Source organism: Notolepis coatsorum (genome assembly GCF_963971535.1).
Source record: "Notolepis coatsorum genome assembly, chromosome: 2".
Lineage (NCBI taxonomy): Eukaryota > Metazoa > Chordata > Actinopteri > Aulopiformes > Paralepididae > Notolepis > Notolepis coatsorum.
Genome location: NC_140166.1, coordinates 230,869,798 through 230,941,886, shown reverse-complemented (window position 1 = coordinate 230,941,886; position 72,089 = coordinate 230,869,798). Strand labels below are relative to the sequence as shown.

General features: G+C 42.7%; 1 protein-coding gene across 1 annotated transcript; it reads left to right on the top strand.

Annotated features, from left to right (window-relative positions):
• Window positions 1-28,960: 28,960 nt before the first annotated feature.
• Window positions 28,961-68,638, top strand: LOC311223246 (uncharacterized protein). The gene is made up of 2 exons (XM_084308016.1): window positions 28,961-29,019; window positions 67,183-68,638. Exon 2 carries the CDS (start codon window positions 67,250-67,252, stop codon window positions 68,426-68,428), a length of 1,179 nt encoding a protein of 392 aa, XP_084164142.1. The 5' UTR covers window positions 28,961-29,019; window positions 67,183-67,249; the 3' UTR covers window positions 68,429-68,638.
• Window positions 68,639-72,089: the final 3,451 nt, after the last annotated feature.

Below are 72,089 nucleotides of genomic sequence, written 5' to 3'. Positions count from 1 at the left end.
GAAAACTGTCTAAGAATGGATTTAATCTGACTACCACCAAAAAGCAGACCTACCTCAGAATCCCTAAGGCTGACCACGGTCACTTTGAAGCAGCAATACATGGAATTGACTGGAGTGATAATGATCAGGGACTGATGTAGAAACTGACAGTCACCTGTTCCTCTGCACTATCAGATCTACAATGGACAGCTTCTAGGCCGTGAGCCAGTGGGTCGGTCGTTACCATCTTGGGGGACTAACTTTCATAGTGATTTTTGGGAAGCTATACACCCTAATACTGCTAGAAAATATGTGATAGCAATGCAGCAGTTGCCTCCAAATGTGTGCTATCACATCTTTTAACACACTACCAAGCATATTTTTCAGGTCTCCTGTCCAAAATTACATGCCCCAAATGAATCATGATAGTTCCTGAACCATAAGGCCTATATGCATGTTTCTGGTCTCCTTTAATAGGTAGGGCATATTAATCCAGTGTAAGTAAACCCACATCTATTACCATTCCAGAGTAAATGGAGATACAATGAAGGAAAACATCATATTTTTACCCTTGCCTGGTACATAATCTTAATTTAAAAGGCAATATGACCATTATAACCAATATCCCATGGATAATAATGCAACTGAATGTGTTCTCCTACTCCTTGACTACAAATGTAACTAAATGTGATGACAATACATTAAAAATACAACATTTATGATACTGTTTAAAAGGGTATACTCAGATGATGTAAATGTTTTGGCCATGGTTACTGTTTTACATGTTGACTGCAATTTTACTCCAAAACACAATTTCTTTCAATACAGCCATGTTACAAAAACATAAATCTCCCCAAAACATTGAAATAGTAATAAAAAACAATGAATATTGATCAATATGCAGCATATTCAACATTCATATTATGGGCACAAATCAATGTTTTCAGCTCAGTTAGACCTATACAATGATTTATTGGTTTTCAGAAAAATATTTGTTTATTTTGGAAAACTCAATACAAAACCCAGGGCACATATAATCACATCACAGATTTCTTTCAGGAATTCAAATAACTAATTACTTTAAGTTCCGTCAGTACAGACACTTCTCAGTCTCTATCCGTGTTGGCGGCGCTCTCCAATTGTCTGAGAGCCGAGACTAGTACAGACGTAAAAAACAACAACATATATAATAATAATAATAATAATACAAAACCTACCATACTTTGTTTTACAAATGTTAATAACCTAATAATCACAATAATCGTCCACGTCTTCCACGTCTTCATGAGAACGTTCCACACTCTCTGAGGTGGATGCCTGGTTCTCACAGTCTGCCAGTCTACACACGTCACCTGAGGCCATTTGCAACACATACATCTTGGGAGTGAAATAGTTGTTGGACCGTTACAGGCCAGTAGATCCAGGACGGCATCGGGTGCTGGCTGGCCTTCCATCCAGTCCACCACCAACTGTTCAGCTCCCTCTTCTCTCTCCATCTTCCAGCCTCTGCCAACAGGGCTTGGCACTTGTGGGTCCCTCTCCAAACATCTTCTCCATATACTGTACCAGCCTGGTAGTTGGTCAAGTCAAGAGTTTTATTTGTCACGGCATACAAGCATACAGTGAAATGCGGGGGGTCTTGCCCGCAACGATTGTGCAATAATCAGGGCCGGATTAACGACCGGGCCGTCCGGGCCGCGGCCCGTGGGCCTCTAGTGACGAGGGGCCTAAAATAAAATAAAAGAAATTATTTTTAAAAATATTTTTATTTTAATTCTTTTTGGAGGCCCCTCGTCACAAGAGGCCCCAAATTATTATTTTTTTAAATTTAATTTTCAATTTTTTTGGAGGCCCCTCGTCACTCGAGGCCCCAAATAATTTTATATTTTTTCTTATTTTGGAGATCGATGTCATACTGTGACACTGAAATGAAAACATATTTCATCAACTAAAATATTTAGTCAACAAAAATATTTCATCAACTAAAATATACAGTACGTCAAGACCCTGCCGTCTGCAAGTGGCTAATCTTGAGTATTTTTTCTCCTCTTCATACGAGTTTGAGGTTTTCCGTTTGAGGTAAAAACAGCAATAAAAAGTCAAAACTTGCATCTCCACATCCCAGCCTGAATACTTTTACCAACGGAATTCCAGTTTCGCGTTCTGCGCTCTGATTGGCCACTGACGTTTCTGGTAGCGCCAATCGTGTGACGCCTCTTTCTTTCACCAGTTAAGCTTAGGCACTCTTTCGAAGTTGGTTAAGGTTAGAGTTTGTCTTAGAGCAGGGCGATAGAACACCAGCCCTGATTCCATACTCTAACCTTAACCAACTTCGAAAGAGTCGCCTAAGAAACGTCAGTGGCCAATCAGATTGCAGAACGCGAACGCGGAACTGGAAATCAGTTGGTAAAAGAATAGACACAGCCCCGACACGAATAAGGCAGATTGGGATCATTATTCATGACAAACGGCAGAGACCCGCCGGTGCTGATAGCGGATATCATCGAGCTCCCCCTAGTGACTAGGGTTATTTCTAAACCTTGCCGCATTTCTGGCAGACGCTCTCTGATTGGCACTGACTGACGCTCTCTGATTGGCCACTGACATGTTTGCCCAATCGCGTGACGAGCTGTGTCTTTGCCCATTTCCGCGTCGAACAGCCTGCAAACTACCTGGCGTTCTATCGCCATGCTCTAAGACAAACTCCAACCTTAACCAACTTCGAAAGAGTGCCTAAGCTTAACCAGTGTAGAAACAGGCGTCGGCCAATCAGAGAGCGTCTTGCCAGAAATGCGGCTAGGTTTAGAAATAACGCGACTAGGGGCCTCCACTACACACTAGTAAAAAAATAAAAATAAAAATATGGAAAAAAAATGTGGGGGGGCCTCCACAAGAATCTGGCCCAGGGGCCTCTGAAGTCTTAATCTGGCCTTGGCAATAATACAATAATAAGAATAAGACATAACAGGTATGAAGAAACACACTCCTCAATGTCAGTTTCAGTATTTAATATCTGACAAAGATGAAGACACCCTGCAAACTCAGCTGACAACGTATAACATGAATACATAATAACACTATGGTAATACATAAATATATATATATATCTATATAATGCATATAATATGTATGAACAGTAATGGTGCATTAAGCATCTCACGTGAATGAGTGAACGAACGTCTCTACAGGAGGCGAAGTGAAGGAATGTCCGTCAAAACTAAGATGGCCGCTCAGCAATAACAGCGCAGAGCAAGGCATGTCCGGTTGGATGCTGATAAGACGCTGCCCTCTAGTGGCCGGCGATAAACTCTTCATCCCCCCCAGACCGGAAAGCTAAAGGTCGGAATAGATTAACGGTATAAAACCTGTATCCAGCTGCCGGCTCGTAACGTGCAGGCGGCCTCTTCACGCGGCCCGGCCGAGTAGGCTGGGGCAGCGGCGGTGGCGACTGTGGCACCGGGAGCGGCGTGCCCAGGAAGGCACCGGCAGGAGCGGTGAGGTCAGAGGCCGCCTCATCAGCAGGCGCCGTAGGGAAGGCGCCCATAGCCGAGTCGCAGGGCCCATCAGCCGGCTGCTGAGTAAACCCCTGGGGCATCACGGGCGGGGGCTGACGGGTGGGGGCCGGGGTGGGGACAACGGGTGGGGGCTGATGTCCCAGGGCAGTAGGTGGCGGCGACGGCGCAGCCGACTGCTGATGGGCGCAGGGTGTGGCCGGTGTGTGGGCGCGGAGGAAACGCTGGTTGCGCAATGTCAGACGTCCCGAACCGTCGACCCTGACCCGATACTGGTCGTGGCCCAGTGACTCCACCACCTGACGGGCCGGTGTTGGACATCAGGAGGCGCTTAGCAGTCTTCACCGCCACTTCTGCCCTCCCGTTCGACTGCGGAAAGCTGACGGAGGACACACGGTGCTTGACGTGCCATAAGTGGAGGAAGACCTCAGTGTGGCTCGCCTTGAATTCCGGACCACCGTCGCTTGAGAGCTCCTCCGGTATGCCGAAGGTGGCGAAGAACGAACGGAGGTGTTGGACCTGGCCCGCTGAGCCTGCCAGGGCAGTACCCGCCGTAGAGCTCAGGACCTCTACCCAGCCCGAGAGCCCAATCTGACACTGTTGACCACTAGGAGCTGCCCAGTACAACCACAGTCTGACACTGTTGACCACTAGGAGCTGCCCAGTACAACCACAGTCTGACACTGTTGACCACTAGGAGCTGCCCAGTATAACCACAGTCTGACACTGTTGACCACTAGGAGCTGCCCAGTACAACCACAGTCTGACACTGTTGACCACTAGGAGCTGCCCAGTACAACCACAGTCTGACACTGTTGACCACTAGGAGCTGCCCAGTACAACCAGTCTGACACTGTTGACCACTAGGAGCTGCCCAGTACAACCAGTCTGCCACTGTTGACCACTAGGAGCTGCCCAGTACAACCAATCTGACACTGTTGACCACTAGGAGCTGCCCAGTACAACCAGTCTGACACTGTTGACCACTAGGAGCTGCCCAGTACAACCACAGTCTGAGATTGTTGACCACTAGGAGCTGCCCAGTACAACCAGTCTGACACTGTTGACCACTAGGAGCTGCCCAGTACAATCAATCTGACACTGTTGACCACTAGGAGCTGCCCAGTACAACCAGTCTGACACTGTTGACCACTAGGAGCTGCCCAGTACAACCAGTCTGACACTGTTGACCACTAGGAGCTGCCCAGTACAACCACAGTCTGACACTGTTGACCACTAGGAGCTGCCCAGTACAACCAATCTGACACTGTTGACCACTAGGAGCTGCCCAGTACAACCACAGTCTGACACTGTTGACCACTAGGAGCTGCCCAGTACAACCACAGTCTGCCACTGTTGACCACTAGGAGCTGCCCAGTACAACCACAGTCTGACTCTGTTGACCACTAGGAGCTGCCCAGTACAACCACAGCCTGACACTGTTGACCACTAGGAGCTGCCCAGTACAACCAGTCTGACACTGTTGACCACTAGGAGCTGCCCAGTACAACCACAGTCTGACTCTGTTGACCACTAGGAGCTGCCCAGTACAACCACAGCCTGACACTGTTGACCACTAGGAGCTGCCCAGTACAACCAGTCTGACACTGTTGACCACTAGGAGCTGCCCAGTACAACGACAGTCTGACACTGTTGACCACTAGGAGCTGCCCAGTACAACCAATCTGACACTGTTGACCACTAGGAGCTGCCCAGTACAACCACAGTCTGACACTGTTGACCACTAGGAGCTGCCCAGTACAACCAGTCTGACACTGTTGACCACTAGGAGCTGCCCAGTACAACCACAGTCTGACACTGTTGACCACTAGGAGCTGCCCAGTACAACCAGTCTGACACTGTTGACCACTAGGAGCTGCCCAGTACAACCACAGTCTGACACTGTTGACCAGTAGGAGCTGCCCAGTACAACCACAGCCTGACACTGTTGACCACTAGGAGCTGCCCATTACAACCAGTCTGACACTGTTGACCACTAGGAGCTGCCCAGTACAACCACAGTCTGACACTGTTGACCACTAGGAGCTGCCCAGTACAATCACAGCCTGCCACTGTTGACCACTAGGAGCTGCCCAGTACAACCACAGTCTGACACTGTTGACCACTAGGAGCTGCCCAGTATAACCACAGTCTGACACTGTTGACCACTAGGAGCTGCCCAGTACAACCACAGTCTGACACTGTTGACCACTAGGAGCTGCCCAGTACAACCAGTCTGACACTGTTGACCACTAGGAGCTGCCCAGTACAACCAGTCTGCCACTGTTGACCACTAGGAGCTGACCAGTACAACCAATCTGACACTGTTGACCACTAGGAGCTGCCCAGTACAACCAGTCTGACACTGTTGACCACTAGGAGCTGCCCAGTACAACCACAGTCTGAGATTGTTGACCACTAGGAGCTGCCCAGTACAACCAGTCTGACACTGTTGACCACTAGGAGCTGCCCAGTACAATCAATCTGACACTGTTGACCACTAGGAGCTGCCCAGTACAACCAGTCTGACACTGTTGACCACTAGGAGCTGCCCAGTACAACCAGTCTGACACTGTTGACCACTAGGACCTGCCCAGTACAACCACAGTCTGACACTGTTGACCACTAGGAGCTGCCCAGTACAACCAATCTGACACTGTTGACCACTAGGAGCTGCCCAGTACAACCACAGTCTGACACTGTTGACCACTAGGAGCTGCCCAGTACAACCACAGTCTGCCACTGTTGACCACTAGGAGCTGCCCAGTACAACCACAGTCTGACTCTGTTGACCACTAGGAGCTGCCCAGTACAACCACAGCCTGACACTGTTGACCACTATGAGCTGCCCAGTACAACCAGTCTGACACTGTTGACCACTAGGAGCTGCCCAGTACAACCACAGTCTGACTCTGTTGACCACTAGGAGCTGCCCAGTACAACCACAGCCTGACACTGTTGACCACTAGGAGCTGCCCAGTACAACCAGTCTGACACTGTTGACCACTAGGAGCTGCCCAGTACAACCACAGTCTGACACTGTTGACCACTAGGAGCTGCCCAGTACAACCAATCTGACACTGTTGACCACTAGGAGCTGCCCAGTACAACCACAGTCTGACACTGTTGACCACTAGGAGCTGCCCAGTACAACCAGTCTGACACTGTTGACCACTAGGAGCTTCCCAGTACAACCACAGCCTGACACTGTTGACCACTAGGAGCTGCCCAGTACAACCAGTCTGACACTGTTGACCACTAGGAGCTGCCCAGTATAACCACAGTCTGACACTGTTGACCACTAGGAGCTGCCCAGTACAACCACAGCCTGACACTGTTGACCACTAGGAGCTGCCCATTACAACCAGTCTGACACTGTTGACCACTAGGAGCTGCCCAGTACAACCACAGTCTGACACTGTTGACCACTAGGAGCTGCCCAGTACAATCACAGCCTGCCACTGTTGACCACTAGGAGCTGCCCAGTACAACCACAGTCTGACACTGTTGACCACTAGGAGCTGCCCAGTATAACCACAGTCTGACACTGTTGACCACTAGGAGCTGCCCAGTACAACCACAGTCTGACACTGTTGACCACTAGGAGCTGCCCAGTACAACCAGTCTGACACTGTTGACCACTAGGAGCTGCCCAGTACAACCAGTCTGCCACTGTTGACCACTAGGAGCTGACCAGTACAACCAATCTGACACTGTTGACCACTAGGAGCTGCCCAGTACAACCAGTCTGACACTGTTGACCACTAGGAGCTGCCCAGTACAACCACAGTCTGAGATTGTTGACCACTAGGAGCTGCCCAGTACAACCAGTCTGACACTGTTGACCACTAGGAGCTGCCCAGTACAATCAATCTGACACTGTTGACCACTAGGAGCTGCCCAGTACAACCAGTCTGACACTGTTGACCACTAGGAGCTGCCCAGTACAACCAGTCTGACACTGTTGACCACTAGGAGCTGCCCAGTACAACCACAGTCTGACACTGTTGACCACTAGGAGCTGCCCAGTACAACCAATCTGACACTGTTGACCACTAGGAGCTGCCCAGTACAACCACAGTCTGACACTGTTGACCACTAGGAGCTGCCCAGTACAACCACAGTCTGCCACTGTTGACCACTAGGAGCTGCCCAGTACAACCACAGTCTGACTCTGTTGACCACTAGGAGCTGCCCAGTACAACCACAGCCTGACACTGTTGACCACTAGGAGCTGCCCAGTACAACCAGTCTGACACTGTTGACCACTAGGAGCTGCCCAGTACAACCACAGTCTGACACTGTTGACCACTAGGAGCTGCCCAGTACAACCAATCTGACACTGTTGACCACTAGGAGCTGCCCAGTACAACCACAGTCTGACACTGTTGACCACTAGGAGCTGCCCAGTACAACCAGTCTGACACTGTTGACCACTAGGAGCTGCCCAGTACAACCACAGTCTGACACTGTTGACCACTAGGAGCTGCCCAGTACAACCAGTCTGACACTGTTGACCACTAGGAGCTGCCCAGTACAACCACAGCCTGACACTGTTGACCACTAGGAGCTGCCCATTACAACCAGTCTGACACTGTTGACCACTAGGAGCTGCCCAGTACAACCACAGTCTGACACTGTTGACCAGTAGGAGCTGCCCAGTACAAACACAGTCTGACACTGTTGACCACTAGGAGCTGCCCAGTACAACCACAGTCTGACACTGTTGACCACTAGGAGCTGCCCAGTACAACCAATCTGACACTGTTGACCACTAAGAGCTGCCCAGTACAACCACAGTCTGACTCTGTTGACCACTAGGAGCTGCCCAGTACAACCACAGCCTGACACTGTTGACCACTAGGAGCTGCCCAGTACAACCAGTCTGACACTGTTGACCACTAGGAGCTGCCCAGTACAACCACAGTCTGACACTGTTGACCACTAGGAGCTGCCCAGTACAACCAATCTGACACTGTTGACCACTAGGAGCTGCCCAGTACAACCACAGTCTGACACTGTTGACCACTAGGAGCTGCCCAGTACAACCAGTCTGACACTGTTGACCACTAGGAGCTGCCCAGTACAACCACAGTCTGACACTGTTGACCACTAGGAGCTGCCCAGTACAACCACAGTCTGACACTGTTGACCACTAGGAGCTGCCCAGTACAACCACAGTCTGACACTGTTGACCACTAGGAGCTGCCCAGTACAACCACAGCCTGACACTGTTGACCACTAGGAGCTGCCCATTACAACCAGTCTGACACTGTTGACCACTAGGAGCTGCCCAGTACAACCACAGTCTGACACTGTTGACCAGTAGGAGCTGCCCAGTACAAACACAGTCTGACACTGTTGACCACTAGGAGCTGCCCAGTACAACCACAGTCTGACACTGTTGACCACTAGGAGCTGCCCAGTACAACCAATCTGACACTGTTGACCACTAGGAGCTGCCCAGTACAACCAGTCTGATGAACAATACCACTTACCTTTAGCTCACCTGGGTGTCTCTCAGTGTCATCTATAACATCATATACTCATAACATTCTCCTGGGTGTCTCTCAGTGTCATCTATAACATCATATACTCAGAACATTCTCCTGGGTGTCTCTCAGTGTCATCTATAACATCATATACTCAGAACATTCTCCTGGGTGTCTCTCAGTGTCATCTATAACATCATATACTCAGAACATTCTCCTGGGTGTCTCTCAGTGTCATCTATAACATCATATACTCAGAACATTCTCCTGGGTGTCTCTCAGTGTCATCTATAACATCATATACTCAGAACATTCTCCTGGGTGTCTCTCAGTGTCATCTATAACATCATATACTCAGAACATTCTCCTGGGTGTCTCTCAGTGTCATCTATACCATCATATACTCAGAACATTCTCCTGGGTGTCTCTCAGTGTCATCTTCTATAACATCATATACTCAGAACATTCTCCTGGGTGTCTCTCAGTGTCATCTATACCATCATATACTCAGAACATTCTCCTGGGTGTCTCTCAGTGTCATCTATACCATCATATACTCAGAACATTCTCCTGGGTGTCTCTCAGTGTCATCTATACCAGGGGTTCCCAAACCTTTCAGGCCGGGGCCCAGAAAATAAGGCGTCAGAGAGCCGCGGCCCAATGCACATCGTCTGGCTTTTTTTTTTTTTTTTTTTGTCAGGTGACCGATTTTTTAAGCCAAATATCACTTCAATCCTATTAAGTTAGTTCAAGTTAGTTATTCATTTATATGTGCTATTTATGAGAGGGCTAACTTGTTGCAAAATAATAATGATAATAATAATAGCCTCATTAAAATACTATTGTTGCTTAGGTTGTTTTCAGCGTTTTATGTGCATAATCTGTTATTTAGTTTGAAATGTTCGTTGAAATAAGTAGATTTTTCGTTTTTGTTTATTTATTAAGTTAATATAAAACCATATAGTCACATTTTAGAATACAATAGAATAGAATTTTAGAATACAACTAGAAACACTGTCCTGGCCTGCTTCTAAGTTCAGTGGCCTGACAAAAAAAATTAAAATAAAAAAAGTAAAAAAATAAAAAAAATAATAATAATTTTTTTTTTTTTTTTTTTTATTAATTTTTTTTAAATCATCTCGCGGCCCACCCGTGGCTGCTCGCGGCCCACCTTTGGGTCGCGACCCCGACTTTGGGAACCACTGATCTATACCATCATATACTCAGAACATTCTCCTTGGTGTCTCTCAGGCTGGAGTTACACCTAGGCTGTTTTTCGTTTAGTTTTTCAGGTGAGTTTTGCAGCCGAGTTTCGCAGCCGAGTTAGACACTCGTTTTGCACCTTGATCGCTTTCGTTTTGTCAGAACAAGGCTTGGTCAGACCACAACGGATCTCGTCTCGAATTCAGCACTGAGCATGCGCGGGGAGGTAGTTACTCTCCCTCGTCCCCGCTGTCGTCCACACTCAGCTGTGAGAGAATTGTTGAATAGATACACAAATGTTCTAGAATGTTTGATTATGACATCATACTGTGACATCACAAATGTTTTCGGGCATTCATAATGTTATTTCGCGGGACTGTACATTGTAACATTAACACAGCCCAGCTGTCAACTGTACTTTGTAATGCTATGTTATTTCGGGCATTCATAACGTTATTTCGCGCAACTGTACATTGTAATGTTAACACAGCCCAGCTGTCAACTGTACTTTGTAATGCTATGTTATTTCGGGCATTCATAACGTTATGGCATTATGCTCGGTGCTGCTCGAGGCAGGAGAGATGAGGCGGGGCGGGGCTGCTGCTGCTCGGTGCTGCTCGAGACAGACAGACAGACAGCCCAGACTGGAGAGATACACGGTGCTGCTCGAGACAGACAGACAGACAGCCCAGACTGGAGAGATACACGGTGCTGCACGCGGGCTGCTCCTCGGCCGCTGCTCGGTGCTGCTCCCCGGCCGGGCTCGAGACAGACAGACAGACAGGAGGGATATACATGGTGCTGCGCGCGGGCTGTAGGTTACACTGCAGTCTGACAGTCTACTGCGCATGGGCGTTGAGCAACAACGGCTCCGCGCAGATTACACGGCTGTTGTCGGCGAGTTTTGGCGCTACTCCAAAACGGAAAACACAATTTAGCGTTTTCAGTAGAGCCACAACGTATCTGCCAAAAAACGCATTTCTGTGTAAAAGGGACAGCAAACGTATTCAAAAGTGTATAAAAACGAGCACAAAAACACTGCGTGTAACAAGGGCCTCAGTGTCATCTATACCATCATATACTCAGAACATTCTCCTGGGTGTCTCTCAGTGTCATCTATACCATCATATACTCAGAACATTCTCCTGGGTGTCTCTGTGTCATCTATATACCATCATATACTCAGAACATTCTCCTGGGTGTCTCTCAGTGTCATCTATACCAGTGGTTCTCAACAGGGGGGCCACGGCCCACTAGGGGGCCTCAGAGAGCTGCCAGGGGAGCCTTGGGATAATATTTTTTTTAACATAATAATTTTTTTTACAGAAAATGATCACTAAAGTGATATCTGTTGCAGCTGCACTGTTTTCCATGAAAATAGCATATTTGGATAAGTTTGAAATCATTATTTAATAAAATACAGAAAAGGATCACCAAGTTACTCTGGATAAAGAACCCCTTTACAGAGAACATTGAGACAAAGCTTCCTGACACATCTCCATCCAAACTCTTGGAAGAACTCATTGAAATCTCATCTGATACCACCTGGAAAGCTGGTTTCAGTGAAGTGCCCCTGGAAACATGTTGGTCTGAGTGTGGAGCTGAGTACCAAGTATCTCATGATGCAGCAGTTAAGGTGTTGATACCATTCAGCACCACATATCTGTGTGAAGCTGGCTTTTCATCCATGACAGCTCTGAAAACTAAATATAGGGCCAAGTTGAGCCTTGAGGATGACATGCGTGTTGCCTTGTCAAAGATCTCCCCACGTATTGACCGTATTATTAGCCAGCAGCAGCAGCAGACCTCGCATTGAGCTAGAAATGTCCACTGAGTGAACAAGTGCTTATTTTCTGTATTTATTTAAATAATGATTTTCTGTTTTTGAGAAATGGTCAAACTTATCCAAATATGCTATTTGATGTACTACTACAAGCAGTGTAATGTCAACAGTACTAAGCACTTAAATAAACGTTAGTTTGAAAGCAAGCACTTTTGTCATCATTGTAGCAAAAAAGAGGGGTGAAAGGGTTAACCTTCTGTAGTGTGGTGAGGTTAACATGGTGTCAGGAGAGATAACAGGTGAGGTTAACATGGTGTCAGGAGAGATAACAGGTGAGGTTAACATGGTGTCAGGAGAGATAACAGGTGAGGTTAACATGGTGTCAGGAGAGATAACAGGTGAGGTTAACATGGTGTCAGGAGAGATAACAGGTGAGGTTAACATGGTGTCAGGAGAGATAACAGGTGAGGTTAACATGGTGCCAGGAGAGATAACAGGTGAGGTTAACATGGTGTCAGGAGAGATAACAGGTGAGGTTAACATGGTGTCAGGAGAGATAACAGGTGAGGTTAACATGGTGTCAGGAGAGATAACAGGTGAGGTTAACATGGTGTCAGGAGAGATAACAGGTGAGGTTAACATGGTGTCAGGAGAGATAACAGGTGAGGTTAACATGGTGTCAGGAGAGATAACAGGTGAGGTTAACATGGTGTCAGGAGAGATAACAGGTGAGGTTAACATGGTGTCAGGAGAGATAACAGGTGAGGTTAACATGGTGTCAGGAGAGATAACAGGTGAGGTTAACATGGTGTCAGGAGAGATAACAGGTGAGGTTAACATGGTGTCAGGAGAGATAACAGGTGAGGTTAACATGGTGTCAGGAGAGATAACAGGTGAGGTTAACATGGTGTCAGGAGAGATAACAGGTGAGGTTAACATGGTGTCAGGAGAGATAACAGGTGAGGTTAACATGGTGTCAGGAGAGAACAGGTGAGGTTAACATGGTGTCAGGAGAGATAACAGGTGAGGTTAACATGGTGTCAGGAGAGATAACAGGTGAGGTTAACATGGTGTCAGGAGAGATAACAGGTGAGGTTAACACCGGAGCCTACACCCTGTTCATCAAGGCCTTCAGCAGGACGGAGGGATGGAGGGAAGCTCTCGCTCTCCTGCAACAACTTAGCAAGGTGACCGGCTTCCAGGAGGTGAAGGCGTCCATTAAAGGAACACTTAACCCGTTAACCCCTGGCCATATTTCGCCTAAAAGTACATACCCAAGTAAATGGAAGATTGCTCCACTTCTACAAGGTCCATTTGCGTGTTCTTGGTATCTAGGGAATGTATTCCCAATGTCAGACATATTGTCTGTTACTATGCTTGAGTAAATTGTAATTTTAAGTTAAAGAAATAATATGTTGTATTTTATGCAATTAACGTTGAGGTTTGTTCAATATTTTTTATTCACATCAAGCGGCTGCAGCTTTGTCTGCGGCTGGTGTGAGCTGGGTAGTGTAGTTTTATGAAATGTCGACGTCTATCGAAAGCCCTGGGTCTCCTCTTTGTTAGGACTACAACGATCTCATGACGGCTTTCTGTCTTTCGCATATTTAGCTAATAACACTTAAAATCATTGGTAAACAAACGTAGTGCTGAAAATATACACTTTGACTGCTGTGTCTTTACTCTTGGCTACATTTGAAAAAGAACCACAACATCACTAAGGCTGAGGCCAACTTATCGATATATGGATAATTATCCATAACTGCGTGATATCTATAGACCTCTTCCAATGTACAGTTTATATGTCTGAGGAGAAGACTGGTACTCATCATCTTCGTCTCCACAAAGTAGGCTACTGGGGGGTCTACTGTATGTGACACATATTTCCTTTAGAGTGAAAGAAAAATGACATGTGAACAAGTATGTTGTGTGCCAGGTTAATGTACTCTACTATTTTTTGTATCACAAACAGTGCTGTATATGTACAGTTTATTCCCCCTCAAATGTATATACTCTATTATTACTATATGCGAGAGAGCCCCCCCCCCCCCCCCCCCCCCTCATCAAATACTTGTCCAGGCCACAAGACTTGTCCAGGCCACGAAGCCCCGCCTCAAACCCGTCCACGCCACGAAGCCCCGCCCAGACGTTGGGCTCTGTGGCTCTGCAGATATACCCTACTCCCTTGCGTAGCTGACCTGTATGCGTGGGTGCCTCCCTCTTAAAGGAACAGACCATAATCTTATAACACATACAAGACATACAGATAGACAGTACTGTGTAGTAAAAAGAGATCATAAAAATATAAACATCTGAAGGGGAAGAAACTGTACATTGCCATTGGTAAACAAGACGAAAGTATTTCACTGTATTGTACCCATTCTGCAATCTGTTAATAAAGTTTTCAATCAATCAATCAATTCCTTAAAATTGTGCAGACGTGCGGGAGTGCCTTTGCCTTTGGGAAACTTTATTCTGTGTGGGAGGACGCCCGCCTCCTCTCTTTTCTTTTCGCTATTTCATCTGTCGGATCATCACTCTCTCCAGCCGCACGTCTCAACCGAGCCTGGTCAAGGGGGAGGGGCTAGGCCCAATGTGGAGTGACGTCCCCTCTCCGCCAATCAGCGCGCGGTCTGTCGCTGCCACAGGCTTGCCCCGTGTGAGGCTTGCTGCGCATGGTCCGAATTTGAATCCACATCGTTCCGGTGCCCAAACTGCACTAACAATAAGTAACAACAATGTGTTTTTTCAACGAATACTAGGGTTTGGGGGGAATGGAGAATATAGATGAAAAGGTTCAGTGCTCCATCGTGTTTTCCTCTGCAGGGGAACACGGTTCAGGCAGGAGGTGTCTCACATGGGGTCAGTATAATGTAGAACAGTACTGATCTGAGAACAGTTTAATATATCCCACCCCTGGTCTGGAGTCAGTATAATGTAGAACAGTACTGATCTGAGAACAGTTTAATATATCCCACCCCTGGTCTGGAGTCAGTATAATGTAGAACAGTACTGATCTGAGAACAGTTTAATATATCCCACCCCTGGTCTGGAGTCAGTATAATGTAGAACAGTACTGATCTGAGAACAGTTTAATATATCCCAACCCTGGTCTGGAGTCAGTATAATTATGGGCGGCGGGTGTATAAGGCTGGGGCAGGCTGTGCCTTCCCAGACCAGTCGACACATTATTTTTATTTATTTAAAAAAAAATTAAAAAAATTTGCCTTTATTTTTTTCCCCTGTGTACCTGTGTGTGTGGGGGGGCTGGGGTCCGTCAATGGATAGGTGTGGTGACACTTAACATTCCAGACGGCCTGAATACACTGAAGACTGGCAGGAGCACTCATTCAAGGGTACTATGACTATGCTTGCACCTCATGGTACCAAAGCACCTCAAAGGCACACTAAGGAGAATAGGCTGGTTTTCAACACAGTTAAATTTTTCAGGAACACTGTCTTTTCATCTCAACCTGTTTTCTTATACAAACAAATTGTCAGATGCAGTCAGGTCAGTGGCGGTTGGAATGCCCCACGGGCCCTGAGGCGAGATTGACAGCTCTTGACAGCTCGGGCCAGCTCGGGCCAGCTCGGGCCCCCCCCCCCCCCCCCCCCCCCCCCCCCACACCACCTGTCCCGGCACCGGGACATCCCTCCCTCCTCCCACGTGTGCGCAACACGGACATTAATAAGAACGCTTCAATAAGGAAAGTCACGGAGCATGGAGGGTCACCGGGACATCCCTCCCTCCTCCCACGTGTGCGCAACACGGACATTAATAAGAACGCTTCAATAAGGAAAGTCACGGAGCATGGAGGGTCATAAAAAAATAAAGTGATCAAATCGCTTTTGTCTTCTCTCTTCTACTGTGAAGCCAAGCTTGGTCATGCAGGTCTCTCTCCCATCTCTCTCCTATGATCCCAATATCTCTCACACACAATTCTGGAAATTCCTGGAATAGTGGAATAAAACAGGAAAAACGTTTCAGCACCACGGAGAGTGTTCTCTGCACTGCAGCGGCGGTATATAAAGCAGGCCCCAGGCTCGCCACAACAGTGGATTTAAAAGCCTTTTATAGATAATTCATTTGTATCGCAACGGAGTCACGGATCTAGTCGTGCCACGTAGCATTATGTAGACAAAATTCATATAGAATAAACAAGTCTAAAACAAAGACTTTTAAACGAAGTTTAGCCTATTAAATCATTTTATAAGCATTCGTTTATTTGCGGTCTGTGTGAGAACACTGAAGCAACCATCATCTGCAGAACACCAGCCCAGCTCTCTCTGTCCCCACGCTGGCCGTGAGGCCGCGGTGGTATATAAAGCAGACAGATAATAAATACTATTATAGAGAAAAGGGCAGTTTGTTTACTCACCTATTTGAATGGCATACGGCGAGCCTTGCGTTGTGCAAAATCCTCCACAATGTCTTTAATGTCCAACTCCCGGGCTCTGGTGTTTTCAATGGACAGGATTGCAAGCCCACTCAGTCTCTCCTGACCCATGGAGCTCCGCAGGTAGGTCTTAATAAGTTTTAACTTGGAGAAGGATCGCTCGGCTGTCGCCACAGTCACAGGTAACGTCAGGAATAATAGCATGGCAGTACACACCTCAGTGAACGAGGAAGTTACGGACTGATGATCCACAAACAGCATTTTTGCAAGTTGGAACACTGACGACTCCTTAGCGATCTCTTGTTTAAAACAGACCCTGAATGACAGGAGTTGAGTGGCAAAGTCATTTGCTAGGTCCCTGTTGTAGTGGTCAGATAGACGTTTTGAGAGACAACATTTCCCAGCAATCATCATTCTTTAATTTATTTTAGGCTACAATCGGGAAGAATAGGAGGGCCTATTAGTTTTTATGTCAAATGTATATACTCCCTTTTCTTGACTCCTTCTGTATCACAAACAGTACTGTATTTGCAAATCTGGTAATATGTCATAAATGTATAGATGTAGCAGTACTGACTATCTGTATGTCATGTATGTCATAAATGTCCTGATGAATTGAAAATGGGGGACCCTGATGTAAACAAGACGAAAGTCTTTCTCTGGTCTGCATCCCCTTAACAATTGTGTGTATTGAGCTGTACTGTATTGTACCCATTCTGCAATCTGTTAATAAAGTTTTCAATCAATCAATCAAGCCTGACAGCGTGGGGACAGAGAGAGGAGAGGAGAGGAGAGAAGAGGAGAGGAGAGGAGAGGAGAGGAGAGGAGAGGAGAGGAGAGGAGAGGAGAGGAGAGGAGAGGAGAGGAGAGGAGAGGAGAGGAGAGGAGAGGAGAGGAGAGGAGAGGAGAGGAGAGGAGAGGAGAGGAGAGGAGAGGAGAGGAGAGGAGAGGAGAGGAGAGGAGAGGAGAGGAGAGGGGAGGGCTGGGCTGGGCTGGTGTTCTGCAGATTGTTGCTTCAGTGTTCTCACGCAGACCACAAATAAACGAACGCTTATAAAATGATTTAATAGGCTAAACTTCGTTTAAAAGTCTTTGTTTTAGACTTGTTTATTCTATTTGAATTTATTCGACATAATGCTACGTGGCACGACTAGATCCATGACTCCGTTGCGATACAAATAAATTATCTATAAAAGTGCCCTATCTTTTAAATCCATCCACTGCTGTGGCGAGCCTGGGGCGAGCCTTTATCGCTACCGGGAAAACATAGGGGGAACATAGGGGGCCCGGAGAACATAGAACCCTTTTGGAACATGGGAAACATAGGGGGCCCGGGGAACATAGGACCCGGGCCCCGGGGCATGGCGCAATGCAGTCTGTCATCCAGTCCCACGAACGAACGGCAACTCCATTCAGTCCCGGGCCGGGCCCGGGCCCTAGACCCCCCGCGGGCCCTAAGGCGGCTGCCTCAGTCGCCTCGCCTATAAATCCGCGGCTGAGTCAGGTTCATTCTTATTTTACTAGGTCAGCTGATAATGGACAGATTATGTTACCACGTCCAAAATCAAATGCTTTAAAGAGGACTGTTGTTTATCGTGCCATCAATCATTGGAATTAACTGCCCAATGAACAAAAGTAAATTGAATAGTAAAGTGTCTTTCAAATACCACCTGAGAATGCACTACTTAAATATGTGAGCAAAATATTCTGATTCTAATGATGTCTACAATGTTTTACTGTTTTTAGATTATCATTGTTAATTGTGATTGTCATATGTATCTCATGTTGTTATGTTTTGTGTTTTGTGTTGTCTTTCTGTGTGGACCCCAGGAAGACTAGCTCTGGGGTCGGCCGACCGTCAATAGGTGGACACTTAACATTTGATTGATTGATTGAAAAGTTTATTAACAGATTGCAGAATGGGTACAGTACAGTACAGCTCAATACATACAATTGTTAAGGGGATGCAGACCAGAGAAAGACTTTCGTCTTGTTTCCATCAGGGTCCCCCATTTTCAATTCATCATATGACACACATGACATACAGATAGACAGTACTGCTACATCTATACATTTATGACATACCAGATTTTCAAATACAGTACTGTTTGTGATACTAAAAAAATCCAGAAGAAGAGTATATACATTTGACATAGAAACTGTGCATTGGGGGAGGTTGGGTAGGTGGGGTGGGGCTGTACATTGGAGGTGGGGGGGGTTGGGTAGAGGGGGGGGGACACTGTACATTGGAATACTGACATACATTTGACATGAAAACTGTACATTGGAGGAGGTTGGGTAGGTGGGGTGGGGTTGGGTGGGGCTGTACATTGGAATACTGACAAAGCCATGCTTGGTCTTTATTGTACAACTGGGTTAGGACATTTGTAGGGGCCAGTTTTGAATTGCAGTCTCCCGTAGGTGTCCAGACGGCCCTGCAGGCAGGAGCCCCCACCCACCCCCACCCACCCCCACTTCAAAACATGGTTAAAAAATAACTTGTCAACAACATCCCTGCAGAACTCTAACACCATATGCTTGCCTGTACCTAATATGTAGAATTATTGTTTGTTTGTACATTGTCTGTACATGTCTGATGTAAATATTTAGCATTTATATATAAATAATATATGTGGGCATACTGCAGAATTAGGCAGCCTGTCTGTGTGTGGGGGGGGGGGGTCGCCCCGACGGAGGTGTCAATGGGTAGGTGTGGTGACACAGTTGACATTCCAGACCGCATCCAGTACTGTCTGTACCAATCACATCGCACGCACCCGTTTGTATAAACATCTGAATTCGAATGCACTCGCCAGTTGGTTCCATGCGCCAGGAGAGACTGTCAACTCTGAGTCTGCTTCACATTGAAAGTGATCCGACACGCACACTTGGAGTAGAAGAGATCATTGCTGCCTACGATGCCAAGACAAAACGTCGCATATTGCTGCATTAAGGTAAGACTGATTGATTGAAATCATATTGAATGCCTTAATTTGAACACATAATTTGCACTACAGTATATCTAACGAAAGGGGATAGGCTCGCTGTAGTCTAGTGTGTGTGTGTGTATAAATTCAGGACCATGGACAGTAATTAATTTGTGTCACCGCTCCCCCCGCCCCCCATTCTCGCCCCATTACAGCAACACAGACGAAAGACGAGAAGAGAGACATCAGACTGGCGAAGAGAACGCGCAGCCCGTTACTGATTTAATTTGCAAATAAAATGTGCAATATTGACTGCAACTGCAACTACTGATATTATTAGTATTTCATAATAACCTACATGTCTGGTCTTAAAGGAAGGAGGAAAGTAGAAGTCACTTTAAGCAAGGAACAGATGTGGTTCATCTTGGAAAGTTTATTTAGATAAGTATAATGACGGAGTTAAAATTATATATTGTATAATAGTGTATATAGGAACCAGTGCCGTCTCAGGAATTTAGCATGTCTATTTTTATCATGCACATTATGTCTTCTTAATACCGTTTTAATTTTATTATTGTATTTTGCACAATCGATGACCACTCGCATTTCACATGACATTTCCCTGAATAAACCTCTTGATTCTCTAATAAATGTCCTTGAATTTGAAACAAACCTTGTTGTGTTGTTATTATATATCCTTTCTAATACTATTGCAATTGTATAGTTAGTTCATATTTCATGATCAGTGAACCGTTAATCATATTGGATGTCGCATTTATCTGCATTAAGGTAAGACAATGGTTAATATATTATTGGATGCCTTCATTTGAACACTTAATTTGCACTATATATAAATGAGTGGGGCTCGCTGTAGTATAGCCTAGTAGTGTGTGTGTGTATATGAAATCAGAACCTGGACAGTTTGCGACCAAAAATAAAAGGGGGCGTTCCTTTTAGAGCCTACCCTGCCCTAAAGCGCACGCGCCGCCTATGAGTATAATGTAGAACAGTACAATAACAGTACTGATCTGAGAACAGTTTAATATATCCCAACCCTGGTCTGGAGTCAGTATAATGTAGAACAGTACTGATCTGAGAACAGTTTAATATATCCCACCCCTGGTCTGGAGTCAGTATAATGTAGAACAGTACTGATCTGAGAACAGTTTAATATATCCCACCCCTGGTCTGGAGTCAGTATAATGAGCAGCATGAATGTTGTAAAAGTAAAGAAAGCAACCAAACGACCAAAGAACCAAAAACAAATGGGGAGTTCAGAGAAGCAGAGACATATCCTCATATAGACTGTCATATAGACTGTCATATAGACTGTATTATACTGTCATATAGACTGCATTATACTGTCATATAGACTGTTATATAGACTGTATTATAGACTGTCATATAGACTGTCATATAGACTGTCATATAGACTGTATTATACTGTCATATAGACTGCATTATACTGTCATATAGACTGCATTATACTGTCATATAGACTGTTATACAGACTGTCATATAGACTGTATTATACTGTCATATAGACTGCATTATACTGTCATATAGACTGTATTATACTGTCATATAGACTGTCATATAGACTGTATTATAGACTGTCATATAGACTGTCATATAGACTGTCATATAGACTGTCATATAGACTGTCATATAGACTGCATTATACTGTCATATAGACTGCATTATACTGTCATATAGACTGTCATATAGACTGTCATATAGACTGCATTATACTGTCATATAGACTGTCATATAGACTGTCATATAGACTGCATTATACTGTCATATAGACTGTCATATAGACTGCATTATACTGTCATATAGACTGTCATATAGACTGCATTATACTGTCATATAGACTGTCATATAGACTGCATTATACTGTCATATAGACTGTCATATAGACTGCATTATACTGTCATATAGACTGCATTATACTGTCATATAGACTGTCATATAGACTGTTATATAGACTGCATTATACTGTCATATAGACTGTCATATAGACTGTCATATAGACTGCATTATACTGTCATATAGACTGTCATATATACTGTCATATAGACTGCATTATACTGTCATATAGACTGCATTATACTGTCATATAGACTGCATTATACTGTCATATAGACTGCATTATACTGTCATATAGACTGCATTATACTGTCATATAGACTGTATTATACTGTCATATAGACTGTCATATAGACTGCATTATACTGTCATATAGACTGTCATATAGACTGTCATATAGACTGCATTATACTGTCATATAGACTGTCATATAGACTGTATTATACTGTCATATAGACTGTCATATAGACTGCATTATACTGTCTTATAGACTGTCATATAGACTGTATTATACTGTCATATAGACTGTCATATAGACTGCATTATACTGTCATATAGACTGTCATATAGACTGTATTATACTGTCATATAGACTGCATTATACTGTCATATAGACTGCATTATACTGTCATATAGACTGTCATATAGACTGCATTATACTGTCATATAGACTGTATTATACTGTCATATAGACTGTCATATAGACTGCATTATACTGTCATATAGACTGTCATATAGACTGTATTATACTGTCATATAGACTGTCATATAGACTGCATTATACTGTCATATAGACTGTCATATAGACTGTATTATACTGTCATATAGACTGCAATATACTGTCATATAGACTGTCATATAGACTGTCATATAGACTGTCATATAGACTGCATTATACTGTCATATAGACTGTCATATAGACTGCATTATACTGTCATATAGACTGTCATATAGACTGCATTATACTGTCATATAGACTGTCATATAGACTGCATTATACTGTCATATAGACTGCATTATACTGTCATATAGAATGCATTATACTGTCATATAGACTGTCATATAGACTGCATTATACTGTCATATAGACTGTCATATAGACTGCATTATACTGTCATATAGACTGTCATATAGACTGCATTATACTGTCATATAGACTGCATTATACTGTCATATAGACTGTCATATAGACTGCATTATACTGTCATATAGACTGTCATATAGACTGTCATATAGACTGCATTATACTGTCATATAGACTGCATTATACTGTCATATAGACTGTCATATAGACTGCATTATACTGTCATATAGACTGCATTATACTGTCATATAGACTGTCATATAGACTGCATTATACTGTCATATAGACTGCATTATACTGTCATATAGACTGTCATATAGACTGCATTAGACTGTCATATAGACTGTCATATAGACTGCATTATACTGTCATATAGACTGCATTATACTTGGAGAATTATCCGATGTTTTTCCCAATATATTTATCATTATTATCCTTCATTATTATCATGAGTAACATTTATTGTATACATTTATTGCATGAGTTAATTATTATCTGGTGCCGCCTAGTGGACGCACTTTGGAGTACGTATTGCGACTCTGAGCAGGTAAGCTGTCTCTGCGCAGGCGCGTCGCGCTATTTAAGTGACACTCTCAGTCTAGACTGTAAGGTGAAAAGCCCTGTGGGCGAACTCTTGACTGGCCAACGGTACGTAGCATTATATGCGCCGTTAATATCCGCATTTCTCTTTAATTCATATATCTAGTTATTAACTAATGCTGTCTGTTTTCCTTTCCTTTGTTTTTTTTTATCCACTTTTTCTCCCATTTTTCTATTTTTCTCCCATCCCAATTTCGTATCATCCAATTCAACCCTCCCCTGTCACGAACGCTGTTTCTTGCCTCCCACAAGCCGGCTGCAATGTGGACTAAGTCATACATAGCACAAGTCCCCTCCGGTACTTGAGGTAACAGCAGTCGCATCTTTTCACCTGCGCAGCTCGATCTCTCAGTGTCGAGGAGTAACGCGTGGGAGGCTCACGCTGCCCCCGACACTTCCTGATTCTACTGTGCAGGCGCACCAACCGACTTGTAGGAGTCGCTTGTTCACAACGTTCGATCCCCACCCTTCAGTTTTCCCTCCCCGTAATACGGCCAATGTGTATTACTGCGGACGACCAGCTAAACTGAAAACAATGTGGAGAGCTGGATTCGAACACGCGAATTCTAGCGTCTCCACACTGGTGGCGAGTGCCTTGCCCACTACACCACCTAGCCGCCCTGTTTTCCTTTCCTTTGTATAGGTAAATAATCTGACTATAGACTGACTAACGTCTGGTTGTACGTTGCTGACTGAATGTACTAACTGACTTAATGGAAACGCTGACTACATGCCGACTACACGCTATTGACAATAGACTGGCTAACGTCAGACTGAATGAACATACAGGCTAACTAATGTCTGGCTACACTAACCAGAACCGGTTGCTAAATGGCAACTTAACTATTAACGAACTATCAACAGAGGCGACCTGGTTGAACATTACCGATACCACTTCGACCTCTACTAACATTATCCACTAATGCTTGGATGTAAGCTACTACCAACTACCAAGCTACAAGCTAAACCCCTTGTTAATTGACCACCTGGTGATTATTGTAACAGAGGATGAGTTGGATGCTGGGCTTCAAGGTCCAAATAAACGAACATTCTTATAAAGTCCGAATTGTTTCTATGGTTTGAGAAAAGTCATTTCGCCCACACCCTTCCAAGGGGGACATCTAGTTGACTCATTGACTGAGACTGCTAGATAATTGGACAATACTGTCATATAGACTGTCATATAGACTGCATTATACTGTCATAGACTGCATTATACTGTCATATAGACTGCATTATACTGTCATATAGACTGCATTATACTGTCATATAGACTGCATTATACTGTCATATAGACTGCATTATACTGTCATAGACTGCATTATACTGTCATATACTGTCATATAGACTGCATTATACTGTCATATAGACTGCATTATACTGTCATATAGACTGCATTATACTGTCATATAGACTGTCATATAGACTGCATTATACTGTCATATAGACTGCATTATACTGTCATATAGACTGTATTATACTGTCATATAGACTGTCATATAGACTGTATTGTGCCGCCCATTGATGCACGACGAGGACTCCGAGTTCTTTAATTACAGATGGCTGTTTATTGATGCATATTCTTGAATACACGTTCATCACCACCGTAGAACTACAATTGCAGGAAATAATAACAGTCAATACTCATACAATTCAGTCAATAGAATTACAAAAACAAAACGAAAAGTGTGAAATAAACTTTACGAACCACTTTGGCCTGCTTGCAGCTCAATGGGAGGGGGTTATCTTCAAACTCTAGTACTTTAATCTTTTATCTTTGACAAATAAAGTGCATAAATCTGCTGCACTGTCTTCTTCCTACAAGTCTAGACACGTTCCGCCAGATCTGCTCAAAATACGCTGGGTCAGAGCGTGAGACAGGACGTGATACGTCACATGAGATAAAAATAAACATGCGCCCTCTAGAGGCGACAGCTGCATTTACACTCCCACCAATCACATAACATGTGATTTTCAACATAACCATTTAAAACATCAGGAACCCTTTAAACATTGGGAACACTTTAAACAAACCAAATACACAAAAACAAAAAAAAGGTTACAAAGAGCCTTTACTCTGCTTCCTGTAATAGTACCGTTTTGTGTATGGCTCTCTCTAAATAATGTGGCTGAGATATGCGTGCGCCTTTGTTGTCTAGTGTTGTGTCACTGACTAACTGGTTAACTCTTCTGACCCTATTGTCAGCAGCTAACTTCCACTGATTTCTTGGCAAGTTCTCATCTTGCTGGTATTTCTCCTGTCCTTGGTCCATTTTCTTCTGTGTTGCAGATTAAGCAGGTACTCCTTTCTCCACCTAGTCCGGAACTCATTTGACAGGAACTGAACTCTCTTCCATCTTTTCTGAAGATAGAAGTCTTCTTTCACAAACTCTCCTGGTTTTGTTTTCTCTCCTTGTTGATGAGAATGTCTCTCTCCTTGTCGATGAGGTCTCTCTCCAGGTCTCTCTCCTTGTTGAGAAGGGCTCTCTCCTTGTTGAGAAGGGTTCTCTCCTTGTTGAGAAGGTCTCTCTCCTTGTTGAGAAGGGCTCTCTCCTTGTTGAGACGGGCTCTCTCCTTGTTGAGAAGGGCTCTCTCCTTGTTGAGACGGGCTCTCTCCTTGTTGAGAAGGGCTTTCTCCTTGTTGAGAAGGGCTCTCTCCTTGTTGAGACGGGCTCTCTCCTTGTTGAGGTCTCTCTCCTTGTTGAGAAGGTCTCTCTCCTTGTTGAGAAGGGCTCTCTCCTTGTTGAGAAGGGCTCTCTCCTTGTTGAGAAGGGCTCTCTCCTTGTTGAGACGGGCTCTCTCCTTGTTGAGAAGGGCTCTCTCCTTGTTGAGACGGGCTCTCTCCTTGTTGAGACGGGCTCTCTCCTTGTTGAGAAGGGCTCTCTCCTTGTTGAGACGGGCTCTCTCCTTGTTGATTCTCATCTTCATTCTTCACACCGTTTGCTGTGGCAGTGCATGGCTCTTGTCCAGTCAGAATGACAGGCTCTTCCTGTTCCTCTCGCTCACTCTCTCCTTGTTGAGAAGGGCTCTCTCCTTGTTGAGACGGGCTCTCTCCTTGTTGAGAAGGGCTCTCTCCTTGTTGAGACGGGCTCTCTCCTTGTTGAGACGGGCTCTCTCCTTGTTGAGACGGGCTCTCTCCTTGTTGAGACGGGCTCTCTCCTTGTTGAGAAGGGCTCTCTCCTTGTTGAGACGGGCTCTCTCCTTGTTGAGAAGGGCTCTCTCCTTGTTGAGACGGGCTCTCTCCTTGTTGAGACGGGCTCTCTCCTTGTTGGAACACTGGAGGCGCAAGAGGACGCAGTTCTTCTTGTGGGGTGAGAGCTAGCGAATGTGCTGAAGGATAGTGTAGAAGAGGTAACCACAGATGATCTTCATCATCATTATGAACGCTTTCAGTGTAAACCTTTAGCTTTGCCTTAACTGCCTTCTTCTTGAGTTCCTCTAACCGTTCCACTTCTCTCTTTTTCTCATTCAGCTTTTTTCTTCTATCAGCACTTTCCATGATGAATATTTTCTCTGCCTGGATCTTGGCGTTCTCTGCGTGGATCTTGGCGTTCTCTGCGTCGTTTTCAGCCGACCGCCTTTCATCTTCCTGCTCCAGTCTTTGGATTTCTTCTTCTTGCTCATGGCGCTCTCTCATTATTTTTAGTACCTCTGTAGCTGCGGCTACTTCCGCTGCAGCTTGTCTTGCGTTGTGTGACACTGAGATTTCAGAACCACCGTTGTTGTGGTACTGCTGAGACCTTTTATTAGCAGTCCTGGTTCTCCTCTTGTTGTTGATGAACTGCTGAGCCTTTGTATTAGCAGTCCTGGTGAGCGATTGGCATGTATCATTCCTTCTACAGGTTTCTGAGTCTGGATGATCGGGATGTAAAGTGTCTCTCATTTCTAGATAAATACCATCAATCTCACTTTGGGCTGAATTTATTTTGGCCATGGTCTCAATTAGGTCAGAGTCATCCTTATACTTGAAGGATCTTTTCAGTTTATTTATGTAGTGCTTCCACCTCTCATATGCCATTTTGAAGTTCACCTTTAGATCCATCACTGGCTCACTATCGTCTAGACTCTAGCTTGTCTGTCTCAATCTGAGTTTCAGTCTGCTCTATTTCACCCCTTTGTGACATGTTTACTGTGTAGTAAATAAATCAATTATGTATTCATTAAATATTTATGAACCATATCTATGGAATAAGAACTATGATCTGTAAATAGAGGGGTAGGCTAATATGAATTCAGTCTAAGAAAATGTGTAAGCCTAATAATGAAAAGTGTCAACAAATGTCTTAAGTATTCAAAAATAAAATGCTTAATTTAGTTGGAAATTGTAGGCTAATTCAAATCTACACCTTTCTTCAATGTGAAATACAAATCACGAAAAATAACAAATAAACCATAGGCCTAGGTTTATATTATAGTAGCTTACTATACTGGGATGGCTGGTAAAATGTGTAGGCTAATATGACATTCAAAAACGAAATGAAAAAGTAAGCCTAGTAGGCTATTATGAAAATGCAAGTATTAAGTTCGAATATACCCTTTATGAATGGCCTTTTCTAAATTAACCTTATAAAGCTAGACTTCATTAATGAATATCAACCTATTCTTAAATGGCCAAAAATATTAAACTGTAAACAACCTTATATAGTCTCAAGAATGTGCGCACTTGCAATGCAATTGTAGCCTACAACAATACTTCTCTCTGAAAAGTCAATACCTGAGACGTGTAGTCAGTCAACTTGGTGAATGGCATTGCCTATGCAGTTCAATTTCAACGTAGGGAAAACGTCTACTGCTTCTTTAAGATGGATGCTGTGAATCTTACTGATACGTGGAAAGGTTCAGCGGCAGAGTCCTGTACCCGCGCCAGCCTCGAGCCGTCTTTTTCCACGAGCTCGCTTGTTTGCCTATGCAGTTCAACTTCAATGTAGGGGAAAGTCTGCTGCTTCTTTAAGATGGATGCTGCGAAATCCCACTGATACATGGAAAAGTTCAACGGCAGTGTTCTGTACCCGCGCCAACCTCGAGACGTCTTCTTCCACAAGCTCGCTTGTTTGGCCGTGTGCGCACTGCTGCAGCTCCTTCAGCTCCTTCCATGGCAGAAAGGTTCCCCAGACACGACGATACATCTTCAACTGCAGACAATCCTCTACCCGACGTGATTCACTTCTCATTTGGAGTCTTCAACTCCACAGTCCAGTGTTCTACTGTGCCGCCCATTGATGCACGACGAGGACTCCGAGTTCTTTAATTACAGATGGCTGTTTATTGATGCATATTCTTGAATACACGTTCATCACCACCGTAGAACTACAATTGCAGGAAATAATAACAGTCAATACTCATACAATTCAGTCAATATAATTACAAAAACAAAACGAAAAGTGTGAAATAAACTTTACGAACCACTTTGGCCTGCTTGCAGCTCAATGGGAGGGGGTTATCTTCAAACTCTAGTACTTTAATCTTTTATCTTTGACAAATAAAGTGCATAAATCTGCTGCACTGTCTTCTTCCTACAAGTCTAGACACGTTCCGCCAGATCTGCTCAAAATACGCTGGGTCAGAGCGTGAGACAGGACGTGATACGTCACATGAGATAAAAAGAAATATAAAAATAAACATGCGCCCTCTAGAGGCGACAGCTGCATTTACATGTATTATACTGTCATATAGACTGTCATATAGACTGCATTATACTGTCATATAGACTGCATTATACTGTTATATAGACTGTCATATAGACTGCATTATACTGTCATATAGACTGTCATATAGACTGCATTATACTGTCATATAGACTGCATTATACTGTCATATAGACTACATTATACTGTTATATAGACTGTCATATAGACTGCATTATACTGTCATATAGACTGTATTATACTGTCATAATAGACATTTTATTAAGAGATTGCAGAATGGGTACTGTTATAATGTCAGCCTTATACCGAGGATTAAACATAGATATGCAATATCTATGTTTCCCCACTAGGGGGAGGTATCGGTTAAGGGATATTATTTGGAGGACTACAGAGGTGTAGGCGTGACGTATTTCCGTATCCGGTCCCTGAGTTCTTCCCTCGGAGAGTCACTCCGCTCAGAGGAGTAAGGAGTTCTGGAAGAGAAAGCAACGTGTCTTCACTCCGTGATACTTCCGTGTTGTTCAGGTCAGTAAACTCTGTGGAAATACAGAAACACTACATCTTAACAGGTGAACGTTATGTGGCGTGAATTTGAATGTATGTCATGAGTATTGATAACTGGTGAGTCTTTTATATCGAGTGTAAAAAGTACGAGCGGCGCAGAGCGGCGTGTTTAAAATGGCGACTGTCACGCGATCAACTGAAGACGCGGTTGTTATCATTTTGTATATTGAAATATGTTTGTTCAATGCTGGGGCCCTGAACACTTGACATTTATTTTGAATAGGGTTCTTTTGTTATCCGTGGATTTGGTTGTAAGGTTTTATGTTCCGTGACTGTGATGCACCGAGTGAATCCACAGTAATGTTCAACATGTTCCTACAATTAATTGATTGATTGATTCGTTTATTAACAGATTGCAGAATGGGTACAGTACAGCTCAATACATACAATTGTTAATGTGGTAAAGCTTAGGTGGTGTTTCATATAAGGACTCAGACAGCGTGGCCATTTCAAGTAACGTCTTTATTCATCTAACACAACTGCCCTGCGCCACGCCTTACAGCAACAGCTATGGATGCCCGTAAGGGACATCCACTACATCTCCCCTTCTCCCAGGAATAAACCTAACCTCCTCAAGTATAAACATCCTCCAGTATATTCAGACATCTACTACAGACATCCATTACATCTCTCCTTCTCCCAGGAATAAACCTAACCTCCTCAAGTATAAACATCCTCCAGTATATTCAGACATCTACTACAGACATCCATTACATCTCTCCTTCTCCCAGGAATAAACCTAACCTCCTCAAGTATAAACATCCTCCAGTATATTCAGACATCTACTACAGACATCCATTACATCTCCCCTTCTCCCAGGAATAAACCTAACCTCCTCAAGTATAAACATCCTCCAGTATATTCAGACATCTACTACAGACATCCATTACATCTCTCCTTCTCCCAGGAACAAACCTAACATCCTCAAGTATCAGGGCTGTACGCTAAGCTTTTTCACTAGGGGCACACTTGCCCCTAAATGAGAAATTTAGGGGCAAAAAATATTTTTTAGGGGCACATTTTTAAATAACAATTTTACCATTATTAAAAAAAATATGTTCCTCCTGCCTCATTACTGTGGTCCTTTTATTTAACATTTAAGTGCGTTTGTTTTCAGGTTTGTATCTTTTATAATGAACCAACCGAGAAAGTGTGTAAATCACGAATAGAACAAAAACAACAAACTGTGTGTGTGTGTGTGTGCGCGCTTGTGTAGTGCTCCTTGAATGAGATCACCACAACACACACACCATTGCATTAATCAGGAGGACAAGAAACTCTGCATACATTTGTTTCACAATGAAAAGTGCTTTAGAAATCAAATGAATTATTATTGTAAATAACCCCATGAAAGGTTTATTATTTGTATGGGTAATTACCTGCTTCATATTTGTGATGTTACTGGTTTCAGTGTGTGCCTAAAGTGATCAATGAGTTGGGCCGTTTATAGAGATCTATGCCAATTAATGTTTATGTATATCCGGGACTTTTTTTAGTAAGAATTGAGAGGTATTTGTATATGTGACCTTTATTTTGAAAACCGTGTTGCGACGCAACCTTATTTACATTTGCGCTTTTGACAGTGAAATGTTCAGTCCAACTTAGCTCGAAGGAAAGACTAATCAAAAAGGTTTAATTGACCCGTATGAGGCTCTTACGGTAGGACTTTGATTGTTTATAGAAGTGGAATGTAATACTATGCTAAACGAGAAATAAACAGTGATTTTACCAGCAGTAAAGTTGCAAGCCACTTTCATTTCATATACGGGGACACCGTGACAATTATTAGTATTATCTTATTAGCATATTGTCTCATTATTAGATAGATAGATAGGTTGATATTTTATAAATTTAAGTAGACAGTATTTCACGTCCTAATAGTGGGCTACTACTACTCACCAAATCGATGGCTGAACCTGAACGTTGGAAGTGTCCGTGTCCGACTCCCCGTCAATCAATCATAACATCATCACGTCAATCATCATCATCTTATCATCTCTCCACATCGGACGTGGTTGTCATAAGATGGACTGATATCCACTCCGTTGTTCTTGCAGAGCAAAATTTGCGTCTTAAATGTATTGAAATGAGGTGCTTCTTTGGCGATGCAATAGTCCATATTGAAAGGAAGAGAGGCCACATTCAGTTTCGTTTTGCTAGGAATTATGGGATTTGGTGTTGGATGTATAGACTACGCAGATAGGGACATGGTCTTTAATCGCACGATAGACTACAAGTACCAAGTATATAGCGTGACCCAGATTCACTCCACACGCAAATCTTTTTTTTTCACTCAGGCTATCGGTGATCGCAGTAAGTTCATTCATTGCCGACAGATTCTTTCATAGCACCACGACATTGTGTCGCACTGTACAGCCTTGGTTGTAGGCTAATGTTTTTTTAAAAATGTATCCAATTTGTATGGATTAATTTAGGAGTGAAATGCGAATGAAGGGTTGAAATCACAACTCGCAACGTTGCTCCCAAATAATATTTCCAACTCGCAACGGCCAAATTAAGGGGCAATTTGCGACGAGATCATCGCAGTGTACAGCCCTGAGTATGTTTAAATACTGATGTAACATTACATAACATTCCTGCACAGATAATACAGGTAAGTGCCTTCTAGCTGTAAGGTGAAGCACCCCCCTTTTTTTTTTTTTCTTCTTTTACTGAACGTAGTCCTTGAGCCATTCTGGCGGCTTTATCTGCCGTCTTGGAACGTCTCTCACTTTAGTCTCTGTACTCTCTCTCTCTCTAGTCAGGGCGCTTGGTGCTATTTCCTCCTCCGTTGTTTGCTCCTCCTGTGGAGTCTGTGTCTCTTGTGGCTCAGGGAGAGCTTGCAGCAGGGTTTCCGTTAGAAAAAATTGTTGCCGGTCTCCGTGACCTGCAAGATTTCAATCTACCGGACAAATGAGATTAATTCCGGTCATAGTTTATTGAGCTTTAAAACAATTGAATAAAGAATGTCATCCTCAAGGCATGTAGATTTATAATATTATTACTTAAAACTATAGGCTACTTTTGCGTATACAGTCATTAATATATTCCAAATAAAATAAGTCCCTCGATACTCCGTGCTGGTGCTGACTTGAAATAAAATAGACCGCGTATGTGGGCAGTCGGTCCGACACTAAACAGCAGTCTGTTATAATCACATTTTTATGAGCTAACGAATTCCGTTATATTGGACATTTGTATTAATTATATCAAGCGAAGAACTGAGAAATTTTGCAGAGAGAGACGGCAACATTATCGTGGGTTTGCGTGATGTATATCTCCACCTCCCAACGACTTGGTGCTGGTCATAATGTCCGGTGAAAACAACTCCCTCCAAGCATAACTTAACCACCCGAACCGTACCAAAACAGGCCAAAATTAAATAGCCCATGCGACGAACGATTCATTACATTCGTTTCATCGTTGCTCCACCAAGCAGCCGGTCCAACAATGAAAGCTGTTATCAGCGCGAGCCGGCCGCAGTTAGTTTGCAAGAAGCATCCAGCTGCAGACCCGCAGAGCAGCTTTCCAGGTCTGGGGACCGCACTGTGCCAGCAAAGCTGGTGGGTTCTGTGGGTCTGCAGCTGCATGCCTTCCGCAAATCCAGCAGCAAGCTCTCGCTGAGCGAAGCAACGACAACAAACGCAATGATTGTTTCGTTCATCGCATAGGCCACCCAACTCCAGCCCATCCAAATACAATTCAAATAATCAAACTGTGCCCAGAGGGAACTATTTTCACCGGACACTATGACCGGAGAGATTAAATATGTCGGACTTCAACAGATTTTGCCGGTCAAATACCGGTAATTACCGGCTAACGGAAACGCTGGCTTGCAGATGAGCCCTGTTCCTCCTCACCACCTCTTCTCCTGCCCGGACCACATAGGAGCGTGGCGTGTCAGCCTTCCTGAGCACCGTAGCTGGCCGTTTTGAGGTGGAGATCCACACCGATTGACCCGGTTTCAGTTCCGGCCTCTGTGTGGCCCGGTGTCTCTCATTAAAGTTCTGTATCTGTCTCAGTTTCAGTTGGTAGTCCTTTTCCTGAAAGGCCTTCGTTTTGGGCCATTGTGGTTTCAGGTGGGCAGGCGCCTGTGGCAGTGGGGAGCGGAGCTTCCTGCCCATCAGGAGCTCAGCAGGTGATGGTCCATGCTGCAATGGTGTGACTCTGTACGCTAACAGTGCCCTGTGTGGGTCTTCATTCTTACTCAACAGTGACTTAGCCGTGTTGACAGCTCTCTCTGCCTCTCCATTGCTCTGGGCAAAGTACGGGCTACTTGTCACATGAGCAAAGTCATAATCTGTGGCAAAGGCGGCAAACTCCGCTGACGCAAACTGTGGACCATTATCACTCCGCAGGACCTCTGGGACCCCGTGTCTGGAGTACATGGCCTTTAACGCCTCGATCACTCCTTTAGTTGTGGTAATGGGGGTCTTCTCTATTTCAATGTACCTTGAATAGTAGTCTACTGCTAACAGGTAGGTGGTGCCCTTTAGGTAAAACATATCCACCCCTACCTTTTGCCACGGCCGCTGAGGCAATGTCGATGGCATCATTGGCTCTGGATGCCGTGTCTGACTCTTCACACATGTTTCACACTGTGTTACTACCTTAGCGATCTGACTACTTAAGCCCATCCACCACACTGACTGCTCTGCTCTCGCTCTGCACTTAGATATCCCCAAGTGTCCCTCATGTAAACGTGCCAGCATTTCTGTTTGCAAAGTCTCTGGTACTACTATCCTCCGTCCTTTCATTAAAAGGCCTCCTGCACAGTATAGCTCACTCTGGTAGATCCAGTAGGGCTTTAGCTGCTGTGGCAGTTCCTCCTGTCTTGGCCACCCCTTTTTGCACTGCTGTATAAGCTGTCTGCAGACAGAGTCCTTTTGCTGTTCCTCAGCAATCTGTTGCAGCTTTGCCTTAGACGCTGGTAGGCCCTGCTGTACTGCCTCAACAAACACCTGTGCTTCTCCTTCCAGCTCTCTTTCCTCCTCTGTCAGTGTGCGCACGATTGGGGCCCTTGATAATCCATCTGCCGTTATCAACGCTTTCCCTGGGACATATACTATGTGGTATGTATATCTCAGTAGTCTAAGCCTAAAGCGCTGGATTCTTGGGGGTAAGTCATCTAGTGCCTTCGTACCTAACAGAGCCAACAGTGGCTTGTGGTCGGTCTCTATGGTAAATTGAAGGCCTATTATATACGAGCTGAGCCTTTCGCATGCCCATGTTACTGCCAGCGCCTCCTCCACCTGGGCATATCTCTGCTGGTAAAGCTTAGGTGGTGTTTCATATAAGGACTCAGACAGCGTGGCCATTTCAAGTAACGTCTTTATTCATCTAACACAACTGCCCTGCGCCACGCCTTACAGCAACAGCTATGGATGCCCGTAAGGGACATCCACTACAGTTAAGGGAATGCAGACCAGAGAAAGACTTGTTCGTCTTGTTTACATCAAATATACAATACTGCTACATCTATACATTCATGACATATCACCGGAGCAGTGATGACTGCCGTCGCGATCAACAACGACAACAACATCCTTCTCAACAACAACAACAACATTGTCAACCCCGGACCCAGCCACGTCAGGACCCCCGTCAGGACGCGAACCCAGACGCGACGACTGGGTCTGGCACTACAGGATGTAACGATGGCTTCGGGTGCCTACTTTCCACCCGAGGCCGGAGCAATCAACACGCCCGGCGCCGCCGCAGAGGAACACACGGGAGGACGAGACGTCTCCACAGCAGGGAGCCGGCGGGATGGAATAAACACAGCCCATGGCTCATGCCCCCTCCCCACGGAATTCCACCACCAGGCGACGCCAGCAGATGAACATGAAAAAGTATCTCACCCACCCCCCCCTCCCACACACGGACCAAATAATAACAACTCAGCCCCACCCCCCTCCCGTCGCGGGACACCCACCTTGATCAAAGGATCCCCCACCCCCCCTCCGGACATCACAGAGCCCCCCCCCTTCCCACAGAGATTGACGACACAGCAGATAAAAACGGACTAGGATCCCCCACCCCCCCTCCGGACATCACAGAGCCCCCCCCCCTTCCCACAGAAGAAGAATCCTACCTATATCTCAAGGATATTGACGAAACAGCAGATAAAAACGGACTACATATCTTTCATCTTAATGTAAATAGCCTCAGGCACAAACTGGCAGAAATAAGACAACATTTCAGTAGCGGAAAGGTAAACATACTATGTTTCTCAGAAACTAAACTGGACTTATCAGTAACAGACCCGGAAATTGAATTAGAGAACTATTCTTTAGTCCGCAATGACAGGAACAGGCATGGAGGAGGTGTCTGTATGTACATCCATCAAGACACCAAATTTATTAACCGTACAGACCAGTGGAGGTTTCTCTATGACAACACGTGAAACACAAATTCACTCATAATTCATAATTATTATTAATTTACATATACCTATATAAAAAAAAAAATATATATATATATATATATTTTTTTTTTTTTTTTTTATATATATATATATATATATATATATATATGTTTTCCTCTGTAAAAAATGCCAGTGCATTTTTTTTTTTTAAATGGCCAAAATTGACAGCTCTGAGCATGCCTGCACTGCAGTATTGCCTTAATTATTCGTGAAGAATACTTCACAGGTGTGACCCTTTGTTAAATAAATAATATATAACAGCGAATCAAAATAGGCTATTAATTTCATCTAAGCACGGTCTGTGCAGTTAAACTCTTGCCACTGAATGGAGGATTGATTGATTGACAGCCTTGACATCCAATATTACACAGAGGTTGAATGATTGACAACCTTCAAAATCCAATCAGAGACTGTCTGCAAGTGGTGCCAGGAAGTCTGCAGCTGGACTGGCGTCAGTGTTCTACTATAGTCAACGTTGTGTTGCATCATCTGTTTGCCTGAAGAAGAACATTTATTTGCCTAATATAATCATTCATATTTTAATATCTTTATTCACTTGTTCAGTTATTGTTGTGCACTGCATCGTTTACTTGGATGATATAAATATATATTTTTTTAAATCTCAGTTGAACTTGAAGACTAGTGTAGTTCTAACTAACTTCCTTGTTGTTGTAGCTGGCTAATATAGGAAATTATTTTTGCAAAGAATTATGGATGCTCCTCCAAACATCGTAGATCGGATCATACAGGAATCTTTTCACACATTCTCCTATGAAGAAAAGCTAAGAGTAAAAGCAGACGGTTATAAGGAGACAGCAAATTAATGAATGAATGAAAACTTTATTTGGGTGAATCGCTTGGGTGACTGTCTGGAGTCGGAGTCCCGAAAATGGAACGTGTGTCACGCATCAACAGAATAGTGGATTTCGACAGCATCCTCACGCAAATGAAGGATCGATTGGATTAGATCACAAAAGACTGCTGTTTGATGATATATATATATTTTTTTTTTATCTCAGTTGTTGTCAAACGAAAGCCTGCAGTGCTTAGCCTGGACCAGCCGAAGTGTAGTAGTTCTAACTTCACTCGGGAGACAAAAGCCAAACATCAATTTGATGCAACAAGCTGGCTCGCGATGCTATATTGTTTACATTTCCCATGGGATTAATGCACGCGGCTCGAGTCGGACTCGTCACATGGAGAAGCTGCACTATTCAACGATGGATGAGATCGATCGAGATACCGTCTTTATGGGTAAGTGTCTTGGCTTTAGAATGTCAGTTTGTGTAACGTTAAGGCGCTCCCATAGTCCAGCAGACTGTACACAGAGCCGCGCGGACATCCGCGGAGTCTGCTCTGTGTACAGTCTGCTGGACTATGGGAGCACCTTTACTGTAACCGAATTTAAACCGCATCATAACTCCTACATCGACCATGTCACTTTTCAAAAGGCATGAATGAATGAAAACTTTATTTAACAGATTGCAGAATGGGTACAATATACAGTACGGCTCAATACACATAATTATTAAGGAGATGCAGTAGACCAGATAAAGACTTTCGTCTTGTTTACATCAGGGTCCCCCATTTTCAATTCATAGTGAAATGTATCTTGTGTTATTAGGAGCCCTGCTAAAGTTGGTAGCTAACGTTATATTGATAATGTTTCAATATTATCAGGTTGATATTATTAGGTTGATATTATAATGGTGTCAGTGTTTCAGATAGCAAGGTGTCAGAGCTTTGGTTGAGAGAGATTACAGTGCTGTCTCTTAAAACTCTTAAACAAGTATTGAGCAAGACGAGTTAGTCTGTTGTGTTGTGCGTATTGTATGGGAGGGATAATGATGACTGTGTGTAACTAGGAGGGATATGAGGACTGTGTGTATGTGGCACTGAATTGATGTAAACAAGACGAAAGTCTTTCTCTGGTCTGCATCCCCTTAACATGTGTATTGAGCCGTACTGTATTGTACCCATTCTGCAATCTGTTAAATAAAGTTTTCATTCATCATTCATTCATTCATTCATTCATTCATTCATTCATTCATTCAGTGTAGAACGAAGAACTATAACATTCTCATTATCAAAGACCACAGTCTTAAACACACGCACACACAAAAGATACATGGACTATTGTTATTGGACACAAGCCACACACATGGACCCTGCACTGCACCATAATACACCTGTGATTATAGTATACTTGTTATTACACACACACACACACACACACACACACACACACACACACACACACACACACACACACACACACTCTCTCTCATTCAGTTCTGTTGTGTTAATATAAACCCGCCGTGGTCTCTCTCTGTCTCTCTCTCTCATTCAGTTCTGTTGTGTTAATATAAACCCGCCGTGGTCTCTCTCTGTCTCTCTCTCTCATTCAGTTCTGTTGTGTTAATATAAACCCGCCGTGGTCTCTCTCATTCATTCATTCATTCATTCATTCATTCATTCATTCATTCATTGTCCTTGTGTTACATAAAAACCCATCTGTGGCCTCGTGCAGAGGAAGGTGTTAAATACATGTTAGATATTCCAATGTACAGTTTTGCATACCATTGACTCAGAATGGTCTGTGTTATTTAAATCGTCACAGCAGTATAGTTTGTTTATACTTCAGTATGACAAGTATGATATTTAAACATGGTCCCCAAAATGAATGGAAGCGAATGAGGAGCCTGACACATGGGAGGAATGGGGGTGTTACAGCGTTGGGGATGTTTAAAAAATATAATTTAATATATAATATAATATAATAATTTGTGCTTCACCTAAAAATTTGGTCAGCAGCCTCCACTGGTACAGACCTAGATCATGAGGCTATTGAAACTGTTTTTGTAGAAATTCTATTTGAAAGGGCTAAATCTGTTCTAGTCGGCACAATTTACAGACCGCCAGACCAAAATGGCTTTTATGACGTGTTGGATGCGTGCTTAGCTGGAGTTGAGGATACAGATATGATTCTTATTGGGGATTGGAACACGGATATGCAACAAAAAGATGCACCCGTCTTCAAATCCTACAATAGGTTTTGTGATCTGCACGGCCTCAGCCAACTAATCACACAACCCACACGTGTGTGTGAGTCAACTCAGACTACCATTGACCTCATCCTGACCTCTGACAAGTCCAAGATCGCCAATAAAGGGGTTATAGCATGCGGGTTAAGTGATCATTATATGATATTCTGTACGCGCAAAAAGCTAAAACAAAAGGCTGGCTGTCACAAAACAGTCACATCTAGAGACCTAAAAACCTACTCTAGCGAGGCCTTTAACCTTGAACTGGAAAGTCTGGACTGGTCAGATGAACTCAATGGTACACTGGTTGAAGAAACATGGCTTGGCTTCAAAACCAAATTTTCAACGATACTAAACAACATGGCCCCCCTAAGAACCACTAGGGTAAAAAATCGCGCTGAGCCGTGGATGCACGCTGAAATACTGACCGCTATGAAAACCAGAGACAAAAAATGATCTGAGTTTCGTAAAAGTCAGTCAAAGCTTACCAAAAGCACGAGCAGTGAACTCCAAGCCCACGTGACTGAACTCAAACTAGAAAGAAACAGACTAAGAAATGATGTAAACTCCATGATAAAAACAGCAAAGAAAAAATTCATCAATGACAAAACCGAGGAAAACAAAAACAAACCGCGTGAACTTTGGAAATTACTCAATAACCAACTAGGCTGCAGTAAAAAACTTAAAACCAGATTCTCAAACATAAACATAAAGACGGACAACACGCTCATCACAGAAAAGCTGGATGTAGCCAATTACTTAAATAGTTTCTTCACAAACATAGCCACAACACTGGTAAACAAACTACCCTCCCACTCAGGGCATTATGGGGTAGAACACATAGTAGCATACTACAAGAACCTAGGGGTCCGCAAGGACGACTTCAAGCTGGAAATGGTAACAACAGATGAGGTACTCAAAAAACTGAGCCCCCTCCAACCCAACAAGGCCACTGGCCATGACAACATCCCCTCCAAATTCCTCAGAGACTCAGCAGCCGCCATCACCCCAGTCATCACACACATAATAAACCTCTCCATAAAACAGGGACACGTCCCCAAGGACTTCAAAATTGCGAGAGTGACTCCTCTGCACAAAAAAGGCAGTAAATTAGACCCAGGCAACTACCGCCCTGTTTCTATCCTTACCTCCATCTCGAAAGTCTGGAAAAAATTGTATACGAACAGGTCGAAAAATACCTTGCGGAAAAAATCGAATCTACGAATTCCAATCTGGCTTCAGAACATCCCACTCCACTGACACATGCCTTCTCTATTTAAACGACCACATCAAACAAGAGGTGGACGCGGGCAAATACTGCGGCATGGTCATGCTGGACCTACAAAAGGCCTTCGACACTGTCAATCACACCATTCTGATTGACAAGCTAAAAGCAATTGGTTTTGATAGTCTATCAGTGAGCTGGATGCAATCCTACCTGGAGGGGAGAGAGCAGATGGTGGAGGTAAACGGTACCCTATCCCCCCCCCTCACAGTAAACTGTGGTGTTCCACAAGGAAGCATACTAGGTCCGCTACTGTTCCTAATTTATGCAAATGACATGTCGTCAGCTTGTGACTGCAACTTGTTCCTGTTTGCGGACGACTCAGCCCTGCTGGTCTCTGACAAGAACAAGTTACAGGTTGAAAAAACCCTCAGCTCAGAACTAGGCAAAATCTGCATATGGCTCGCTGATAAAAAACTATCATTACACATGGGCAAAACAGAGTCCATTCTCTTCGGTTCAAATAACAAACTCAGCAAGACCGACGGCTTCTCAGTTACAGTGGGTGACAATATTGTCACAAGGAAAGAAGATATTACCTACCTGGGTTCCATCCTAGAGGCAAATCTTTCCTGTGACAAAATGGCATCCAATGTAATAAAAAAAAGTCAACCAACGAACTCGATTCTTGTACCGATTTCCTCACTGGTAAACAAGAATACCCTGAAGACTCTAGCAGGAGCACTCATTCAAGGGTACTACGACTATGCTTGCACCTCATGGTACCAAAGCACCTCAAAGGCGCTAAAAACAAAATTACAAACATCTCAAAACAAACTGGTCAGACTACTGCTTGACCTTACTTCTAGAACCCACCTCACCCCTGCCCACTTTGACAACCTAGGATGGCTTAGAGTAGACGACGGAGTACAGCAACTTGCAATGGGCCTGGTCTACAAGATACACTACACGACCAAGGTACCCATGTACATGACAAAATACTTCCCAAAGGTCAGTGAATACCACGATCACAACACCAGAGGGAGCTCCACAAATCATGTTAAACCCAGATTCGGCTCAAACAAGGGACTAAACACGTTTCGCAATTATGCCACATCAATGTGGAACGCCCTACCCAAAGCTGTAAAGGAATGTGAATCACTACCCACTTTCAAAAACACACTCAAAAAACACCTAAGGGAGACTGCAACCCGAAACTGGCCCCTGTAAATGTCCGAACACAACCCCCTCCAATGTACAGTAAATTACCAAGTATGGTCTTGTCAATAATCCAATGTACAGTGTTGTTTGTACAGTTGTACAGTGTCCCCCACCCACCCCTCCTACCCAACCCCCCCCACTCCTACCCCCCCCCCCCCCCCCCCCCCCCCCCCAACCACCTCCAATGTACAGTCCCCCCCCCACCCCCACCTACCCAATCCAATGTACAGTTTCCATGCCTAATGTATATACTCTTTTCTTTCTGGACTCTTTTTGTATCACAAACTACTGTAATTGCAAATCTGGTATGTCATAAATGTATAGATGGAGCAGTACTGTCTATCTGTATGTCATGTATGTCATATGTTACGATGAATTGAAAATGGGGGACCCTGATGTAAACAAGACGAAAGTCTTTCTCTGGTCTGCATCCCCTTAACAATTGTATGTATTGAGCTGTACTGTACTGTACCCATTCTGCAATCTGTTAATAAAGTTTTCATTCATTCATTCATTCATTCATTCATCAGATTTGCAAATACAGTACTGTTTGTGATACAAAAAGTGTCCAGAAAAAGAGTGTATATACATTTGACGTAGAAACTGTACATTGGAGGAGGTTGGGTGGGTCGGTCTGTACATTGGAGGTGGGGGGGGACACTGTACACTGTACATTGTAATACTGACAAAGCCATCCTTGGTCATTTACTGTACAACTGGGTTAGGACATTTGTAGGGGCCAGTTTCGAATTGCAGTCTCCCGTTCTTTGAGAGTGTTTTTGAAAGTGGGTAGTGATTCACATTCCTTTACAGCTTTGGGTATCTTGTAGACCAGGCCCATTGCAAGTTGCTGTACTCTGTCGTCTACTCTAAGCCATCATAGGTTGTCAAAGTGGGCAGGGGTGAGGTGGGTTCTAGGAGTCAGGTCAAGCAGTAGTCTGACCAGTTTGTTTTGAGATGTTTGTAATTAGTTTTTTAGTGCCTTTGAGGTGCTTTGGTACAATGAGGTGCAAGCATAGTCGTAGTACCCTTGAATGAGTGGACTGTCTCGCTTTTCTCCATCAAGACGCTTCTCCTACAAGTATGATGTTCCTACAATTAACTCTGTCTCGCTTTTCTCCATCAAGACGCTTCTCCTACAAGTATGATGTTCCTACAATTAACTCTGTCTCACTTTTCTCCATCAAGACTCTTCTCCTACAAGTACCATGTTCCTACCAGGGCTGTACGTTAACTTTTTTTGCACATAGCACTGGTGCTACAGCGGTTGATAGATTTGTAGCACAGGCCAATATCTTGTAGCACAAGTATAAAACGTGTTATATTTGTAACAGTCACAAATATGCCTATTGTATTTGTTATTTAGTTGCAGTGCCATGTTTGGCTGTCATTTTCATGCTGACAAGTTGACGTCACACAGCCAGACACGTTACGTGTAAGGAATTATGGGATTTGGTGTTGGGTGTGTATGGACTCTACTAGGGGTGGGAATCACCAGTTTCATCACGATACGATATCGATTATTTGGACAACGATACGATATTTGCCAATATCTGCCACGATACGATACAATGCAGGTGCCTGCAATCGATATGAGATGATATCATAAGCCCATTTAACACAATCGGTAACATTTAGATCAACTGAAAAGGTAACAAATATAATTTGGAAAAAAAATGTTTAGCTCTTCCAGACATTTAGATGAAAAACTATTTATTGTTTTTAATACAAATATTAGAGATGTTCCGATACCATTTTTTCCTTTCCGATCCGATTCCGATACCTAAGCTTTGGGTATTGGCCGATACCGATACCTATCCGATACCAGTGCATACATAAAAAAAAAAAAAAAAGATATTATATAATTTTTTTATAAATATATATATATATATTTTTTTTAACAAATACTGTTTTATATATACTGTTTTTTAGTAATAACTAGAAAGTAATGGTATTTATTCAACAGGTGATTGTATAGATTTGTATTAGTATCATTAATCAATGAGTATGGGGCTTCAGCACTGCAGATATACCCTACTCCAATGATCCACACGGACATTATACGTTGCTGCACTCGCTACCCACTGGCTCTGCAGATATACCCTACTCAGTCTGTCTACAAGGCTCCGTTGAAGTAGCAGAGGATCTGTTGTGATTTTTGCACAATAAATATTCAACATTCTCTTTTGAGACTCCGCCTCAGACTCTTATCATTTGGCACTAAAAGCTAAACATTGTCGCCGATATGGCTGTCCGCAACATGTCATTAATTGTGTACGCGACGTGCAATTGTGCAATGACGACGTTACCGTTAGCTAGCATGAGCTACCGGTATATGGGAAGACCATAGAAGACTGTAACGTTACTGGTGACATTGTGATTTAACTTGGAATACTCCTTTGCCAACTTGCTGTACTTTGCTTGCAGGTCTGCAGCCATTATTGCTGGATTATATGAATAGCCCCAACTTTAGCCAAGGTAATGTTAAAGCTAGCTTTCGGTTAGCTGTTCAATGCTAATAACACCAGCCACCAAGCGAACCCATGAGCTCCCCGTCAACACCGCTCTGTCGGGACGATGACATTTAAGAAAGTATCTGCTGTTAAAATGACAAATGGCATAGACACTTTAATCGATTAAGCACACGTTTGTTTTATAATGCTTACTCAACAGACCACAGTGTTGTTGATAAATTACGTCATATGGTATCGGAGTGCAGCATTAGAGGGTACTCGCCGATACCGATACCAGCATTTTAGCCAGTATCGGCGGCTTTTCCGATACTGGTATCGGTATCGGAACAACTCTAACAAATATACCTCCTGTTCACTAAAGTGCCACGTTTTGATATATTGAGCTTTAAACTTTAAGTAAAACATTTTGGAACACACAACCTAAAACCCCTTCCTCTCCCAACTGTTCCTGCAATTGTTTTATGTTGCATGATGATCATGCATACATTATTATGTATTGTATTTTTTATAGAGTTGTTCCGATACCGATACCAGTATCGGAAATGCCGCCGATACTGCCTAAAATGCTGGTATCGGTATCGGCGAGTACCCTCTAATGTTGCGCTCCGATACCATATGACGTAATTTATCAACAACACTGCGGACGTTGGGTTCTGTAGATATACCCTACTCGCTGAGTGAGCATTATAAAACAAACGTGTGCTAATCGACCGTGAATTAAAGTGTCAATTGCCATTTTAACAGCAGAGCAGACAGCAGATACTTTCTTAAAATCCCATCGTCCCGTCAGAGCGCTGTTGACGGGGAGCTCTGATGTTATTAGCATTAGCTGAACAGCTAACCGAAAGCTAGCATTAACTAACGTTAAAGGTTTAGCCATAACGTTACCTTGGCTAAAGTTGGGGCTATGCATAATCCAGCAATAATGGCTGCAGACCTGCAAAGTACAGCAGGTTGGCAAAGGAGTATTCCAAGTTAAATCACAATGTCACCAGTAACGTTAGTTTTTCCATATACCGGTAGCTCTGATGCTAGCTAACCTAGCTCACGGTAACGTCGTCATTGCACAATTGCACGTCGCGTACACAATTAATGACATGTTGCGGACAGCCATATCGGCGACAATGTTTAGCTTTTAGTGCCAAATGATAAGAGTCTGAGGCGGAGTCTCAAAAGAGAATGTTGAATATTTATTGTGCAAAAATCACAACAACAGAGCCTCTGCTACTAAACGGAGCCTTCTTGTGGAAGCAAGTGCAGCAACGAATAATGTCCGTGTGGAACTAATGTGCCAACAACCTTTCCGTGGGTGAACTCATTGAGATAGTTTTCAATTACTGATACTAATACTAATCTATACAATCACCTGTTGTTGAATAAAACGTTATAGTTATTACTAAAAAACAGTATATAAACAGTAGCTGTATAAAAAAAAAAAAAAAAGTTTTATAATTTATATAATTTTTTAATTTTTTTAATGTATGCACTGGTATCGGATAAGTATCGGTATCGGCCGATACCCAAAGCTTAGGTATCGGAATCGGATCGGAAAGGAAAAAATGGTATCGGAACATCTCTAATTTTTTATGTTTAAATATCAGCATTATCTGTCCACCCTCAGTACATTTACTATCAATATAATATACTCGTCTGACTTCATCATATCTTTTCAAACGCACACACACAGAAGGGAGAATGCCCTGCCCCCCCCCCCTCCTTCCCAGTCCCCACTCTGCTGTTCTCTCTATGGCTCTGAACAGGGTTTTAGCTTGTTGTTAGCTTATGCTAACCTGATGTTAATTCCGGTCTTAAACACGACGTGGTAAAGGAATGGCGAGGATTGCAAAGCATGTTATATGCATTTGACCCGTTGTGGAATAAAACAGTAGGGATTTGTTTTGGGTCGCGAATTAGGCACACTAGCCTTGCTATGTTGCAATGTGCGTGTTCCAGACTCTACTGCTGCAAGATGAGTACTGCTGTGTGCTGTGGAGCGGATATGAGTCACGACACCACGGATTTTCAAAATAAGAGTATCAATATAAACTGAGCGTTGCTAGCTGCCGGAGCCATAGTTATTATAGCTGGAGCTGAGCATGGGCGGAAATGAGACCCGCCAAAGGATTTTTCAAAATAAGAGTATCGATATGAACCGAATGCCAGTGCTACTGAAGTAAATCCATTCATCGCACAGACCGATGTTGCTGTAGCACGTGCGATATATATCTCTCACTGTATAGCCCTGCCTACAATTAACTCCGTCTCGCTTTTCTCCATCAAGACGCTTCTCCTACAAGTATCATGTTCCTACAATTAACTCTGTCTCGCTTTGAAACGTCTCTGTGATACTTGTAGGAGAAGCTGTGAGGACCTTTGAAACGTCTCTGTGATACTTGTACCAGAAGCTGTGAGGACCTTTGAAACGTCTCTGTGATACTTGTACCAGAAGCTGTGAGGACCTTTGAAACGTCTCTGTGATACTTGTAGGAGAAGCTGTGAGGACCTTTGAAACGTCTCTGTGATACTTGTAGGAGAAGCTGTTAGGACCTTTGAAACGTCTCTGTGATACTTGTAGGAGAAGCTGTGAGGACCTTTGAAACGTCTCTGTGATACTTGTACCAGAAGCTGTGAGGACCTTTGAAACGTCTCTGTGATACTTGTACCAGAAGCTGTGAGTACCTTTGAAACGTCTCTGTGATACTTGTACGAGAAGCTGTGAGGACCTTTGAAACGTCTCTGTGATACTTGTACCAGAAGCTGTGAGGACCTTTGAAACGTCTCTGTGATACTTGTACCAGAAGCTGTGAGGACCTTTGAAACGTCTCTGTGATACTTGTACGAGAAGCGTTTCGATAGAGAAAAGCGAGACAGAGTTAATGTTACATGTTGGACCTTACTGTGGATTCACTCGGTGCATCACAGTCACGAAAGGGGCTAATTTTATGAGGTACATTTCACAAATGCACTTAGGCCTAGTCAAAGTTTAAAGTAGGAATACACAATTTTGTGAAGTTTAAGTCAAGCTAATATTTTGAGTTAATTAATATTCCCCATGTAGTTTAAGAACAGTCTTAAACCACTGCAAGTAGTTGGAAGTAAAAGTATGTTTATCTATGTTGCTCAGTGAATTAATGGTATTTGTGAAGTGTGTGTGAGAGAGAGCGTGTATGTGCAAGCGAGCATGAGAGGGAGTAGTCGAGACTAGAGTTGTTCCGATACCGATACCAGTATCGGCAATGTCTCCGATACAGCCTAAAATGCTGGTATTGGTATCGGCGAGTACGCTTCAATTCTATGCTCCGATACCATATGACGTCATTTATCAACAACACGTGCGGTATCCTCCTGCTGAGAGTGAGCATTATAAAACAAACGTGTTTTTAATCGACTGTGAATTAAAGTGTCAATGCTGTTTGTCATTTTAACAGCAGATACTAGGGGTGCACCGATATATCGGTCGGGTATCGGTATCGGCCGATAAGTGCCTTGTTGACTGCTATCGGCCTATCGGCCGATAAGCTCAAATGTGCCGATAGCAGTCGCCGATAAATACCCATCAATTTGTGTAGCGTCAAAAGGCAAAAAAAAAAGTTCACTCGCGCGATCTACCTGCACAACGCCCGCCGTCCCCCACACACACACACAATCTACTGCATCAAAGTAACTACTTATGATTAACAAGGCATTCGTTTTGTGGCATTAGCGTTATAGTTAGTGTTACACGGACAATAACATCAGCATATTATTATTACCCATAGCAGCAAGGCATTACTCCGAGTCCGTTCATTAGCTCGGTTCCATTCCGTTGCTCATTCCGTACCCAACTACACATTCTGCAATCTGTTAATAAAGTTTTCAACCAGACAAATGTATAGAAAGGCTTTGTTTTATTATAACATTTGTTGCAGTAAAATCATTATGTCTCATTTGGTCATGCGTGGAGCACCGGTCGGCGGGCCGGGCAGCTAACGTAGCTACGTCATTAGCTATTAGATGCAAGACTAACGTTACTGGTGAAAATGTGATTTGCGTTGGAATACTCCTTTGTCAACTTGCTGTACTTTGCTTGCAGGTCTGCAGTCATTATTGCTGCATTATGAATAGCCGCAACTTTAGCCAAGGTAACGTTATGACTAAACCTTTAACAATAGTTAACGCTAGCTTTCGGTTAGCTGTTCAATGCTATTAATAACACAACTCCCCGTCAACACCCTCTCTCGGGAAGATGGCATTTAAGAAAGTATCTGCTGTTAAAATGAAGTGTTACACGTTCAATAACAAGCATATTATTTACCCGAAGATAGCAGTAAACAAGGCATTACTCCGTTAGTACGTTCATAGCTCGGTTCCATTCCGTTGCTCATTCCGTACCCAACTACACATTCTGCAATCTGTTAATAAAGTTTTCAACCAGACAAATGTATAGAAAGGCTTTGTTTTATTATAACATTTGTTGCAGTAAAATCATTATGTCTCATTTGGTCATGCGTGGAGCGCCGGTCGGCGGTGTTCTGCTCTTGCAAACAGAATGCCCGGAAGTAGAAAAATTTATAAACGCTTGCCGATTGGTGGTAAGGACAGCAGGAGGTGGGTGCTAGCGGTCACCGGTGTGGCGTAATTGGCCGAATCGACTGTCAATCAAAATGGTTCCATTGCATTGGTTGAAAGCTCTGGTTGAGAGAATAGTATCCTGCTGCAGGCCGCAAGAATGGTTCCATTGCATTGGTTGAAAGCTCTGGTTGAGAAAATAGTATCCCTCTGCAGGCCGCAAGACGATACTGGGAGAGAGATAGTGATACCATAAACATATTTCTTGATGTTTCCTTTTTTTAAGTAAGTAAAGAGGCCTACAAATACAAACATACACATACAAATATACAGTAGTTTCATTAAAAAAAAAAATAATAATAATAATAAAAAAAAAGAAAAAATTTTTTTTTTACAAATACTTATATACAAATATACAAATATCGGTATCGGTATCGGTATCGGCCGATAGTGTTAGTTGAACAATCGGTATCGGTATCGGCGGCCAATTTTCATATCGGTGCATCCCTAGCAGATACTTTCTTAAATACCATCGTCCCGACAGAGCAGTGTGACGGGGAGCTCTGATGTGTTCGCTTGCTGGTGTTAGCATTAGCTGAAGAGCTAGTTTTAGCTTAACGTTACCTTGGCTAAAGTTGGGACTATTCATAATCCAGCAATAATGGCTGCAGACCTGCAAGCAAAGTACAGCAAGTTGGCAAAGGAGTATTCCAAGGTAAATAACTTTTTCATCAGTAACGTTAGTCTTTCCATCTAGCTCATGTTAACTGGCTAACCTAAGTGCCGTCACCTCTCCCACACATGCACACAATTAATGACATAATGCGGGCAGCCATACCGGTGACAATGTTTAGCTTTTAGTGCCAAAGGATAAGCGTCTGAGGCGGAGTCTCAAAAGAGAATGTTGAATATTTATTGTGCATAAAAAATCACAACATACACATTACTACTAGCCAGAGCCTCTGCTACTAGCTAACTGAACCGGAGCAGACTGGATAGGAAGTGCAACAATGTATAACGTCCGTGTGGAACCAATGTCCCAACAACCGTTCCGTGGGTGAACTCATTGATAGAGCCATATGAAATCACGGACGGAATCGCGGAATTGAGCAATAAAAATGAATCGACTGTAAATGTGGAATATTGCAGAAATTGCAGTGATTTTTTTTTATTTAAATTTTTTGTGCAAAATCAACTCTGCCTCTCTTTGTTAACTACAACAAGCAATGCTTTTTGTTATTTAAGATGAGGTCGGACTCGGCACTGACAGATTTGTGTTCATTGTGCTGCTTTTATAAAGCCTCAAATGACTGCTTACAATATTTCATGGAAGCCAAGTGTTTAGTTTGTCTATGATTTAAAAAGGTTTAAACTTTACAGCACTGACAAAGTTGAACAAAGTGCTGTACAAAATTTATAATTTTTTTTTAGTTTCGAAGCTTCGAATTAAAATCGAATCTCGGCTTCGAATTCCAAAAAAAATCGAAGGTCAGCCCTAGTATCGGAACATCTCTAGTCGAGACCATAGATATATATCTATGGTTGAGACGACAGACTATTCTCGCACATTGAGCCTCGCTAACCCATACGTTACACTGCCCCAGGTCGCTGAGAGACCACAAGCATTCCGTGAAGACCCGCCCTACTCTGCCTCTGATTCGCACACTGGGTCGGGGAATGTGATTAGACCAGAGTAGACAGACAGTGGGGCATCTCTCTCTCTCTCTACTGGTTCAATTAATGTAGAAAAGTAGAAAAACGTTGCACTATAAAAACAAACTGGATAGTTGATGATGATAAACATTTAACTTCATTAGCTGAAGTATTATAAAATAATTTAAGCCATTCTCCTTTTCTGTGTGTGTGCACGCGTCTCATATCTGGTCTGACATCAGAGGAGTTTGATAGTATTTACTGAGGATTGCCAGATAATGGTGATATCTAAACACAAAAAAAATTATAATACAAAATAAATATACATGATCATGCAACATAAAAAAATTGTTGTAGGAACAGTTTGGGAGAGGGAGGTAAGGGGTTTTAGATTGTGTGTTGTGAAGTTTAGACTTCAGAGAGAGGGAGAGTAAAGTACAGAAAAAAATGTACCGTTGGGTACCGTACCGGTATCGATTCCCAGGTAAAAAGAAACATTTTCAGACTCTGTGTCCCGAACAGACCCACCGTGTAGGCCAGATGCAAGCCGCATTTTACAATAAACCTCTGTGGGGCTGCTTAAAAAAAATTTATAATCTCAAATGTAATCGCAATCGCAATATCTGTCAGAAAGTTCGCAATTCGATTATTTCCCAAAATCGTGCAGCCAGGGCACGAAATTGGAGCCTGGCACAGGTCTGCCCGCCACCTGGCGTGTAGTTCATATCGATACTTTTATTTTGAAAATCCTGTGCGGGTCTCATTTCCGCCTCCCAAGCGCAGCTCCAGTCATAATATCGATGGCTCCGGCAGTTAGCATCTAGCCGGCTAGCAGTAGCTACAGATAGCTCCTGATATCAATGTCTTATAACATTGATTCGATGCGTATTCGAGCTGAGGGCATGCTGAATGTGATTTGACCATAGCACAGTATACCAATAGGGTCCAGCTGCAGCGCCGGAGAATCCTGGCTGCATCTGGAGGCTACTAAGAATACACACAGACAGTGGAGCTGTTTGCAGATAGCGAGAAGTCACTTCAGAGAGAGAGAGAGAGAGAGAGTACAAATTTAACTCTGGCCTCTTTAAGTGTCTATTCTTCAACGTAATAGCTTATCTACTTGAAATGTACTGACATTTTTTAATATATGTGACACAAAAATGCGTATATTTTTTTGGCCGGTAAGAAATATGCTTGGCGGGTAGAATTTTCCCATCTACCCGCCACTGGCCGGTGAGTCAAAAAGTTAATTTCGTGCCCTGCGTGCAGCCCTACCTCACGTGCTCAAGTCTACACACCTGTGAATGTCACCCTGTTGTCCAGTCCCTCTGCCTTAATTAACATAACATGATCCCATAGCAAATTATAATAATGACTCATGAAACATTTTAATTTGGATCTTAAGCTACTTGCTTAATCAAATGTATTTTAATAACGAATACAATAATCAATCATAATGAAAACCAATTAAATAATACAAATGAATGTGCAAGTTTAAATGTAAAGATAATGTGCAAATAATGTTTTAAAATTAACTCAAAGTAGTAGCCTCTGCGCCACCACCGCAGTTCTGATGGGGCTGTTAACCTGCTCCAGGAGGGTGACGTGGATCCACTCACTAGGCTCCACCATCTCCAACAGCTGTAGGGGAGAGGAGAGGAGGATGAGTCGGATCAGACAGACTTCTAGGTCTTTTGTTTGCTGTGTGCGAGTGAGAGGAGCGTTTGCTGTGTGTGTGTCTTACTCTGATCTGCTGCAGGGGAACACACAATTTACAAATGACAGCATCCATAAAGGAACCTGTGATTGCATTGCTATAGCTCAAACTTATAAACCATCAGATATAAAATAGCTAGCACTAACGTTCCCCGTCTCTGCAGTCTTGCTTGCGCTTTAGCCCAAAAAGTTAATCTTTTTTCAACTGAGAAAAAAAAGCAGCCTAGAGACCATGGTGCTATACAGACAGTGAAAGTTGGCACTAGCTATCTTAACTTACCGGTAGCTAATTAATACTCCAGTAATACGACACTCGGTGCTAATTGACAGAGCTGTAAACACCGGTAGCCTAGCCAAGCTCTAGTGTATGCTCTAAGCTTATGGCTCTTATAATGGCTGGGGGTTTGATGCATGCAGACAAATACAGACCGGTCTCCAATATAAGGTCGCAAAAAATGTTTTTTTTTTTATTTTTCGTGACGTGGTATAGAATGAGAAACTTTTGCCAATGCAAATAAAGTGCTGCCTCCCGCTACACTGACTACCGTACATTAACGTGTCCCTCTGGTTGGTGTTAGCTTTAGCGCTAGCCGCTAGCTAACGTTGTCATCTAGATCTGTGGTGTCAGCTGGATGACGTTGACTTCCTTAGCAAACGTTAACGTTCGCTATCTATATGGCGTTGGCAGGCGAGGCTGGCGTTGTCCAGTTGACACATTATTTACAGATCATGATGCTATGATAGCGTTAGTAGCTAAAGCTATTGCCTGCATGTTATCAACAAGATAGTAGTCGAGAAGGTACAACACGCAAAATGGTCCGTGCGGACCCCGCAACCTATAGACGGTTCCAACTTCAGTGTGTGAATTACGTAATCCACCACAGTTTCACAATTACTCAACTGCACTCAATATTTAAATACCAATGCTAGTCTAAATAAATGTAGACAGACAATGTACGTATTAAAAAAATCTGAAAATGAAGGGATTATGTCCATGAGTGTCATCTTTTTAAATTAAGGCCTGCCTCTTATATAAGCCTCTCTAATAAAGGCCTGGTGCTCTTTGCAGCTGAGGTAAATAGAAGACCCGTCCTATATTTGAGGATTTACGATACGTTGGTGGACACAGCCTCAACATATTAACTGAAATAGCGTTCGCTTAGCATTATCCCAACATGTAAGCTAATGTAAACATTACAATACTATGGCTAACTAGCTAAAAACGTACCCATGATCCGAGGTAGCTGTCATCACGGTTCCAGGGTGCACTGTTTGCTCGTGCATCGCGGTCCAGCTGCAGACCCGGAGAAGCCGTAGTGCTGCAGTTTTGAATGAAAGTTACTGGGCCTTTGTTTTTCATACAACGCTTCAACGCTAAAATTCCGCGTCAACGAGTTTTTATGATCGACATCGTCGATTATGTCGACTAATTGTAGCCCTAATTGATAAGCTCCAACATTATCGGTTCTGCTATCGGTAGTCTAGGAGCGGATTAGCTACGGAGCTAACGGAGTGTACCATCCATCTGCGACGCAACGGTGGCAGCAACACTGGAAACTCCATGGACTTAATTAAACACTTCATGGAAACGGAGTAACGTTACCGTTATGTCAGGGCTGTACGCTAAGCTTTTTCACTAGGGGCACACTTGCCCCTAAATGAGAAATTTAGGGGCAAAGAATAATTTTTAGGGGCACATTTTTAAATAACCATTTTACCATTATAGTAGGGCTGGGCTATATGGCCTCTAAATGATATCGCGATATTTTTTGGCCATATGATTCATGATACACGATACATATCGCAATATTTTTACATTTCCTCTAAAGCACTTAAAAATGCTTGATTTAACCCTTTGATGGATACAGTCACGCCAATATGATGATTATAATAAGTCCCTGCAACATATGTTTGCATTATTAAACCATGAAGATGCTTTAAAAAATAATTTTATGAAAATGTACTAAGAGTAGGCTACTGACACACTAATAAAATTTACATCCCAGACCATTTATATAAAAACTCTTGGGTGCCTTTTTTTTTGCACAGTACTGTGTTTTCTATCCACTTTAGCCAAACACACACACACATATATATATATATATACACACACTACTGTGAGAAAATAATAATCACACACAAAGGGATAATGGCTTATAGCTAGGGATGGGTATCGTTAGGATTTTATTGATACTACAGGGCTGTACACTGCGATGATATCGTCGCGAATTTCCCCTTTAATTGGCCGTTGCGATTGGTAAATATTATCTGGGGGCGGGCTTGCGCGTAGTGCTTTCAAGCCTTCGATTCGCATTTCACTCCTAAATTATCCAAGGCGTGTGATGGCGCGATGACGTCACTCACGCGAGCTGAGCAGTGAGCACTCAGCAGGTATGATCAGCGGGAACAATCGACTGAGCACTCACTCTGATAGACTGGCTGACTGTCTGATTTAGCTATGAAGAAAAGTAAAGTTAGTATTGCTTCATATTTTCGACGCGTTGTTCGACCTCCTATAGTGAGCCGAACTGAACTGAACTCAGACACACGGAGAGAGCTGCGGCGTCTGCTCCTCCTCCAGCCCTCTCGCACCCGTGGCTGTTGTAAACACTGGGACCTCGGTGAGCCTGCCAGCCGGCTAGCTACTGATGGCTATCAACAAATGCTCCAGTAAGTCTAGTAGTGCATGATAGCTCGCGTTAGCTTACTGTTCAAAACGAAACGTCCCATTAAACTAAATAGTTCAGATAGTGTTATAAGACATTGATATCAGGACGGAGCTATCTGAACTATTTAGTTTAATGGGACGTTTCGTTTGATTGAGTCGATGCGTATTCGAGCTGAGGGCACGCTGAATATAGTCAATAGGGACCAGCTGCAGCGCCGGAGAATCCTGGCCGTAGCTGGAGGCTACAGTATAGGGCTCCGGAGAATCCTGGCCGTAGCTGGAGGCTACTCAGTACACACAGACAGTGGAGCTGGTTGCATATAGCGAGCATTTAGACTTGTTGCCTGGTGGCGATGTCTCGCAGATAATACAACTACAAGTATGATTATATATATATTTTATTAAAAGAAAAATTATATAAAATAATTTTTTTTCTTTTTTTTTTAAATCAAAAACAATCGATATAAATAATGGTAAAATTGTTATTTAAAAATGTGCCCCTAGTGAAAAAGCTTAGCGTACAGCCCTGTACTACTACTCTTATCGGTTCTTTTTGATAATTTTTTTGCAAGAAAAAAAGACAATTAATTAAGAACAGAATCGACATTGCTTTATTATTTATACAACTTTATAAATAAGTATTATAAATAAATATAATTTCTTCAGCAACAGCAGCAGCAATGTTCTTTTATATAACTTTATAAATAAATATAATAAATGAATATAATTTCTTCAGCAACAGCAGCAACAAACTGTGCCATGTCAGCAGTGGACAGCAACAGTACACCAATTACAAAATACCAATAACAGTAGGAAAGAATTAATTATGTGGATCATCACCACAAACAATCATCAAAACCAGGAACCCTTTACAGGAGATCCCGGACGAGCCCCCATTTTATGTTACAACCCCAGTATGTCTAGGGGAAGGGGTGAATAACATAAAAGATGATTGTGTTGGAATTAGTGATAAATGAACCAAAGGATAAATAATTCAATGCCCACAACAAGTTTAGTTTAAAGAAAGTAATATATTGTGCCTTTTTTATATACAAACAAAACAGACTAACAAACAATGACAATGGTGGATTTGATACACACAACCAAAGGGGAAAGGGGGGGGGGGAGAAGGGAAAAGGAGCTTGAATGATGCCAAAGGAATAAACTAAGTAAAACAAAACACAACTAACTCAGTAAGGAATATCTTGTCTACCTATATACAAACACAAAGGTCAAATAAAACCTACTACTCACTACCTACACTGACTAACCAAACGTTATGTCCAAAACCTACAATGAGTGGCATCACTCCTTACCTAGTGTGTCTAGACAATAATACCACTACGTGTAGCACCAAGTGTATTGGGCCCTTACCTGCTCCAATTCCCAACCCACACACACACACACATACACGTGTACCAAGTTGGCTAAATATATCAGAATCAAACATTCGACCAACAGCATATAGACAAAAAGAAGGGGGGAAACAGGAAGTGCCACATGGGTTTTAAAACAAGAGGAGGGCTTCCGATTGGTCAACTGGTGATTTGCTTGATGGCTGGGATGACTGGCTGGTTTCCAATTAGTGTCCTGATGAAGGACAGGAACCTGGATCAGAGTATAGCAGGTGGAGGGAGTGGGAGAGAGAGAGAGAGAAAGAGAGAGAAAAGGGGGGGGGGGGGCACAAAAGTACAAGCATACAACAGCCACATGCTGGAACGTAACAGTGTCTGACTCTGAATTATAGACTTTTTATAATAAACAACAAAAGGCTAACAGAACTGTGACACTCGTTCACCCTATCCTCTGTCATCCTTCCTCTAGCTGCTAGGGAGAAAGGACTTTGGGTGGTGGAGGGAGGTAGAGGGAGGATGTGTGGTGGCCCTGGGCTCACTGGGCTGGGACATGGTGGCTGACGGCTCAGCTTGACGATCTATAAAAAGTTTTTAGATTGTAGTATTTGTAGCTAAACAATTATTTTGTTTATTAGCCTATTTGTAATAATTCTTTATTAGCCTAGGCAACTCAGTATCTTGGCTTACCGGCGGCAGTGGACGTGGATGCAGATGGGACACTGCGCGCAAGGCAGTCGAATACGTGCATTTCTGCACACTATCATGTTTTGCCAACCGATGTTTTGATAAATTGCTCGTATTGCCACCCTTACTGACAAATGTTTTGTTGCACTTGTGGCAACGTGCGTTGTCGGCATCGACTCTTGTAAAGTATATCCATACTTTCGAGCGCTTCGCTCTATCCGCCATCACGACTCGAGTGCATGCAGAGGCAGAGCTGTCTGTGTCTCACTTCAGCACGGAGACGGCACCTTCCTTAAGTTAAGAAGTACCCGTATGTGTATGACTCTCGCGAGTAGTGTGTGTAATAATGGCTCGCTGCGGCTCGCTTCTCGTGCAGAGACAAGAGAGAGGAGAGATCGTTCGCAACTTTTAAATAATAATAATAATAATTTCTCTAGAGTATCGATAGCAGTACCGATGACGTCGGAGCTTATAAATACTCTGGTCTTTTCTAATATAGTACCGGTTCCCGTTTAGAACCGGGGTCCGGGGGTCATCCCTACTTATAGCAGACTTAATGATTTTAGAATATTTCAGATAATGAAATTAAATGTTTATATCATCAACTATCCAGTTAGTATTTATACTGTCTGTAACGTTTGGCTACTTTAAATCATTGAATGTAGAGAGAGCTGTACTGTATTGTACCCATTCTGCAATCTGTTAATAAAGTTTTCAATCAATCAATCAATCAGAGCGAGAGAGGGGGCGAGAACGAACGAGAGAGCCAGCCCCCCCCCTCTGGTTTTGTTCTAGGTTCGTGTTTTGATCGTCTAAGCTGCCGTAGGGGATGACGTCACACTCGAATGTAAACTGGAAGCATTTAACACACGGAGATGGAAAGTGGATGATATACAGAAACGAATAACCAATAAATATGAAGTTATGTTTAAACTTCTGTTGTCAAGCGTTGTCAATATAACCCACCCCCTTTCCTCACGAATGGAACTAGTGTTGTGGAGTCCGCTTTGACCGGTGTCTAGGGTTAGCTTAGCATAGTCCTAATGGATACCGTGGATAGCAGCTAACGTTAGCCCATTGCTTGTGTCAATTAAATTGCATGTTATTAAAGGTCCGTGCTGGTCTGTCTAATGAAATTACAACCGCAACATTATGCCCTGGTTGTAGGCTAATGTTTTATCCAATTTGTATGGATTAATTTAGGAGTGAAATGCGAATGAAGGGTTGAAATCACTACTCGCAAGCTTGCCCCCAGATATTATTTTCCACTCGCATCGGCCAAATTAGGGGGCAATTTGCGTTAATCTCGTCGCAGTGTACAGCCCTGTATGTCGAGTTCATACTACACGTATGAACTCGACATAGCGTTAACGTTACTCCGTTTCCATGAAGTGTTTAATTAGCAGCAATCTTGTTGAAAATGTAACGTTAAGTTAGGTATCTGACGCCTTCGCTCCGTGCATTGCATTGCACCGGAAAAGCGACGACAGGAAGCTGTCACGAAATAATTGTAGTCATATTGTAGTCCTTTAGTCTTATTAACTAAAAGATTTTAACTAAATAAAAAGCAGCAGCACTATTGCATAACTGAGTCATGTTTGCTATGTATTTCTTCCTTTAGGCAGGGCTGAACAGTGCAAGATATATGTTGCTCGTGCTACAGCAACATCGGTCTGTGCGATGAATGGATTTACTTCAGTAGCACCCGTGCGATAGGCATTCGGTTCATATCGATACTGAAAATCCTGTGGCAAGTCTCATCTCTGCAGAAGCACAGCTCCAGCCATAATAAGTATGGCTCCGGCAGCTAACAACGTTCGGTTCATATCGATATTCTTATTTTGAAAATCCCGTGGAGTCGACTCGTATCCGCTCGGCTCACAGCACAGCAGTAGCGTCTGAAACGCGGACATTGCAACATAGAAAGGCTATTGTGCCTATTTTGCGACCCAAAACAAGTCCCTGCTGTTTTATTCCGCAATGGGTCAAATGCATCTAACATGCTTTGTAATCCTTGCCATTCCTTTATGACCACGTCGTGTTAAAGGCCGAAATTAACGTTACGTTAGCGTAAGCTAACAACAAGCTAACCCTCTTCAGAGCCATAGAGAACAGCAGACGGGCAGAGTGAGGAGGAGGGGGGGTGGGGGGGGGGTAGGCAGGCGGGCATTCTCCCTTCTGTGTGTGTGCGTTTGAAAAGATCAGATGAAGTCAGATGAGTATATTATGTTGATAGTAAATGTACTGAGGGTGGACAGATAATGTTGATATTTAAACATAAAAAATACAATACATAATAAATATATTCATGATCATCATGCAACATTAAAAACAATTGCAGGAACTGTTTGGGAGAGGAAGGGGTTTTAGGTTGTGTGTTGTGAGTTCCAAATAAAAGTTTAAAGCTCAATATATCAAAACGTGGCACTTTACAGTGAACAGGAGGTCTATTTGTATTAAAAACAATGGATTGTTTTTCCTTTTTAAAAGTCTGGAAGAGGTAAATAATAGGTAAATAATTTTTTTATATAATTTGTATGGATTCATTTAGGAGTGAAATGCGAATGAAGAGTTGAAATCACTACTCGCAAGGTTGCCCCCAAATATTATTTACCACTCGCACGGGCCAAATTAAGGGGCAATTTGCGATAACCTCGTCGCAGTGTACAGCCCTGTAGTGAATTTGGTAATTCAGGGCTGTACACTGCGACGAGATGATCGCAAATTGCCCCTTAATTTGGCCCGTGCGAGTGGAAAATTATATTTGGGGGCAAGCTTGCGAGTAGTGATTTCAACCCTTCATTCGCATTTCACTCCTAAATTAATCCATACAAATTGGATAAAAAAATGTGTGTCCATTTAATTTTGTATTTCTCTTTGATCTCTATCGTTGGCGTGTAGTTCAGTGCTAAAGTCTGTCTTCGTCACACTGAGTCTATACCCTGAGTAATATCCATATTATGTCAGTAAATCCATCAGTGTCGGAAAGCTTATGTCTGGTTGCCTCATATACTATCACGTCGTCTGCGAACAGTCCCAATTTATGTTCTGTTCCCCTTATCTCCACCCCTTTGATGTCTTTGGTCTAGTTAGTTGAGCCAGTGGTTCGATGAATACATCGAAGAGCGTTGGCGAAAGACAGCAACCCTGTCTGGTAGCTCTCTCTAGTTTAATCCGGTCCGTCAGACTACCATTTACCTCCATCCTTGCCGTCGGTTCTTGATATAATGCCCTAATTGTTTTCATAGCGTTTTTGTCTAATCCAAATTTCTCCAATACTTTATATAGAAATATCCAGCTTACACTGTCGAATGCTTTTTCTGCATCTAGGCTAACTAATACTGTACTTCCTCCTTCCTTTTGTATCTCCTCTACCACCTGCACTGTCTTCCTTATGTTATCCTGTGTCTGCCTTCCTTTAATGAATCCGGTCTGGTCCTCGTCTATAATATCTGTCATAAATGTCTCAAATCTTTTGGATATTATTGATGTATACATCTTGTAATCTACATTAATTATGGACACTGGTCTGAAACTGCTACATAGTTATCTATCTTTCCCTTCTTTTGGAATTGTAGTAATTATGGCTTCTTTCCATGAAGGTGGCATTGTGCCTTCTGTCATCGTGTGTCTGAATGCTGCTTCTAATATGGGGCTCAGTTCCTGTCTAAATGTTTTGTAGAATTCAGAGGGGAATCCGTCGCTACCCTGTGATTTACTGCTCTTTGCTTTACTGATCGCATTCCCCACTTCTTGTTCTGTAATCTCTGCGACGCGTTTAATATTTCGTTCTGTTCCTTCCCTATCGATGGTAGATCTAATTTTCCAAAAAATTAGGGATGCACCGAATGGGAAATTCTTGGCCGAAACCGATACCGAAAATAGGAAACAGTTGGCCGAAAACCGAATGCCGAAAGGCCGAAAATGATTAATATAAATATATATACATATATATGTTATTTTTATTTTTTTTAGCTACCTGATTATGGCAAAATACATGATTATGGCTAAACTTAACTTAAATAATATTAATAATCACTTATGGGCCCATAAAACATTTATTCAGCACTTTTGAATGCATACATTAATTCCAGACTGTTAAGACTAAAAGACTACAACGATTTCCATTTCCGGTTTAACGATACATTTTCAACAACAGATTGCTGCTAATTAAACACTTCATTTAAACGGAGTAACGTTAACGTTATGTCGAGTTCATACGTGTAGTGTAGTATGAACTCGTCATAACGTTAACATTACTCAGTGTCCACTGTTGCTGCCACCGTTGCGTCGCAGATGGATGGTACACTGTTAGCTCCGTAGCTAATCCGCTCCTAGACTACTGATTAGGGCTGGGCGATATGACGATATTATATAAATATCGGGTACAGTTCATTAACGATACACTTTTTCAGCGTATCGTGGATATCGTGATGTTTTGCCCAAGAGGATTGTGTCGCGTCAATCTGTCCACACGTTACTCGTTCATATCTCAGCCCGTGCTGAGATATGCCCATTCCGCGGTCTGTTAATAAAGTTTTCAATCAGACAGATGTATGGAAAGGCTTTTATTATAACATTCGTTGTAGTAAAATCATTATGCCTCATTTAGTCATCCTGTGGAGCACTGGTCTCCTACTCGACGGCCGCGGGGAGCTAATGTTAGTAGCTTTGTTGATGTTCAGCACACAGGACATTCAGGAAGTCAAAAACTAATAGCGCTTGCCGATTGGTGCTAAGAACAGCAGGGCGGGGGCAAGCGGTGTGACGTAATTGGCAGACTCGACTGTCAATCAAAATGATTATGTTTCCGTCAGAATGAATGAATGAAAACTTTATTAAAAGGTTGCAGAATGGGTACAATACAGTACAGGAGGATGAAGACCAGAAAAAGACTTTCGGCTTTTTTACATAAGGTTCCTCCATTTTCAATTCATCAAAACATTTAGAGACATACATATATACAGTAGTTTCATTAAAATGCTATTGATTGATTGATTGATTGATTTAAAACTTTATTAACATATTGCAGAATGGGTACAGTACAGCTCAATACATACAATTGTTAAGGGGATGCAGACCAGAGAAAGACTTTAGTCTTGTTTACATCAGGGTCCCCCATTTTCAATTCATCATATTTCATATCTAAATCATATAATATCTCATTGCTAAATATATGCAATATATAATCTAATAATCCAATAATCTAAATCTAATATATAATATAAAAATGCTAAATGCATGGGTATTTTATTTTGTCTTTAATGTTAGCTTGCAAACTCAAATACTGTCTTGGTAAGCCTCGTAATGAATTGTTTGGGGTAAAAAAGAAAAACATCGATAGGCCGATTGCAGTCAACAAGGCACTTATCGGCCGATACCGATACCCGACCGATACATCGGTGCACCCCTAATCCCTAGTGTTGATCCTTTTTGACCAGTGATGAGGTGTTGATCCTTTTTGACCAGTGATGAGGTGTTGATCCTTCTTGACCAGTGATGAGGTGTTGATCCTTCTTGACCAGTGATGAGGTGTTGATCCTTCTTGACCAGTGATGAGGTGTTGATCCTTCTTGACCAGTGATGAGGTGTTGATCCTTCTTGACCAGTGATGAGGTGTTGATCCTTCTTGACCAGTGATGAGGTGTTGATCCTTTTTGACCAGTGATGAGGTGCTGATCCTTCTTGACCAGTGATGAGGTGTTGATCCTTTTTGACCAGTGATGAGGTGTTGATCCTTCTTGACCAGTGATGAGGTGTTGATCCTTCTTGACCAGTGATGAGGTGTTGATCCTTCTTGACCAGTGATGAGGTGTTGATCCTTCTTGACCAGTGATGAGGTGTTGATCCTTCTTGACCAGTGATGAGGTGTTGATCCTTCTTGACCAGTGATGAGGTGTTGATCCTTCTTGACCAGTGATGCGGTGTTGATCCTTCTTGACCAGTGATGAGGTGTTGAGGGTCCAAGAGAGGGCGTGCGCACGTCTTCCTGAACTCCACGATGAGCTCCTTGGTGTTGAGCGCCAGGTTGTTGTCGGCGCACAGCGCCACCAGGTGCTGGACCTCCTCCCTGTAGGCCGACTCATCGCTGGGTCATCTGCAAACTGGATAATGGTGGTGTTGGTGCCGTGTACAGGAGTGCAGTCGTAGGTGAAGAGGTATTCAGTACATGGTACTGACTGGGTCTGTAGTAAGAAACATGAGCATCACTTTCTGTTCAACTTCCAAAGTCACCTCCAAATAAAAGGAGAAAAGACAAATTTTTTTTTAGTACTTGGTAGTCGTGGATTATTTTGTAGACTAATGTTTCATCAAATTTACAGAAAACATACTATCGTGTAGGGGTGTAACGATTAGGGATGGGTACCGAATTCGGTACTTTTAAGGTACCGAACCGAAACACGTTGGTACTACAGAGTATCGATTCAAGTGAGATACTTTTTTTTTTTTTTTTGTGTCAACGTTCACACGCACAATATATGCTTACCTAGGATTTGACTTGATTCAACAACAAAGCAGTCGGAGCAATGGCAAGCCGAAAACGGTCGAAATTGTAGTTATTTGAAGTTTGGATTTTATTTTTTACGACTGAGGTAGGTAAATAAAATTGAGACTAAAGTACCGAAAAAAGGTACCGTTGGGTACCGGTATCCAGGGAGCGAAATTAACTTTTTGACTCACCGGCCAGTGGCGGGTAGATGGGAAGAATCTACCGCCAAGCATATTTCTTACCTGCCAAATTTTTTTTTATTAAAAAAATATATATATATATATATTTTATATAAAAAAAAAATTTTTAAATAAAATATATATTATATAATCATACTTGTAGTTGTATTATCTGCGAGACATCGCCACCACGCAATAAGTCAAAATGCTCGCTATCTGCAAACAGCTCCACTGTCTGTGTGTATACTTGAGTAGCCTCCAGCTCCAGCAAGGATTCTCCGGCGATGCAGCTAGACCCTATACTAATACTCTACATTCAGCATGCAAGGATTCTTCGGCGCTGCAGCTGGACCCTATTGGTGTATAATGTTACGGTTCTTTGGTCAAATCACATTCATCAAGCCCTCAGCTAGAATACGCATTGAATCAATGCTATAAGACATTGATATCAGGAGCTATCTGTAGCTACTGCTAGCCCGCTAGATAACGTTAAGACAATTTAGTTTACTGGGACATATAGAGCTAACGTGAGCTAGCTAACGTGAGCTAGCTAACGAGGGAACAGAGGTATTATACACTCGAGTCGACTATTGCTGGAGCATTTGTTGATATCGGCAGCTATCAGTAGCTAGCCAGCTAGATACCGTTAGACAATGCCTCGTCATGTATTAAACTAAAAGTGAATAGTTGACTGGGTCATTGTTTAAACAGTAACGGTAGCTCATGGAGGTCCGATCTAGACTAGAGCAGCAGACTGCCTCTGTGTTGATACGAGCAGAAGCCAATAGTATCCTGCTGCAGGGCTGGGCGGATATGACTCGTTGCCACGTTTTTTTTTATTTTTTATTTTTTTCAAAATAAGACTATCATACAAACCGAATGTTGCTAACTGCCGGAGCCATCGATATTATGACTCTAGCTGCGCTTGGGCCGGAAATGAGACCCGCACAGATTTTCAAAATAAGAGTATCGTTATGAACTACACGCCACACGGCGGGCAGACCTCTCAGTGGCAAGCGCCAAAGGTAAAAACTGAGCGCCCCTGGCGGGCGGCGGGCTTAAATTTCGCCCCCTGCCGGTATCGATTCACGTATCAGTTCAAATGTGAAAGGTACCCATCCCTAGTAACGATGCATCGATTAATCGAAATGCATTGATTCTAATTAGGACTGGGCAATTAATCGGAAAAAAATCGATCTCGATTCATAGACCTATGCAATCTCATTTCTAAGTATTTTTGTATTAAAAAGAAAATAAACTATTAATTTTTTTTCTTTATTTTACTTTTTACTTTTTTAAATTATTTGATTGAAAAAATAAGAATCGTGAGAGAATCATGATCTCAATTCTTAGAGAGAAAAATCGTGATTCACATTTGAGCAAGAATCGCCCAGCCCTAATTCTAATGTGACGATTCAACTGCATTGATTTGAAAATGTTAGATTCGATTATAATCGAAATTAATCGTTTTTTTTGTGTGTTGTTTTTATTGACCTATAGTCCATTCATGCTGAGTGAATCAGTTCCCCCAGCCACATTTGTGTATTCAAATTTTTGGGGGGGAATTAACTGATCGAAAATGTATCAAAAATGTATCTACCGGTAATCGAATCGTGGTCAAATGAAGAGATTACATGATGCATTGAATCGTTGCTTGAATAATCGTAATCAAAATTAATCGGTGTGAGGTCGCATTGTTACACCCCTAATATCGTGATATATATCTTCTTTACAGATATATGAAATTTCCCATAGCGTGATATAAGATTTTATCCACAAGGTGTAACTTAGGCCGTGTTCACACCTGAAAGTCTGCGGATAGTCTGGACTTTCTGGTGGACCAAATGTGAAAATGATACATTGTTTGATTTTGGTCTGCGTTCACACTGCCCTTTTTGGTGCGGACCTCATTTGTAAACAAAGGACATGCAGTTGCCAAGTCGTTCATCTATTGCAGTGATTCCCAACCTGGCGTCCGCGGACCCCCTGGGGGTCCGCCAGGGGGCGCAGGGGGTCCGCCAGACCACAGATGATTTGATGTCTTTTTTTTTTTTTTCTTTTTTTTTAGAGAAATATTTAATTAGCATATTTTTATCATCAGAAGCATGAATAGTCTCTCCACTACAATACAAAATAAAGATAAATAAATAAACATCTAGACATGATTTTTGAACGTTAACAGTAGGCTACCGGGTAGCCGCTAAAACGCGAATCAGTTGACTGTATCACTTTCTGTAGCTAGCCTAGCACGCTAGTTAACTTTCTCGGCTCGTCTGCAGTCAGCCGCCAGAGGCGAAAATGTGTGACCGAAAAAGAGATGACGGCAGCTCATCTGCAAAAAAAGTTAGGACCTACAGCAATCGCGAAAATTACATCACCATGGGCTTCACTGAGGGACCAGACAAACGACCTGAGTGTGTGATTTGTGGAGAAAAGTTGGCAAACTCGAGCCTGAAGCCCAGCAAGCTGAAGAGACATCAGGCGTCTAAGCACCCAGAAACCGTTGGGAAGGATCCAGACTTTTTTCAGAGGAAAGAACAGTCTCTCAAGGCGAACAAGCCTGTTGATGTTAGAGTAGCGTGGAGCAGGGGTGGCAGTGATTTACAGAAGGCTACCGAAGCCTCCTTTGAGTGTTCGCTTTTAATTGCAAAAGCAAAGAAACCGCACAATATTGGCGAGCAGCTCATCAAACCAGCCTGCATCAAAATGGTTTAGAAACTGTGCGGCCCACAGGTGGCGGATAAACTAAAATCAGTACCACTCTCGAACAATGTAGTGAAAGACCGAATTGATAAGATGTCAAGTGATTGCGAGCAGCAGCTGTCAGAAAAGCTTAGAAAGGGTCCATTTGCCATACAACTTGATGAAACTACAACTGTCGCAGACGAGGCTGTGCTCATCGTTTATGTGCAATATATCGAAAATGAGGATCTGAAGCAGGACATTCTCATGTCAGTCAACCTTACTACCACCACTCGAGGTGAGGATATTTTTACTGCAGTGGATTCTTACTTCATTCAACATAAATGCAAACCGTTCACCATTAGGGCCTGATTTGAGAGGATGAATACAGGATTTGAATATTGGCCAAAATTTTGAAATACATATGGTGCAAGATTAGATTTGTTGATTGAAGGCACAAGTCAAAGAAGCATAGTGGGTCTAATTATGATGCATATGCCTGTGTATAAGCAGTTTGTTATTAAAATGACAAAAAAAAGGTATTAAACCCAGCTAGGACAGATTCTCTCTGCTACTGATTGGAATTTCCTGTCTCATATTTAGTTTAATTTGTTGCATTGATTTGTTCCATAAATGCAAACCGTTCACCATTAGGGACTGATTTGAGAGGATGAATACAGGATTTGAATATTGGCCAAACATTTTGAAATGCATATGGTGCAAGATGAGATTTGTTGATTGAAGGCACAAGTTAAAGAAGCATAGTGGGTCTAATTGTGATGCATATGCCTGTGTATAAGCAGTTTGTTATTAAAATGACAAAAAAAAGGTATTAAACCCAGCTAGGACAGATTCTCTCTGCTACTGATTGGAATTTCCTGTCTCATATTTAGTTTAATTTGTTGCATTGATTTGTTCCATAAATGCAAACCGTTCACCATTAGGGCCTGATTTGAGAGGATGAATACAGCATTTGAATATTGGCCAAACATTTTGAAATGCATATGGTGCAAGATGAGATTTGTTGATTGAAGGCACAAGTCAAAGAAGCATAGTGGGTCTAATTGTGATGCATATGCCTGTGTATAACCTTTGTTATTAAAATGAAAAAAAAAAAAGTATTTTATGGTATCTTATTAGGAGGGGGTCCGCGAATTTCATCAGAGATGTTTGGGGGTCCCTGGGGGGAAAAAGGTTGGGAACCACTGATCTATTGGACTATAGCACTCACAAACGTAAACAGTTGCCGACAGCGTAATGAGAGAGAGAGAGATACTGTTATTACGCGTGCGGCGCAAGTCGACTAGAGAGAGAGAGACTGACCGCGTGCGGTGCGAGTCTAGAGGGGAGAGACTGTCATTACGAGAGTGGCGCGAGTCTGACTTTGTTTGGTCCTCAAAATAGTTCGGTTTGTGTTCACACCTCTACAAATTAAACGGACTATTGATTTAAAGGGACCATGGTCCACTTAAAGTGGACCTAACAGAGTAGGTGTGAACGCGCCCTTAAATCTGTCATAACCTGAGACTAAAGGGGCTTTAGTCCTGACTAAATTTAAACTGACCTTAACCAAAGCTATGATGTAACCACTCCTGCTCCAGAAACTGTTGACTCACTGGTGCTTGAAACAAAGTGGTTTAAGTCTAGAACTGTAGATGACTCTGGACTACACTGTGTTCTTAAACTATAAAATCCAGATACAAGCTGAATAAAATCACATATCTTTCTTTCCTTCCTCTGACACTCTTCTCCATCCAGATAGCTGTCCTGTCAGGCCTGGGAAGAAACCAAGAGGCTTGGATGGAAAAAAAACTTCAGTTCTAAGATGAATCACAATAAACAACAACACATTCACACAGGAAAGAAGCCCTACTCCTGTGACCAGTGTGGACAGGGCTTTATTAAGCAACAGGGTCTGAAAACACACCAGATGATTCACACAGGAGAGAAGCCCTACTCCTGTGATCAGTGTGGACAGCGCTTTACTCGTCAGGGTGATCTGAGAACACACCAGAGAATTCACACAGGAGAGAAGCCCTACTCCTGTGACCAGTGTGAGAAGAGCTTTAGTCAACAGCATAGTCTGAAAACACACCAGATGATTCACACAGGAGAGAAGCCCTACGCCTGTGACAGGTGTGGGAAGAGCTTTCATCAACTGGGTAATCTGAAAACACACCAGATGATTCACACAGGAGAGAAGCCCTACGCCTGTGACCAGTGTGGACAGAGCTTTACTCGTCAACAGAGTCTGCAAAGTCACCAGAGAATTCACACAGGATGGAAGCCCTACTTTTGTGACCAGTGTGAGAAGAGCTTTAATCAACTGTCTCATCTGAAAACACACCAAATGATTCACACAGGAGAGAAGCCCTACTCCTGTGACCAGTGTGGACAGAGCTTTAGGCAGCAACATGATCTGAAACGGCACCAGAGAATTCACACAGGAGAGAAGCCCTATTCCTGTGACCAGTGTGGACAGAGCTTTACTCATCAGATTAGTCTGAAAACACACCAAATGATTCACACAGGAGAGAAGCCCTACTCCTGTGACCAGTGTGGGAAGAGCTTTAGTCAACAACATTATCTGAAATGGCACCAGAGAATTCACACAGGAGAGAAGCCCTATTCCTGTGATCAGTGTGGACAGAGCTTTACTCATCAGAGTAGTCTGAAAACACACCAAATGATTCACACAGGATGGAAGCCCTACTTTTGTGACCAGTGTGAGAAGAGCTTTAGTCAACTGCATAGTCTGAAAACACACCAGAGAATTCACACAGGAGAGAAGCCCTACTCCTGTGACAGGTGTGAGAAGAGCTTTAGTCAACTGTCTAATCTGAAAACACACCAGAGAATCCACACAGGAGAGAAGCCACATCATTGTGGTTTGTGTGATAAGAGATTCAGTAGATTAGCATGTTTCAGAAAACATGAGAAAAATCACTTGGGAGAGAAGATTCAGGGAAATGTCAAACCTGTCAATTCACCTGCACATTCTTAGAGGAGACAGCTGTAGCCAGTGTTAGAAGAGGTCCACTCATAATGAATGTGTGGCCCAGTGTTAAACGCTTCAGTATGTCATTACAGCTATCAGTCCATCAACAATCATAAGGATTATAGTGGTAGTAATATTTGACCGTTGTTTTGAAATGAAAAACTACTACCAAGAGCGTTTGACCTGCAGCACAGAAGCCTCTGAGAGAGAAGCGGTACTAGCATAGACGCAGTTTTCATTGACAACAACAGTTGTGTTTCTGTCGCTCTGAGGAGTGAGACAGACGGTGTGGATGTTCCTGGGACAATATGTCATTGGTATGAGAGTGAACACACATTGTTCTAGTGTTTTACATACTGGGATCATAGGAACTTTCTGACCTCACTATGGGCTGACCAGCCAAGAGCCAAGGTATGGACTTATATATTTGTATGTGGACACTAGTGATGTATTGAACTAATGTCACAACGTATTGTCAACATTCCTAGTAGTAGTTTTTTTTGTTTGTTTGTAGTAGGACATGTTTTTTTTGGGTTTTTTTTGTTTGTTTTTTTATACTTTCACAAGAAGTGTTTATTTTAGTGTTCTATGTATTGTCTTTTTCTAGATGGTTTTTCTACCATCTAACTGCTTGTGGGTTTATGGGAATTGCAGAGCAACCTGTTGCACAAGTAACTAACTATTTTGTCATTATTGTGTGTATATTGACGAGTAATTGCTGTACAATTGATGCAACTTATCAAAAGTTATAGGGTTGGAATCAATTCACTTTAAATTAAATCAATTAAAATCGAAAAATTTACTTTCTGGTGATGGGACATCTATTCACATGTACTTGTCATTAGGTTGGATAGTAAAAACGTTTCATGACAGAACTTACAAATATTTAAAATAAAATCTACATCTTGGATTAAAAAGTGAATTGATCCCAACTTTGAAGAATTCTCATTAGAATGTATGATATGCTAATAATATGGATGAATTGTAACCGTCAAGATAAGTGGGAAGGTGTGAATTGATGTCTTAGAAGTAACTGTAACTCAGAAGTATGACAATTAAATATTACATTTTAACCTACTTTGTATGAAAGGCTTCATCTTCTGAGTGCAACAATGATATTTTTTGAAAAGCCTCTGCTATTTACTGGAAACGCCTTCAAACAATATCTGAAATAATAAAGAAATAAAATACCTATCTTGCTAATATGTCTAATATGCTGCGATGCACTCAGAGTGTAACACTGGAGCTTGATATTATTTGATGAACGACGCCACGGACCCTTGGCTGCCACAGATGTACCTCCTGGTGACATGCTGCTCACAATCTAAGTCGCTTTGGATAAAAGCCTCTGCTAAATTACTAAACTGTAAAATGTGAGAATTCAAAACTTCATTGTCATTGTTTATTTATCCTGATGAGTCACTGAGAAATATCAATATTTAATTTTTTTAAAGAAGCCTTTACAAGGTCAAACATGTACATTCAGTTTATAAGATTGCTCCAGGTACAAAGTCAAGACCAAGTACATGAAGCAAAAGTAGAATCTAAAATCAGGTACATTTGAGGAAAATAGTGTTAAAACGGTTCAACCTTGAATTCTGGTCAGAAGGGTCGTCTTCGAGTGAGAAAATACATTGAACCAACATTTAATATCAGCCACCGTTTAGAAAAAGGTTATTGAACAGTATAAGGATTACGGCATGTTTTCAGAACTGAAATGTTGAGATATTTTATTGGAAATATATAAAGTATCAAAAGGTAGAACCCCCCCCCCCCCCCAGACTTTTTTAAACAAACACAGTTAAACAATTAAATAAAAATATAACAGACAAACGAAGATAAACCCACCCATCCTCAGAGAGATGCTTTAGGTTGATTATTTACCAATGATTCCAGGATTCTTGCAGACAGGACAGTTTGGTCCAGTTATTTAGGTCACATCTATCTCCACCTTTATGTAATGGAGTTACATGAGCTGTATATATATATTTATAAAATGACTTCATGAACCTTTACTCTGAAACTAGAGATATGGGGCATTGAGAGGTGGATCTGTGTACATTGATGATAAAGGGGTTTCTGAGACGTTTTCACAAGTCAAATCTGGGACCAATTTTTTCAGGATGTCCAGATTGGTTTTTATTATATTGTTTCGTCAATTTGAAGAAGCAATTAAAAAACTGTTAATGATGCTAGAGTGGTCTGGGACCCCCATGCCAAGCCTGAAGGCCTTCCAGGGGGACACCTAAACATACGCAGTATCACCCCTAAAAGTGAACAGATTAAACAACTACTATTAGAATCAAACTTGGATTATTTATTTGTCTCTGAAACCTGGTTTCATGATAACTCCCCAGCGGCTGCTCTGACTGTACCTGGCTATAATATATTTAGAGCGACCTGAAGGGAGATGGGGAGGTGTGATGTTTTATGTTAAAGATAACACCCACTGTACCCAGATCCACTTTTCAGAATTAGAAGGAATTAGAGAGTCTCCCCAAATGTCCTTTACCCTCCTAGGGCTGTACCCACCACCAGACTCCAGGGCCCTCATTCATCAACGTGTCTTACGCACAGATATGTGCTTAACCTGTGCGTACGACCATGTCTAAGCAAAGAGTGGGATTCATCAATTTCAACTTGAACTTGACTTCGTGCTTATGTGTACGCACAGCTCGGAGCACACTTAGCTGACGCCCAGTGGTAGAATATCGTTACTACGGCATAAGCGCTCCTCAGTACATGCATTCGTTCCAACGCGGAAATAAAGACACTGGCGCGTGTTCTGTATGACCCCCGTAATTCATTATAGTTCATTGTGAAATAGCGATATTAGTGTAATTATTGTCAAACCCTAAATAGCATGTGGAATAGGTCTTTCTCTCCGAATGAATGCAGGTTTATATATATAGCGTTATGGGGTGCACTGACTGCGCTCGCAGGAACTGTTTTCAGAGATAGCATCAGATAGGGATGAATGAATGAATGAGGGGCAGTCTAATTGCAGAGAGAACATAATATTAACTAGAGTCCACTACCCGAGACACCTCCTTCATTTGTACCGCAATTTGGGACCCAAATTGGAGCTATGAGCTTAAAAGCTTTTCCGTGCTTATTTGAGAAGGTCCAGCTGCAGAGCCGGAGAGACAGACAGCAGAGAGACAGACAGACAGACAGATAGACACTGTTCCACAGTGTGTGTGTGTGACCCCCCCCCTCTGGACCACCTCCTAGTAGAGACAAGTTTTCTGAAATGTATTTATATATGCAAATGAGGCACTTCCCCATTAAATATGTGGACATTTATGGATGCAATAAGGCAAAATGAAGTAAAATGAACAACTAAATGTGTGTTATTGACGTTTTATTGTCACTAGTTTCATAGAAGACATGTTTAGGAAGCAAAATATAACAAAATCTCAAAATCAACAAAAAAAGTATATTTGCCTATTCACCTGCAGTGTCTCGCCTTAATCCTCATCTTCGTCTTCTTCCTAGAGAAGTCTCTACTAGGAGGTGGTCCAGAGGGGGGGGGGGGGCTGAGTCTCTACTATTAGACTAGTAGTCACACACACACACGCACACACACACACTGTGGAACAGTGTCTGTCTGTCTGTCTCTCTGCTGTCTCTCTCAAAATAGTATAAGTGCTATCTTGGCCCTGAG

Coding starts and splice junctions, on each gene's coding strand:
- LOC311223246 (XM_084308016.1), top strand. CDS start 67,250: ATGAATCACAATAAACAACAACACATTCACACAGGAAAGAAGCCCTAC.